The 72,089-nt window shown below is 41.5% G+C and overlaps 1 protein-coding gene across 2 annotated transcripts; it reads right to left on the bottom strand.

Annotated features, from left to right (window-relative positions):
• Positions 1-20,253: 20,253 nt before the first annotated feature.
• ZDHHC22 (zDHHC palmitoyltransferase 22) lies at positions 20,254-45,370 on the bottom strand. 2 transcript variants are annotated; one of them, XM_089522268.1, is made up of 3 exons: positions 45,244-45,370; positions 43,587-44,189; positions 20,254-26,930 (listed from the first exon to the last, which is right to left on the bottom strand). In XM_089522268.1, the coding sequence occupies exons 2-3, from the start codon at positions 44,173-44,175 to the stop codon at positions 26,665-26,667; spliced, it is 855 nt and encodes a 284-aa protein (XP_089378394.1). In that variant the 5' UTR covers positions 44,176-44,189; positions 45,244-45,370; the 3' UTR covers positions 20,254-26,664. The 2 variants fall into 2 exon arrangements, with proteins under 2 accessions (XP_089378394.1, XP_089378395.1); XM_089522269.1 differs by lacking the exon at positions 45,244-45,370 and adding an exon at positions 44,738-44,783.
• Positions 45,371-72,089: the final 26,719 nt, after the last annotated feature.

The following is a 72,089-nucleotide window of genomic DNA, read 5'->3' on the forward strand; positions in this document are numbered from 1 at the left end:
CTTTATTAGGCTAACTAAAATATGGGAAATAGTCCTTTTTTTCTTTTGTTGTTTTTGCTTCTATCTTGGTTTTTGGTTCTCTTTTTTTGAATGTATTATTTAAACAAAAAGGTTTCATTTTTTTAAAAAGGGAAGAGGAAAAAAGCTTGATTCCTCTAAGACCTCTTAAAGAGAGCAGAAAGTATCGATGCTCATAAATACTCTGAGACTTTTGAGTTATCATGCAAAGGTATCATTTCACTGATCAATTATAGCACTGTAACTTACAATCAATTAATTAAAGGACAGAAGAGATGGGAACCTATTGTTTCAGTTTGTCTTGGAATTAAGAAATCAGAGAGCTGATTAATGAAATACTACATATCAAATTAGAAATGAAACCTGAAATATTTTTATTGGGAATATTTGATAAGGAAATAAATTTGAAATATGGGAAACAATTATTTTATATGGTAACAATAGCTAGAATGTTGTTGGCACAAAAATGGAAAAATAAAGATATACCAAAAAAAGAGGAATGGCTATTGAAACTAACGGAAATAATAGAAATGGATAAATTAACACAAATAATAAGAAATAAATCTATAAAGAACATTACAGGAAAAATGAAAAAGGAATGGGATTTGGTATTGGAATACATGAGGAAACAATTCGAAGATTATGACATCTAATTTGTAAGTATAACACATCTGATTTAAGAATAATATTAGGTGAATAAGGATGGTATTCGTAGTGGAGAAGATAATTATATTTAGTAAAGGAAGGTAAATAATATAGGAAAAATATAAGGTGTATATAAGAGATACTGGTAGAATGTTATAATGTATAAAGAGGAAGGAAGTCTTTTTAGAATGAATGTTGGAATGGTGATGGGAAGGGTGGAGGGATAAATGTTTTGTTTTGTTTTTCTTTTCTTTTGGATTTTTGTTGTTGTTGTTATTGTTGTTGTTTCTTTCTTTTTTTTTCTTTGAAGTAAGAATTATTATATATAGATATGTGTTTATTTGTTTGTTTGTTTTTGATCAAATTTAATAAAATTAAAAAAAGTTAAAAAAAAAAAAGGAATTAAGAAAAAAACCCACTACAGAATGAGAATGTAATGTTATTGCTGGAAATGCCAGAAAATAGTCCAGGACAACAGTAACATAATTTGGGTATTTAAGGAAAAACCAGAAACTACAGCACCAAATACCTTAACTCCTGACATGTTTGACCCTTATAGCAGCTCTCCGAATTCCAGTCTTTTGATAGTCAGTGACTACACATGGGGAAGCTAAATTCTGGATCTACATGAGAGCCTCAGTATCAAACAGGCCTGTTCACAGCATGTAACAGTCACCTTCTCTTGCCCATGATTCTTAATTCTTACACTAAATACAGTTTCTGGGCATTTGAAATATAAAATAACTATGTTCATTCCCTAACTGTGGCATGTGCAATTTTACTATGCAATGGTAGAGATGGAGCATCTTTAGCGGCACACATCGCATCAGGAAAGCATTTCACCCCTTCATTAAGAAAATGTGGTTTACCTCCAGTTATACAAATAGGTTTCCCCAGTAGCCTTTTGTTTTACTGAAGTACACTTATGCTGAGTATTCAATGCTCTTACAGCACATTCAAAAAAAAGGCCACACAGTTCGGATCTCTTGTAAAATATTCTAAAGGACCACATGCCAGATAAGCAGACAAATCTAGGGCGGCATTAAAATCCTTGAGAAAATACAAAAACTGTCCTCTGTTTTTCACAGCAGTGACTAGTGGTTTCCATGTCACCTGAACTTTAAAGGAGCTACGCAAGGTGCTGGACCTATTTTGGAGACAGACTTTCAGCACATTGGATAGATCCTTTACATCAGAGATTAAAACTGAGTGCAAACTCACCTCTGCATTGACATGGAAAATACGAGCTGCTACTGATTCTTGGCATTCAGTTTAGTCAGGTGGGATGGTAAAACAAATTTAATTCTCCCTCCCTCTCATTCTCTCTGCCCTCACTCCATTTGTATGTGTTAATATTAATAATTAATACCTGCAATCAAGTGTTGTATTGTGGAATATCTGACCAAGATTTCATCCAATCTGTTCTATCTCTTTTCTCCACACCCACTTCCAAGGGCTTATCTACGAGATTTATCACACGGGGCTTTTTGCAGCTCAGATCCGGGGTGAGTCCTGGTTCAGCTATGCGAATTCATGTCGTAACGTAAATGTTTTATCACACCTGGTTGCCCTTCCGTTGCCCTTCCAAATTGAGGGGGAATCAAATCCAAGGCAAGTCACATGATGAGGATTCACGCAAAGCAGAGTGAGTGCAAACTGTATTACCACACCAGTGCATACCATGCAGATTCAACTATTCGAATTGGGACCCTTGCGCATGCTCAGTGGAGCTCTGGATGCTGTCCTCCTTCCCTGCCCCCTCCTTAGCTGTCATTCTTCATTGCACTCAAGGAGCCATCAGGGGATGATGGGATAGGTCACAGGGGCTCACTGGAGCCAGGATCAGGCTGAAGGAGCAGTCAGGAGTGATGGGATAGGTTGCAGGGGGTCACTGGAGCCATGATCGGGCACAAGGAGCAGGCAGGGGATGATGGGATAGGTCACAGGGGGTTACTGGAGCCAGGATCGAGCTCAAGGAGCAGTCAGGGGATGATGGGATAGGTCACAGGGGGTCACTGGGACCAGGGTCGGGCTGAAGGAGCAGCCAGGGGATAGTGGGATAGGTCGCAGGGTGGCAGAGAGGACGAGATGAGGATGCAGGAGTAGTCAGGGGGTGATGGGATGGGTGGCAGAGAGGACGAGATGGCATGAAGGAGGAGGAGGAGGATGAAGGAGCAGGATGCAGAGCGACATCGGAGTGATCTTCCACACCAGACCAATTTGAAGTGAAATCGAAGTGAACTTGAAAGCGGATTCTGTGAATTCACTTTTTTTCCGATTTCACCAAAATGAGGGGTCAGTTTGGAATCACTGCAGAAGCACCATGGAAGGAGCACCCATAGAAAGGAATCTTGTCTGATAACACATTCACATTATGACACGAATCTGCATTGTTGGACCCATAGTCACCCCCGGATCTGAGCTGCAAAATCTCCAAAAAGCTCCGTGTGATAAACACCTACATTACTTATCATTCATATATTTCCACCAACCAGTTTGCTGCGTGCTGTTTATATTATGCAAGCCCAAAACCCCAAGTTGGGTCTGGGCTGTTTATACAACACCCAAATTCAGTTCTGGGTTTCCATCCCTTGTCCCATGTTTAAAAGACTTATCTTTTGCTCCAAGTTTTCCAGAGAGCCTTCACTTCAGTGCACACCTCCTACCACTTTGGTGGCGACAGCCAGCACCCTTCCCATGCAGTCCCTGGCAGTGTCCCTGCCAAGTCACCCTCAAAGGGACTGTGTGGGAAAGCTGAAAATGCACAGTAGGAAAGCTAGGATTTGTGGAGGGTGGGAATATTCTGGCAAGTGTTGATGAGTTTTCAGATTGTTGTCCTCACCCCTTGCAACAACTGGAACTCTGTGCCTAGTGAACATTGGAATTTTCTGTGGAACTCCCTCCTTATGATCCCATCCCTAAAGAGTGTCTTTTTGCTTCTTCAAGATAGTGTAGTAAGCTGTTCCATGTTACACAGGGAGAAGAAAAGTATCATGTTAAAGGCAAAGTCACTACTTGTAACATGTTACACCTGAGATCTGGTATTTGCTTGCTAGTGAAAGGATATTACAGAGTGAATCACAGTAGCCTCCTTCAGCTGGGAGTTCCCAGCTGACTTCTTGTAGGGTGAAAATAGGTCTTAGCAAAGTGGATGGTGTTGATGATGTTGCTGTTCAGCTGTCTCATCATCCTGCTATGCTCAGACTCAAGACTTCAGTGGTTCATCAGCATCTTCTACTCTGTTGTGCACCTGAGTTACCATGCCTGCCTATGCTAGCAGCTGGCACAGCACTGAAGCTGTATTCAGCATTGTTTGTTTGCTTTTTCCTTTGGTTTTTATTTATTTATTTATTTATTTATATACCGCTATTCCAAAGATCATAGCGGTGGACAGCAAGTAAGCTAATTAGCAAGTAAGCTAATTTGCCCCCAACAGTCTGGGTACTCATTTTAGCGACCTCGGAAGGATGCAAGCCTGGCTTGGGCCCTTTTGCTGGTCTTGAACTCGCAACCTTGTGGTTTTGAGTGAATGGCTGCAGTACAGGCATTTAACCACTGTGCCACCAGGGCTCCTTTTTCTCTGTTTTATCTTCAGTTACTGCAGGGAACTGATGTCACCTTCAGTACAGGCACAGAAAAACGTTTTGTTCTCCAAAGTGTTCAGCCTTGGGAAAGTTAAAAGTGTTGCCATGATTTGAGTGGTGTGGTAACTATTGTTGGATTTATTTCCTTTTGATATGTCTAATAGACCTCTACAGGTCATAATGACTTTTGGAACTCCGTCACGTGGGAGGTTAGGCTGGCCCCCTCCCTGCACACATTTCACTGACAGGTAAAAACTTTTCAATTCAAGTAGGCTTTTAATATGTAACTGCACCCAAGGACACTTCTTATGAGGTGTTTGTTTTGTATGTTTTTAATGGTTTTATATTTGATTTTTTTTATTAATCAGATGTTTTTAAATGGTGCTGTTTTTTAAGCATCTTTCATGAGCCACCTTGGATCCAATTTAGGAGAAAGGAGGCTTGTGTGTGTGTGTGCGCGCAGTTTTCTCTTTCTGAAGTAAAACAAAACTGTTGTATGGAACACAGTTCCTCTGAAATTTGCCCAGCTATACTGCTATTCAGTCTGCTCCTTACTATTTGAAGGGATACAATGAGCCATCACAATGTAGTGGTTTCAACATTGGACTATGACTCTGGAGAATAGAGTTCGATTTCCCACTGTTACCTAAATTGCAAGGGGTTCCAACAGGGCACCCACAAATTGAATGCAATGGGGAAATTAATTTAGCTCAATGGTAAGTAGGCTTCAGTAACAGAAAATTGGGATCTCCGCATTTGTATAACTGTTCCAAACCGAGAGAATTCCAGAGGCAGTATTCCAGATTAATTTAGTTTATTGTGAAAAGGAGTACACACACACAAGCACACTCTCTCATGCACACCTACACACAAGAACAAACAATGCAAAAGTGGGAGATAAAAGTGAGTTTCAGGATTACTAAGAGGTATTATTCTACCAATCAAAGCATAGCCCCAATTGTGGGGTTACCAGAATGAGAATGACTCGGTAGCCACCTGTGACACATGAGGTGTCCAGCTGAAATTGAACTGAGGTTCTGTCCAGCTTTACGATAGATCAATTTGCTAGTGTTTGGGCACATGTATTTGTAGCAAGAAATGTATCCTGAAGGCAGTATTTCAGGAGCTGAAAGGCTTAAGTGACTTTCCCAGGAGAGAAGAATGAGGTGCACTATGCAAGAATGTCCAGTCAGCTTGAATGTCCTCAGACAAAAAGAATTTCATTCCCAGAAGGAAACTCCCTTTCTCTGCTGTGTGAAAAAAAGTCACCTGGTGAAGGGATTATGCCAATTCCAATCTTGAGAGATCCTAATAATGGCTAAGTACCTTGGGCTTCTCTCATGCTGAGCCATCTGGCTCTCCCAATATGGAATGGCTTGCTTCCTGCACTTGGGAACCCTCTTTTGGCTGCTTGCTAGCAACCTTCCCAGTTTGATATTAAATTGATATCAAGGGTCACAGAGGGATGACTGAGGGTTGGATCCTGGGTTACACTGCTTGGCCATGGAAACCCACCATGTGACCTTGGACAAGTTGCATACTCTCATCCTCAGATGATGGCAATGGCAAACTTCCTCTAAATTAACTTGCAAGAAACCCCTGTGATAGGTTCACCTTAGGATCGTCATAAGTCAGAAATGGCTTGAAGGCACACAACACCAAACTATATGCTGTATCTGAGGGGCTGTACAGACCACCCCTAAGGGGAAGCCTGCAGCCACCTCTATCTATGCTGGATAGAGGCTGCAGCAACTGCAAACCTGAAGTAATTTCGATATGGCTATTGCATGGATGAAGAATGTCTAGCTGTGGCTAAAGCCCTGTTCCTGAGTGATATTCATACTTAATTTCAAATTGATTGCTCCCATATCCTAGGAATATTTAATAGTAATGTAAATAGTTACTATAATTTAGGAGATAGGTTTCTATCATTTTCCCTGGAGGCTAACTTGAAGACCAGAGAGAGATCTCCTTTGAGCCACTAATTTAACCCCTCTTCATGCTTGGGCAGAAAAGATTGCAGTGGAACCAGTAATTTCCATGTAGCATATGCACAGGCAGCGAGGGACTGACAGACATTGTCCAGTTTGTTGTGCAAATACAAAAAAAAAAATTCTCTTAGTTTTCCAGTTATTTGTGTCTTTTATAAAATACAGCCTTGTATCATTGCAGCCCTCAGTGGCAAAGTGGGGCAATGAAGATGACACACAAATTTATTTGGAATAAACCTGGCCACACCTTTTTTTTGGTTACCACTGGGAGAAAGTTGGCTTGGTATGGGGCTATATACTGGATATTGGGTGACTCGAGTGTCGGACAATAGCACACCACCACCCTGCCAGCTTGACTGCAGGAAGAAGCCTGTAGTGACAGAAACTGGGATGCCACATGGATGCAAGCCACTGTCTAATTCCCCTGCCACTTGGAGACTGAGGCCAGGACATGCCCCTTAGCTAGAGATGTTCCTAAATCTCTCGATCCAAGGTTCTCTCAAGCCCTTATCACATGTGAAATAGGAACTCCAATCCAAAGCCATTCTGAAGGGAAGGGGAAACAGAGTCAATTTGAATCCAAGGCAATTCCTGTGATGAGTTATCACACGTGAAGGTTAAATTGTGGTCATTCCTAAGGCAAAGTAGAGTGACCACAAAATAAGTTATCACATCATCAATTCGGACTGGCACCCTTGCGCATGCTCAGTGGGGCTGAGAAGAAGCCCAGGGCAAATCCCCTCTGGAGAAACATTCCAAGAAAAGCCCCATAACAGCTTCACCTTAAGGATCAGGATGGAGGAGGAGGAGGATGATGATGAAAGAGCAGGACGAAGGGTGCCAGGGAGGGCAGGATGGGGGTGAAGGGGGATGAGGATGAGGAAGGAGCAGGATGAAGGGTGCCGGGGGGGCAGGATCAGGGTTAAGGGGGATGAGGATGAGGAAGAAGCAGGACAAAGGATGCCAGGAAGAGCAGGATCAGGGTGAAGGGGGATGAGGGTGAGGAAGGAACAGGATGAAGGATGCCAGGAGGGGCAAGATCAGGGTGACCTTCCACACCAGACCAATTTGGATAGAAATCGAAGTAAGCTTGGAAACAATTTTTGTGAATTCGCTTGTTACCAAATTCACCTACCTCAGGAGTCACTTCGGATGACTTTGGATCCGGCTCAGAATGACCACCCATAGAAAGCAATCATGTGTGATAATTAATCATGATTTAATGTGAATTCGCATGGTTGGACCCGGAGTGGCTTCAGAATGGAGCTGCAAAACCCGTCATGTGATAAGGTCCTCAGAAGTACCCCCACATAAACCAAATCTCCAAGTTTATCCAGCCCCAAACCAACCCACCCAAAAGTAGTAACAAATACAATCAGCCTTAACAACATTCTCTTAGCCACAGAGAAACAGCTTATAACCAGCCTCAAAGTGAAAGAGAAAGGGAGGACAAACCACTTAGGAGAAGACTGCAGGAGCCAGTGCCTACATGATGGGTTTATGATGAACAGGTGGACCGGACTGAAAACTTGTTTCATCAGATTGCCCTATTAACTCTGCCCCATACAAGCAGGTGCTTCTGGCAGCTGGTTCCCCACCCCCATCCCCAGGAGCCCATGAAAATCCCAAGGGCTCCTGGGAAAGTGAAGCCAGTGCATGGTGCAATCCCCCTCCCAACTGTGCTTTCCCACATAGCACTTTCATTCCATCATAAACAGGGGTTCTAGGTAAGTCTGGTTGCTGTTATTATCAAGGGGGGTATACCTCTGACTGTTTGTTATCCAGATCTTAGAAAAATGAATTTTGTTTTGGACTGTTGGCTATGGTTTTTGTGTGCCTTCTTGTTTTTTCTGACTTATGGTGACCCTAAAACCAACCTACCATGAGGTTTTCTTAGCAAGATTTGACAGCTCCGCAAAACTCTCCAACCCAGTGGTTCTCAAGCTGTGGGATGGAACCCACTGAGGGGAAGGCAAGGGTTGCTCAAAGGGGCACTAGACTTGGAGGCCCTGATCTTCCTCTCCGCCTCCTCTTCCTCCTCTGCTTTCAAAAATTTGTATGTCCTGGGGGGAAGAGAAAGGTGCAGAAGGTGCTTGTAGCAGCCACCTCTGCCTGAGGAGAATGAGGAAGTTCACTGGACCATGGCTTCTGGGAGGAGGGTCCACTCCAAGCTGTTGTGCCTTCTTCCTCTGGCTGTCTCATCACTGCCCTGGTTCTTGGGACGAGATGCTGCTGAAGCCTCAACCAGAGCACATGTTCAATCCAACATGCCCTAAACACATGGCAGCTAAAGGAGAGCCAGCATCCATCCATGATAGCCTCCTTTGGTGGCTCTGGATGGGCCCTGTCTGAGGCAGAGGAGAAGCAGCCTCAGTAGCTCCACGTCTGAACAAATGGTACATTGGACCAGCTGGCTGAGGAAGAGCAAGGTTCCTGAGCAGAGCATGTCCATCAGCTTGCTGCAGCCCTACTCTGCCAGCTACACCCTCCTGGCGGGCCATTTGTGGACTCACAATGGAATGTCAAACTACTTCTCTGGCTCAGTAAGGCAGGCAGGCATGTAGGCAAGAAGAGGGCTGGATAGAGCCCAAAGAGAGGAGGAACAAACAAAGAAGTGGGAAGCTGTTGGAGGTGTCACAGGTGGTGGAAGATTTGGGGCCCAGTGAACCAGCTTCCAAGAGTCCCCATTTCTATGACCCCACAAGCACTCTCACATATACACTCATTCTCTCTCACACTCAGTCACACTAAAATCCTTCAGTGATACCTTTATTGGCCAACCGAAATGCACAATATACTTGTTGCAAACTTTTAATGTTCCATGGGCTTCTTCATCAGGCAAGGTGTCACCAAAATATTTGTGATGCAAAAACATGGAGACTTCTTGAGGAATCCATTGTTCTCTGCCTACAAAGAGGCCTGTGACCTCACTGGACTGGAGACATATTGGATTGAAAAAGTGGGGTCCCTGTTGAGATGCAAATGCACTTTACATTTCCTGGACTTTGAAAATCTCTCTATTGTTTGCATGACCAGAAGAAGGAGGAGCCTGCCTGCAAAAGATATCCTCCCCATCATAACATCTCTAACTAAGGACTGAAAAACATGCAGCCATCTGACTAACATCTCCAGTTTGGTTTGTAACATCTTGCCTGATGAAGAACCCCATGGAGCTTCAAAAGCTTGCAACAAGTATTTCGGTTGGCCAATAAAAAAGTATCACTTATTATTATTATTATTATTATTATTATTATTATTATTAACCTTTATTTATAAAGCACTGTAAATTTACACAGCGCTGTACATACAATCTTTTTAATTGGACGGTTCCCTGCCTTCAGGCTTACAATCTAAAAAGACATGACACAAAAGGAGAAGGGAGTGGTGGTGGGGAAGGGGATGAGGGCCAGCAGTTCTTCTCTACCTCCAAGGCCTGGATCAGGGGAGATGAACTGGAGGGAGGGCTTGGCTTCTTAATGGATGGTTAATCATCTTCCAGGGAGGCCTGTTGGAGCTAGCCTGCCTCTCTAGTAGGATAATACATATAAAATACATAGCAATACAGGAAATGATTCAATAAAACAGGCAACAAAAGAACATCAAATAGCAAGTGACAATTATGCAATACCTGGGGACGCTTCTCGGAACAGGATGGTCTTCAACTCCGTTTTGAAGCTGGTTAAAGAAGTGATGGCTGTTGTTCGCGGGGGAAGAAGGTTCCAGGAGTGAGGGGCAACGAGTGAAAAGGGGCAAATCCGAGATGGGGCAGAGGAAATCCTGGGCTGGGATTTTTGTTTGTATTTGTTAAATGGCCAACACAGCTACCCCTGTATGTACTCAGTCATACTGTTATTCTTGCTCTTTTTCTTTAACATTCTCATGGGTTTAGTGACACTATTTCTCTGACCCACCGACCCATTTGTCTGAGAGGAATTTCTTTCAGTCTCAAAAGGCACTACATAGGATTTCTTTATTTCTTTGTCTCTGATACACATATGCCTCTCTCTCAGACACACACATGTACATACATGTGCATATATGTACACACATATGCTTAGCGGCATGCTTTTTCTTGTTCCCTTTTTCCATCACACGTTCTTAGCCAGTTCATTCTTAATCACACACTTTCAAGTCATGGTGTCTCTCCCTTCCTCACAGACACTCATTCACACATATTCTCAAACTCTCTCGCATGCTAATTTTCTCTCACTCTTAAGTGTAAAAGTGACCTTATTTCTTTCTTAGTTTACACTTTCTTCTCTCACATTTCAACATATTGCTCCCCTTTTCATGTACAGCCTATACCTGTTTACATCATGTAGCAAGCATTCTTGCAATCTTTCAGATTTTCTCTCCCATGTGTAGCACTTCCTCAGTCAAATAACATTCCTCCTACCTTAGCGTGTAAATTCCCTATGTTGTTCTGAATGTAATTTTCCATCTTTCTGCCATATTCTAAGCAATCACATTAACAAGGAAATGAGAGAACCTTTGTCAGAGAAACCAGTAGCCATATGGCTCATCTTTTTAAAATCTCAGCAATTTGAAAAATGAAAGTGAAGTGAAAATGAAGAAAAATACTGTGGGTGGGTGGCTTTTCTTAGTAAATGGAGATGAGAGAAAGGGGTAGAGAGGAGCAGTATACCAAGCACCCACTCAAGGTCCAAAACACACTGCAGAAATAATCCAGTTTGAGACTAGAATCATAGAATCATAGAGTTTGAAGAGACCACAAGGGCCATCCAGTCCAACCCCCTGCCATGCAGGAACTCTCAATCCAAGCATACCCGACAGATGGCCATCCAGCCTCTGCTTAAAGACCTCCAAGGAAGGAGACTTCGCTACACTCTGAGGAGGTGTGTTCCACTGTCGAACAGCCCTTACTGTCAGGAAGTTCGTCCTAATATTGAGGTGGAATCTCTTTTCCTGCAGTTTGCATCCATTGTTCCGGGTCCTAGTCTCTCAAGCAGCAGAAAACAAACTTGCTCTCTCCTCAGTATGGCATCCCTTCAAATATTTAAACAGGGCTATCATAGCACCTCTTAACCTTCTTTTCTCCAGGCTAAACATGCCTAGCTCCATAAGTCATTCCTCATAGGACATGGTTTCCAGACCTTTTACCATTTTGGTCTCTCTCCTTTGGACATGCTCCAGTTTCTCAATGTCCTTTTTTAAATTCTGGTGCCCAGAACTGGACACAATATTCCGGGTGGGGCCTGACCAAAGCAGGATACAGTGGCACTATTGCTTCCCTTGATCTAGACACTGTACTTTTATTGATGTAGCCTAAAATTGCATTGGCATTTTTAGCTGCCATTAACTGCCCTGTCTCAGTGCTAGAGAATACTGGGAACCATAGTTTATTGTGGCACCAAAGCTCTCTGATAGAGATGGCTCAATGTCTCACAAAACTACAAGATTCCCTAGCATTGAGCCAGGGCAGTTAAAGCGGTCTCAAACTGGATTATTTTTGCAGTGTGTTTTGGACCATAGTGACACCTCTCCTTTCTCCGCTCATGTGGCTCAGTTCACTATTAGTGAGTGATATCACTATTTTCGCTACCTGTAAAGCTTAGTTATCATGCAGGGCAACACTAACCTTAGTGGTGTCACTGGGTAGGATCAGGTCTAATGGTGTTAAAGCACAGGAGGGTAGATTTTAGTTGAACATTAGAAGAAAATTCTTCACAGTTTTGACAGTGAATCCAATTACCTCTAGACATCTTCAAAAAGAAGCTAGACAGTTACCTGCTGGGGATACTGCAGCTGGAGTTCCTGAACTGAGAAGGGGTTTGGATATGATGACCTATGGGTCCCTTTCCAACTCTGTGATTCTAAGACTTGAGGCAGGCTTTATATAGGCCTCTCTCAAGTGCACTAGCCAGTCTTGATCTGGCCTGGCAAGATGGTTTGTATTGCTGTCTGAAAAACCTGGCAACCCCTAGCTGGGGCATTTAAATTTTTTTCCTGTGGCTCCAACCCATTCTCATTGGCCCTGAAGTTTCTGCATCTATTGAAAGCAGACAGACTATGATTTAACTCTTATTTCAAGACTGGCAGAAGGAAAGTGCCCTTCACCACAGCTGAGGTAGTAGAGGTGGCATGGGGGTCCAAGACAGGTTGTGAAGCATATACAGCTCTGTTCACTAACAATGGGGAAATATCAACAGCTTTAAAAGAATGGGGGTACTACTGCCCTCCAAAATCTTCCTCTCATGGCAGTTGTCTCACTGTGGCTAATGTCAAGGCTGGCCTTGAGTAGTAATGTTTTAGTTCCAACATAATCATTGGGAACTACAGTAATTATGACTAAACTGTCCCATTTCTTTCAATTGTGCTGAAACACAGCAGTCCAAACCAGTAAAGCCAGTGGTTTGGTGAGGAATGCCGAAAAGTAGCAGTATACAGGAGGGCCACATGAATAGACTGCCTTGGGGCAGGGGTGTATTTTCCTTCTTTGGAGGCCTTTAAAAAGAGATTGGGGAGCATCTTTCAGAAGTGCTGTAATGATGTATCCCTGCATGGCAGGGGGTTGGCCTACATGGCCTTGCAGCCTCTTGTGGCTGCAATATTCTGTGACTCTCTGAATTCCACACTTAGACTGAACAAATTCTGCCAAGAAAACCTCATGATAGATTTGTCTTACGGTCATCCTAAGTCAGAAATGACTTGCACACATCAACAGCAAATTACAGTCACTATCTATGAGGCAAATGAGACTCCCACAATGTCCTTTGTTAAAAAGTAAAATTGTAAATACAATTGATTTGGTCTGTAGGTCATTATCAGAATTTGGAAAATATACTTTTTTGAACAGTGGTGACTAGGCTAGATGAGCATTCTTGGAACTTTAGTTTAAAGAGGAAACATTTCCAAGTTTTGTTCATTACATTCTGTGGGGAAGGCGTGTGCGTTATTTGATTGGCTTTGTCTAAGTATTTCTGAAAGGACCATTTTCTTATCATTTTCATCATTCCTTGATGAAGTAAAACATTGTGAACTGCACAACTTCAAACGTAGCTGAAAACACAAATAAATCTCAGTTTCACCACATGGGGGCACATGTGTATCATGCAAGCACATCCGTTGAAAAATGGATTCAAAGAGTTCCTGTTGGGAACTCTGGTTTAAAATGAAGAAGGAAGAAATCCATTGGCACAGCTATGGCCCCATTTAAAAATATGTCCATATATTATGCATGATCATGAGCCTTCTTATAAGATAGGAGTTTGCCCAGGTGTGTCCTATATGTTGTTCCAGTCCCTTCGAAAGTATAATTAAATATGTGTGGGAACAACAACTCTCCTTTCCTAATTTTACATTCTTATGTGGATAACTGAGATGTTTTCAATATCTGTTTATTTTAAAATCAGCCTAATTGCCCTAACTATTCAAGCATTTTTCCCCACAGCAGCAAAAGCATCTTTGCATGCTAATTTAGAATAATTGTAGGATTCAAGTTCTAACTGATGGAGAACTGTGGATCTTTGTTTGTTACCATGATATCTGCAGCAAGCAGAACCGTTGAATATGTAGGATGGGAGAACTGTGTTTATTCTTCTACCTATATGGCAGAACAATACACCATCAACTTTCTCCTGACATAACCAAAGGGGTAAAATATGTATATTCCATTTCAGGAAAAGTTGACTATTTGGGGACCTTTTAGCCTCTGAAAAAGACAATACAACTTTGCAACTCTTAGAAAGTAACCTTTTTGAGCTACATGTCCCAGAATCTCCCACCCAGCATGGACATTCCAGGTGATTCAGTCCAATCCACCCCTAGAGGCTGTTTGGAAGTGAAGTTCCACTGCGCTGCATAGCCCTAGGCTTAAACCTCTGACACAATCCCCCACAACACAAGCAGGGACATAGCCAAGCGGGGGGGAGGGTCCGTGGTGTCTGGAACCCCCCCTTCCATTACATACAATTAAAGGTATGTGCTGCTGTACCGCTGAGCCCAAGCCCCATTATAATTGTGGCACTTAGTCTGGATCCCCCCCCCCTTCCCAAAATCCTGGCTAAGTCCCTGATACAAGGCTATCTGTGCTCACCTCCTTTCCTTTCCCAGCTTCTGGGCCTGTTGAGGGATCTGGGGAGGGAATGGAAGAATGAGGGGGCGATGCTACACCTCTGCAGTAGCAACTGGACCCTACAGAGTAGAATGAGTCTCCCTCCAGTGCAGATCTTCTTGCACAGTTTTTTTTCTTTATCACTGCTGCCATATTTTAACTTACCCATCCGGCTGTGATGAGAGAAAAATCCAGGATTTACTGCTTCAACTGGCCCAGCCAGGACATTTTTTTAGTTCCTTCAATCTGGGATTTTCCAGGTTTTCAGGGACAAATGGCAACTCTACCTTGGAGAATCTATTTTATAAATCAGAGGTAAACAAGCCTGCTCAGGCTGGATCTCAATTCTGTTTCCAGGTTACCTATCCAGGGTCCTGAATTTTTACCATAGACTGGCATGTGGGAAAATATTTTTTTAAATTCACTTCTTCCTCTCACCCTTTAGTGTCTTGTGACCCCAGAGGAAGTGATCTGCACCAGCAGGGGCAGGCAGCACAGATTGGGGCTGCCAAAAAACCCCACTTAACCTGGGATAATCGATCTCAGGTATTTTTCTGAGTTTTTCTAAAAGATTCACGTCATCTGCTGTGTGAATAACCAATGTGAATAGACCTGGGGCCAACCAGGATAAAACTCTGCATGCCTTGAACAAATATATTCACATTATCAAATCCATCTTTATTCGAGTGCTAACATGTGTGGCCACCAGAACTTACAGAAATATGCATAGATGTGGTCCCATAGTGTGAACAACAGTGGGATTATTTGCATTATTGCACTAAAAACAATTACATCTGAACAACCCCCTAGTGTTACCACTGTTACATTCCCAGCTTCCTCATATTTTGAAAAATCAACAGGAAAAAGATATATTTTCATATCTGAGTTCTTTTGTCCTGTTTTGAAAGCTAAAAATAGATCTTGCAGGCCCTGTGTAGGAATACAAGGTCAGAAAGTAAGCAGCATGCAGGGCACGTGAATAAAAGAGAGGTTTTGAGAGCTTGTCTTCAGCAGCTGAGTGGTACATTTTGAAGTGCAGAAGCTCATGATGACTTTGTGTTCATGTGGGTGTCTGCAGCATATGCGCATATACATGTGAATATAGAGTGTGTTTGTAAATAGTTATGCACATGGACTATACACATACATCTATTTAAGTATCTTTTATTTTTCATATGGGGGTCAGGCAAAGATAGAGAAACAGAGGCACAGATAGGCAGACCGCAGAGAGAGGGACAAATAATCCCAAAGTATAGCAGTACATTGAACAGTTCCCAATCCATGGGATAGTTACCCAGGAGTAAATACAACTGGACTCAGGAGTAAACACCACTGAAATAAGGTTTATTCCTGATTGTAGTGGTTCAACTGCACTGAGATTTAACAATAACTACTCAGCCAGCTGAAATGCAACTTTTAGCTTTCGATCTGAAGTGTAAGCAATCTTACAAAGAAGTGGTATTGTTGTTTTTTTAAAAAAATCTGGGAACATGAAGAAGGGAACACATTCAAGAATGACAATGAAATATAAAGACTCTGCTGAATTGATTTTCTCCTTCTTTGGATTCTTATGTGTAAGTGTGTCACAAAAAATAATACAACTTGAAAGCACTTTTATCACCCAGTTTATTTACCAGAGAGGGAAGGGTTCAACAGCTGACATAGAATCACATAGAATCCAAGAGTTGGGAGAGACTTCAAGGGCCATCCAGTCCAACCCCCTGCCATGCAGGAATAATCATTCAAAGCACTCCCAACAGATGCCCATCCAGCCTCTGCTTATAAACCTCTGGTTTTTTATCACTATTCCAGTGCTGGGGAGAAGGGGGAATCTCATAGCTGCATACTCCTGCATTTCCACTACACCACCACTTACTTTTTTATTACAGTCAGGATGTGCTGTAATGTGAATGGAAGAGTTTTATTGGTGTGATGAGTCTCTTTCTAAATAACGAAACAATGGCAGGTTGTGTCTGGAGGCACAGTTTGGTTGAATTTACAGTGGGCAGGAATGGGCTCAGGTTGAGGTTCAGCCATTTTTAAGAGAATCTAGATCTAGTCTAAATAGAGCATGCCTTCAAATCACTTGTTGACTTATAGCAGTCCCATGAATTTCATAGGGTTTATTTAGGAAAAGTGTAGTCAGAGGTGATTGTGCTCTGTAATATAGCCTACAGCACCTTATATTTGTTGGTGGTCTCCCATGCCAGTACTAACTAGAGCTGACTCTGCTTAGCCTCCAAACACAGACCAGATTTGGTGCCTTTAGGGTATTTATGCCCAGAGCAGAACCTACCACTTGGGATTTCTATTTACACATTTTCTACCTACAAATCCTATAACCTGCTGTCAGTAATGGACTGGATGAGGGCAAACAAACTGAAGCTTAATCCAGACAAGACAGAGGTGCAGGGAATAGAGAACTTGCCTGTGCTGGAAGGGGTTACACTCTCCCTGAAATCTCAGGCTCACAGCTTGGATGTGCTCCTGGACTCCACTCTGAGCCTGGATGCCCAGGTCTCAGCAGTGGTCAGGAGTGCATTTGCACAGCTAAAACTTGTGCGCCAGCTGCACCCATTCCCTGAGATGACAGATCTGGCTATGGTGACACACACCTTGATTACATCCTGTTTGCACTACTGTAACACACTCTATGTGGGGCTGCCTTTGATAACTGTTCAGAAACTTCAGCAGGTTCAGAATGCTGACCGGAGCCAGTAATAGGGAGCATATAACTCCCTTGTTGAAACCACTTCACTGGCTACTGGTTTATTTCTGGGCACAATTCAAAGTGCAGGTTATGACCTATAAAGCCCTACATGGCTTAGGTCCAGACTATTTGAGAAACCGTATCTCTCCATATGAACCTACGAGAGCCCTAAGATCTTCAGAAGGCTTTCTCTCGGTTCCATCCCCATCACAGGCTCGTCTGGTGAAGGCACGAGAGAGAGCATTTTCGGTGGCTGCTCCTGCCCTCTCAGATGCCCTTCCATGGGAAAATAGTGGTAGTGGTGATTGTGGTAGTGTGATGGTGTACTTTCAAGCCATTTCCAGCTTATGGATACCTTAAGGTCAACCTATCATGGGGTTTTCTTGGCACATTTCCTCAGATGGGGCTTGTCATTGCCATCCTCTGACAGAGTATGAGTTGCCTAAGATCACTCAGTGGGTCTCCATAGCCAAGCTAAGATTCAAACCATGGTCTTCAGAATAATAGCCCTGTTCCCTGATCTAACACTACACCATGCCAGCCCTTACATAAAATGGCCAAATCAAGTTTGCTATTTTACAGCCATGGATGGTTGAATCTGTGGATGCAGAATCTGTGGATACAGAGGGCCAACTGTTCTTTAAGGAGCCCTGGTGGCACAGTGGTTAAATACCAGTACTGCAGCCACTCACTCACAAACCATAAAGTTCAGTCCCAGCCAAGGGCTCAGGGTCGACTCAGCCTTGCATCCTTCTGAGGTCGCTAAAATGAGTACCCAGCTTGATGGGGGCAATCAGCTTACAGTTGTAAACTGCTTAGAGATGGCTTGGTGTGGTATGAAGTGGTATATAAATGAAACTGCTATTGTACTTTAAGACAGTAATTTAAAACAGTTAAAAGCACACAAACCACTTATTACGATATTATAATCAGCCTGGAGAAAAGTGACCAGTGGGGTCCCACAGGGGTCTGTCCTGGGCCCAGTGTTATTCAACATCTTTATCAATGGCCTGGATGACAGAATTGGGAGCATACTTCTCAAATTTGCAGATGACACCAAATTAGGAGGAATAGCTAATACCCCAGAGGACAGGATCAACATTCAAAATTATCTGAATAGACTAGAAAGCTGGGCCAAAGCTAACAAAATGAAATTCAACACAGAGAAATGTAAGGTACCGCACTTAGGGCAGAAAAATGAAATGCACAGATATAGGATGGGGGACACCTGGCTGAATGAAACTACATGTGAAAGGGATCTGGGAGTCCAAATAGACCACAAGTTGAACATGAGTCAGCAGTGCGATGCGGCAGCTAAAAAGGCCAATGCAATTTTAGGTTGCATCAATAAAAGTATAGTGTCTAGATCAAGAGAAGTAATAGTGCCACTGTATTCTGCTCTGGTCAGGCCCCACCTGGAATACTGTGTCCAGTTCTGGGCACCACAATTCAAAAAGGACATTGAGAAACTGGAGCGTGTCCAAAGAAGGGCGACTAAAATGGTGAAGGGTCTGGAAACCTTGCCCTATGAGGAACAACTCAGGGAGCTGGGGATGTTTAGCCTGGAGAAAAGAAGGTTAAGAGGTGATATGATAGCCCTGTTTAAATATTTGAAAGGATGTCATATTGAGGAGGGAGCAAGCTTGTTTTCTGCTGCTCCAGAGAACAGGACCCGGAACAATGGATGCAAGCTACAGGAAAAGAGATTCCACCTCAACATTAGGAAGAACTTCCTGACAGTAAGGACTGTTTGACAGTGGAACACACTCCCTGGGAGTGTAGTGGAGTCTCCTTCCTTGGAGGTCTTTAAGCAGAGGCTAGATGGCCATCTATTGGGGATGCTTTGATCGGATTTCCTGCATGGCAGGGGGTTGGACTGGATGGCCCATGCGGTCTCTTCCAACTCTATGATTCTATGATCAGCACAGTTAAAAGTGGAGGCCTGTTAAATAAAAGAAGGTCTTTGTCTGCTGGCAAAAAAGAGAGCAGAAAGGGATCCAGACAAGCCTCTATTGGGAAGGAGTTCCATAGCATAGGAGCAGCCACTAAGGTAAGTACCAAGTACTCATCAAAGTACTCTGCCAAGGGCAAAACATTTAGAAGTCTCATTCACCAACTCTTGGCCTAAAGTAAGTGATGTTTTATAATTAGTAGATAATGATTGTGGATTTGGGGAATGGCACCCTATATACATTCCCCTCACTCTTCACTGCCACTCCTAGCTGTGGTCTGGATGAGACCACAGAGTTTGAGTGAATTCTGACAACTACAGCTCCCCTAGGATGTTGCCATTTCTGAGACCCTGGAGGCTGTTCTCCAGCGAATGACAAATGTCACAAATAAATTAGCTGCATGGGATCTCATCAAGACTTTGACAGGCCTGAAAAGGAAAATGATAACGCAAGAGAAGATAATTTTCTCTGGGTAATGGCAATGGATGCTGGTGACTTCCATGCCAGTGAGGTGGTAAATCCATTCCAGATTTTTGTACAGACTTTGAGTGTCTGAACCTATTCCCAACTGTCCTTGCCCATCCTCTCAATGGGGGGACTGGATGATGTACAGCCCAAATCCCAGTTCTGGTGCAAACAGTCCAGACAGTTCAACACTGAACCTAGAGTGTATCCCACTTATAATGAATATAAATAAGTCACCTGTTGCTCCAGATCTTCCCAGAACATCTGGAGCCATGCATTGCAATACCGGCCTGCTGTTTACAATGTGCCACACTCTGCTATCCAGCATGGCTGCTACAGCAGCAAGTCACTAGCTCTGAGCTGAAAACAAGTAGCCCAGCCATGTGACTGATGCTGGGTACCTCGTTCTGATGTCAGAGTGAGTGATATGCTTCCACAGCCACTGGACCAGGCAGTACTGCAGGAGGCACATGCAAACAACCACCCAGTATCACAACAAAGAACTTCATGTAAGAGGGTGACATTGAGCAGCTCTGGGGCCAGAATATTACAGGCTACTCCCAGAGTTCTGACCTGTGCAGACACCACCTGAGTTATGTTTTGAAATTAACATTTCTCTGAATTTTTCACTGGAAGTCCCTAATCAACAATGCACATATTACTATGAAGTGCACACAAAAATGTATGTGTCACTAAAAAATAATGTTGGAAAGTCATTGCTTTAGGAATATTTACTGCAAAAGAGTGTATATTTACCAAAATTGTGTATAGAAATGCACAGTTTGGGAGATATTTGCACAAAATTGCAAATGACTTTTAAGTGAACTTTAAAAAGCACCTCAAAGCTGAGCAGAGCTAACATAAGACTGAAAAAAGTAAGAAGCAAAGAGAAATGAAAACTGATGCATTCATTCAACCCTACTGGATACGAAGTGAGAATCATTAGCAATACATAGGTGGGTGTACTTCTCTTTCGGCTCCACTGAATATCTGCACCAAAATATAGTGCTGCTGTGTTTGCTCTTTAGCAAGATCCTTGATAAGAATCCCCTGTGTCACAATGAGCCTGCTTGCAGGCAACAGAGCATCCTACCAATGACTGCCAAGTCAATCAAATCTGAAGGGTGAAGGACAAATATCTCATAACTTAATTTGTGTTGATGCAAAAAAAGAAAAAGAAAGGACGTTTGGGAGTCTGTCCATTTTAGGAATGAACAAGGAAAGAAAGGCAATGATAACATGAAGTAGAGCACTAGCTGGGATCATATCCAAGGTCAGGTACAAAAATCAAAAAGCTGACTCACTCTTCCATGATGGGACAACAATCTCAAGGTCTAGACTGTCAGTAAGGACAATGTCATGGCAAACTGTTCGAGAAGGGGCATTGCATTTCAATTGGATGTTTGAATGAATAGTCATTTCCCTTTAGGATTCTCCAGGGAATGGGAAGATTTGCTTAGGGAAAAGCTAAGCATAGACATTGTTCGGGGAGAAAGGAGGCCTGAAGTACATTATGTATCAGGCAGCCTTCATGGAGATGTGTTCTTGCTTTTGTTAAGGCTACACTAGTGCTTAGTCCCCTCCATCTCAGATATGCAGAGTTGATTGTGGCTAATCAGTGGGAAGAAATACAAGCATGAGCTTAGAATCATAACAGTGGGAAGTATTCTCGAAGGTCATCTAGTTGAATGCCCTGCAGATGTGGGAAATCTACCACAGGACCACTGATAAATGGCCATCCATCCTCTGCTCCCAGACATTAAATGAAGGAAACATGACCATTTTGAGAAATGATCAGTTCCCCTATTGAAAAGTTTGTTGTCATATATTTAAAAGGTTTTTCTTTTCTTTTGTAGAAAAAATCTGCCCAAGATGGCATACAAGATCAAATGAACAGCATTTTGAAAAATATAGCTAAGCAAGCATATAAAGATAATTAATGGGCCAAATGCCTATAGTAAGGGAACAGAATGTCTCAAGGATCTCCTTCAGCAGGGACAACCACACCTCTTTGCTTTGGTCACAGAGTAAATCCTTTCCTGTCTCTGATCATGACATAATTCAAATGCTGCAGGGGAAAATGCTGGGGGAAAGAAGATATTTAAAAAGACGTCAAGAACTAGGACGTCTGCATTTCCCATTTGGTGCCTTCCAGATGTGCTGAACTACAACTTCCACCATCTCCAGCAACCATGACCTATTGGGCATGATGGTTGGGGATAATGGAAGTTAAAATCCATTAAATTTTGAGAGCATTTTATTGAGGAAGGCTGAGTGAAATTCCCCTGTATTTAGAATGACTTGTTTCTGGATTAAGACTCCTGGTACTGAAAATTTAGCAGTTCATAATGGCAGAGATTGGAGAGGAAATATTTTTGAACAACTACTACTTCAATCGCCCAGTTGCTGTGCTGGCTAAAAGATTCTGGGAATTATAGTGCACAAAGTAACTCCACTGAGCTCTACAAATTTGTATAATCAGTTTCATTTTGGATATTAAGAAATCAAAAATGAAAAGCACTGTACTTACACAACCACCACATCTTGCAGAACTTGCCCCCAGGAGAATCAAAAGGCTTCTTTTCCTTATTCTTTTTCCAAAGAAAAAGTTAAAAATCACAACAGAGAAAAAACAAACATTTTTTTCTTTAAAAAAAATCAATACCCTTTATTTTTATCTATTTGTGAAATGCAGCATAATATGTAAAGATATTTTCATGCAAACATATGTCTTACATAGAAGGTCTGCTTTCTACATGTGCACGCAGCTTTTTATCCCATCAGTAATTACTTCCTGAAGATGTTCTAATGGTCAAAACACCTCATCAGAATGTATTATATTTTTGTTTTGTGGGTGCATGTCATTACAGCCAACTAATATGGATGGAAAATGTTACAGAAGGAGAATGATTGAGTGCCTTCTGCTTCAAGAGCAACAATGAATTTGCTTTGTATTGGATTCACATAGGACATGTCAACATAAAGGGAAAAAACCCATACTCACCCCAAACCAGCTGAAACAACATACAGCCAGTTCCTCTGCAAAACCACTGCTTTTAACCTTTAATCCAATTTAAGAAAACTCACCAATTATGCTGGCGCTTCCAGAAAACTCAAATGTGACCTCAGTGTTTTTGTAAGTGTGGACACCTGGATCCGGCTGCATTTGGATGGGTGGAAACCATTGCCATTTTTAAAAAGGGGGGCAGTACTATTTACCATGGATCCCAGACACTCGTTGCCAAAAAGAAAACTTCCCCTTGGGTCCTCTGCTGTGGCCACCTTCCGAGGCAAGCACCTCCCTTCCAATGGAGCCCCACTGTCAAAACATCACGTGTGGTGTCAGAACAAGGCACCCAGACATATGATCAATAAGGAAGGAGTCACTCTATCCCCTCCTTGTTGGTGACATGGCTGGAAGCTCTGGTCTGACCTCACTAGAAGTAAAATCACTAGCCAGCAAGGGAAATGAGGCCAGTGAGGCAGCAGCAGTGGCCCCAAGGAGGATAGGCCACTGGTGCTGATATGTGGTCAACCTGGTCAACCATCTGGACAGCAAGGTAAGTTCACCTCGTTGTCATGCCAGTACATGTGGTAATCAGTTAGTGGATCCAGGGCAGTTCCAGACAGGGACGTAGCCAGGATTTTAGGAGGGGGGGGGGGGGTCCAGACTAAGTGCCACCATTATAATGGGGCTTGGGTGCGGCGGCGCAGCAGCACACACCATTCATTTTTCTAACGGAAGGGGGGGGTCCGGACCCCAAGATCCCCCCCTTTGGCTACATCCCTGTTCCAGAGCAGAATACTCTAGTTTGTGCCTTGATTTTTTTGGCTAGTGTAGACATGCCCATAGATATTACATACCCATAAGACAATTGGGAATGTGGTGACAAAACCAGAGGAAACAGTGAATTCTTATTTTACATGGCATGGTGTCTTGATCCTAAAGGGCTGCTTTTCACATCAGCCCTTCCTTTGGGTATCTTTAGAAGCCACCTTCCAAGTGTCCCAATAGTCCAAAGTGACATGGATGGAGACTGGGGAAAAAGCAGCAGTTGATGATAATGATGGCTCAGATGTCAGTGAGGCAAAGAATTCACTCCATGTTTTAGACCGAATTTTAAATGTGATATCCTCAGAGCTAAACTATATTCCCAAATTAAGTCCAGCACCTTGGGGGACATCGTTAAAGTTTAAATTGAAATATGGAGTGGCTTTGCTACCCTACTGGCATGGAAGTTGCTAGAGGAGAGGGCTTTCTTGGTGTCTTTGGAAGAATTGAAGATATTTTAATTTCCCCAGAGCCACAGGATTTGATATCAGGCAAGCCAACCTAAAGGAAAACTCCATAAAATGTCTTTTTTTACATTTCATGTGGCTCACACTAGAGGCTTGTAGTCTGAGCAAAGAGAATGCCTCTTCTTTCATTTTGGGTGAGGTGCTTGCCCTGCTTGGACTATGGCCCAGCTCTTGCTTTTATGTGTTTGTTTGTTTAAATATTTATATCCCATTCAAGGATCTTTAAAGCGTCATACCATAAAATCAATTTGAATTGGATTTTTTAAAAATTAAATAATCAGAACTATTTTAAAATAAGACTAAAAGTGTATTACACTATTTAACACTTAAAACAGGCCATGCTGTTAAAACAATTTACACTTTTAACCCTCTATTATGCTTTAAAATTTTGGTGCTCATATGTGTTATGGTTTTATTGCACCTGGGCTGTTTTAACTGATTTTTAATGTTTTCCTGCCATATTGTTTGTGGTTGTGCTGTAAATAAACAAACAAGCAAACAAATAGGTGGTATTTGCATAAAGAAAAGGTGAAGTGTATTTTCTTATGGTTTCTTCTTGCTCGGTTTGTGGGTGAATGCCATCATTTGATATCCTGACCTGTGTGCTGTATTCTGAATTTTGCTGATGCAAGTTCCTATTCCAAAAGGGATGGGTGGGTTTTGACATTGTGCAAAATCAGCTCTAGAACAAAATATGTTTAACTGAAATATGGTGATAGCTTCTTTTTCACTCTCTCTTTCACTCTTTTTCTCACTCTTATTTTAAAAGAAGGCACCTTCCACTTTGGGGGCCCGACATGACTGCTTCTCGAACTGACTCTGTTAACTGCCTCTGTTGAACTGAATAAATACACAACTGGGAGTAACATTCTAGATCAGCCTTGTCCAACCTGGTGCCTTCTTCAGGCCTTGGCTAATGGTGTACCTCATACTTGGGCACTGTCTGTGAGAGCTGGACACAGGTTTTGTAGTCCAACACATCTGGAGGCTATCAGTAGCCTTACATGGATAGGTGGTCCTCAGAGGCCATAATGAAGATAAAACAGACTATCTAGTGAAAAGTAACTCACACTATGGAATCATTAAGAATAGATTCCCCCTTCCCCTTTTTAAAAAATGAGACTGCAGGGTTTTGATCCTTGAGATGCCTCTTATCTCCCATGTACAATATGAGCTCTTCACCCTGTTGAAAGAATTACGTTTAGTAAAGTGCTAATCTGGGGGCCTGCATTCAAGGTCTTGCTACTTAGAGCCTTCCTCACTCAATAATTCAGTTCACTCTCTCCCTTGGTTTCTTCCTGACGCAAGGGAAATGATGCCTCTTGCTCTCTCCTTGGCTGATCACCTCTCAAGCGGGAGATGGACAGGAGTTCTGTGTTTTTGTATTCTTCTATCCCCAAAGGCAACTGAAACTCTCAGGATGCAGTTCTTTCCTTACATTCATGCATCATTGCCTGTTCCAGCTGACCTTAACCTGCTCCTTCCCTGAGATGGGTTGGATTACAGCACCCATTGCCCTTAGCCATGCTTGCTGGGAAGGACAGGAGCTGTAGTCAAAACATTCTGGAACAAGGAGATTAGCCTGAACATGTCCGGAACCTTTGGGCATCATTGTGCTCCACTCCAATAATCTTCTTTGTTGATCTTTGGATCGAGATGGGCTTCAAGACACCCTGTTAGGCAAGGATCTGTACAGCAGATCCTTGGAATTTGAGCCTAATTCTGGCTCTCCCCCCACTTCCTCTATAGTAAAAGGCCAACACGTTGTTCTGCTAACCTGACATGCCATGCAATCAGAAGATGAATTCTATTCCTGCACCCTGGAGTGGAAGGAGGTGATGGGGAAGAGGGCAGCTAAGTGCTTTCCATTTGTGAACTCCATCTGCCTCTCTAGCATCTTGCAATCCTTGTGCCTGAAAATACTTAAGCGACCACACTATATTCTTTTTGAGAAAATGGCATTCTTTGTCTATTGGGGTCAGTTTTTTAAACTGGGAGAAAACAGCTTCAGCTCTCATATTGAGCAAATCCCACAGGACATCTATGCTGTGCTTACAGCCTACTCACGACAACACAGTCTACTTTTTAGATGGCAGAAGGTTCTGCTGTTGCTATTCCTACTGAACATGAAGCAGGAAAGGCAGGGTTGGAGGAAACTGAGGGAGAAAACAGGAAGGTATAGTGATAAAATGATCCATAGGCCCAAGGGCAGGTCTGATGCCTATATTTAACAACCTAATCATTAGCACCATTGGTGCAGTGGGACCTTTTGAAGTCAGACACGCATCAGTAACCATGTCTGCAAGAAGAATCATCCCACCCACTCCTCAAAAATAGAATAGAAAAGAAAAGGGCAGGCAGCTATATTGATTCATATGCCAACTTGCCAGAAATGGCAAGATCTTCACCAGAAACTGGTCTTTTGTAAAACAAATGGATCTTAATTACCTATTCAAACCTGTGGTGCACCAGACATTTTGTGTTCCATCAGGGATAATTCATAACAAGAGATTATCCGTGGAAAAAATCTACCCACACCCCAATGATACTCTGAGGATTGCTCAGAGGGAACAAGGAAGTGTGCAGGTAATGGCAGATGGTGTCACTTACCCTGTCAATGAAAAAGCCCTGACACTCATATCCAGGAAGCCCTGGTTCCTCTACCTCACTGATTTGCTGCCATAGCTTTCCCTTTGTCTCTTGTGATTGTTCTCCACCTCTCCCCTTCTAGAACACAAAGTTAGCCCTGTTAAGCTTGAGAGTCACTTCTCTTGTTATAGGTGGCAAGGCTGAGGAATGAGGGAAAGGAGCTAGCAGCCCAGAGGGCTGCCTTCCAGCACAGCAAGGGCATCTGTGCGCGTAGCTGTGTGTGGGCCTGTGTGTACACACGCATGTGCACATCCACTTGCACTGGGAGGGCGAAGCCTCACTTCTCCTTCTGCCTCTGGTAGTCACTTCCAACGTTGAGCATGGGGATGAGAAGTCCCAGCAGCCACCTTTTCCCAAAGACATCCTCCAGGTTTTTTTTCCAGGGCCTAGCTCGTACCGCCATCCCTTTCCGCACCTGGTACCTGGTTTGCCCTCTCAGGATCAGCAGCATTTGGTGGCAACAGAAGCCAGCGCAAGCAAGTCCAATCCCCAGCCAGAGGTAAAGCATGAGGATGACAAACATTTCCGAGCTGAGAAGAGCGCCTGCAGACCCATAGTCAACAGAAGGCATGGGTGGGGAGAGAGAAAGTAAAATAAATGTTATTGCATTATTGTAGCCAAATTGAAGATTCCAGAGTAAAACGAGTTTGCATACCCCCCAACCATCCAGACCTAGCAGAGGCAGTCCCAATTAATCCTCTACCATCCTAGTTTTCCAGCTCCTTTTAAAATCTCAATTTTATCTTGCCACCACCTCTTTTCACCTTTGTCCTCAACTTAGTTCAAATGTTGTAAATTGTGTTCAAAGTACAAAAATAGTTTGCACACAGTTAACAGAGGAGAGAGGAGAGGGGATGATGAAGTGTTGCCCTTCTCAGTAAGCTTAGGCAATTGCAAACTCCTACAGTTTTTTCCCGTGTTCTTATGTGTTCTTCCTCAATAATAACTGTTGACATCTTCACCACAGTCTAATATTGCTTGGCCACACATGCCCTGGTTTTCATCTGTGAAATGTTGGGGGATGTGGGTTTATACATATATTTTATCATGTGGAGGGCTTGGAAAGGTTATTTTGGACCAGAACTCAAAATGATATCCTGCCCAGCATGGCCATTAGGGCTTCTTGGAGTTGTCATTCAAAAAGTAAGTTTCCCAGGGTCTGATTAGGGTTGTGGGATGAGTGGTCCTGCAGATGTTTTGATACTGTAATTCCCATCATACCCAGCAGCAGTATCAATGGTAACACACTCTACAACATTGTGTTACACTTAAATTACAGTACATCAAAATAGCAGCTTCCCATAGCCCTAGATGAGTAACAGGAAGCATGGGAAAAGTTCAAAGGAAAAACAGGCCCATTTGACTTTCCCATTCCCACCCCACAATCAACCCACACCAATCTGTGCTTGTCATATGGACCAGCCCAGTCAGGCTAGCAGGATCTGAAATCTCACAGGCATCTGAATGGAAGGATATCTGGAAGGATGCAAAAAAATATGCCCTGCTGGCACAACTGGACTTCCTCAGTTTGATACTCTTCACATGCATTGGACTACAATACCTATCAACCCCAGTCACCATGACCAATGGTACTGGGGAGTGGGGACAAGCTGGAGAAGTCCACATTAGAAGAGTGCACTGCCTCCCTAGAAAGCTATTGGCTTTCAGGGATTGTACCTGGTGTTGGCAGTATCAACTTACAGTGCTTCCTCCCCTCAAACTATTGACCACAGTAGCTGGGGTTTGTAGGTATTGTAGTTCATTATATGTGAAGGGTATCAAGATGAAGAAGGTCTAGTTGTGACAGCTGTGTATCTGTGTATCTGCACACTTCTAAGCAGCTGGCTTATTGGTGAACCAGAGAGTCCCCTGCTCCTGCTTCTGCTCCTCTTTGCTATTGCTGCCTGATTTCTCTGCACAAGCAGACAGAACCAGGATGGAAGAGCAGCAGCAACAACAACACTGTCTTCATTTGCTTTGTCCTCTTCTGATCATTTGGAGTCCAGGGGGAGAGATGGCATGTGGTCAGGAGGGTAAAGGTAATGGGGAGCAGAATGCTGTGCAAGAAGCCCAATACCCCCTCCAGATTTTGAGCTGGCACTGTTAACTTACATCCAATGGCTTACCAAAAGCTCAAGAGCAGGGGAACATGCTGTCCTCCAGATGCTGTGGACTGCAACTGCTATCAGCCCTAACCAACACAACTAATGCCAAGGGATCATGAAAGTGGCAGACAACAACATCTGGAGGGCCATATGCTCCTCAAATCTGCTGTAGCTGCTGCTAAGAGGTAGATTTAAAGGTACCAGTAGCTAGTTATCTCACAGTGCAGCAAGCAGAGGCAAAATAGACTGTATACAAATGGTCTACTTTGTTATTAGATGGAATAAGGAGGGGAGGTAGGTGCAGGATTTTTTACTTATAATGACCTTAAGGTGAACCTATCATAGGGTTCTCTTGGCAAGTTTCTTCAGCAGGGGCTTACCATTGCCATCCTCTGAGGCTGAGAGTGTGTGACTTGCCCAAGGTTACACTGGTCTCTAAAGTTGTAGTTCAATGCTCAAAAACTAGTACACTGTACTGGCTGTGCCTTCTAGGAGTAAGTCTCATTAAATCCAGTCAGATTTACTTCCAGGTAGACATCATTGCACTTTAGATAAGCCAGTTTTTTCTTAAGCATTCCCTTCATTAAAATATGTGTAATACCTGGTACTCACTGAAGTGGGAGTTAAATCACACATTTCTTTAGTATAGTTTGTTACATGGCTAATTAATTTCTGCTTCTCTAGAACATAAAAATATTGTAGAAAGCTAGTAAGGTGGCCCAGTGTAAAGGGAGAGAGGGCTCCTGCACCTTTAATAATTTTCAATGAAAAAGCCATGTTAGTCTCCTGCAGCATAAAAAGGAGAAGGGAATGGGGAGGGGAGGAATGTAGCTGCACCTTTATGACCAAATTATTTTTTAAATTTTAGCATGAGCTTTCATGGATATCAATCCATTTTTTCAGATGAAGTATAGAACGAGAACAGAGTGCACCCTTTACAGTGATATACTTGCTGAAATTCAATCTTCTACATAACTAGCCTTTAGGGCTGAAGGGTGGGGTATAAGTACTCTAATAAATAAAAATAAAAATAAAACCATGAAAGAAGTAGGAGCCCTGTTCTCCTTAGCATTGGGGCACTCTGTGGTGGACATCTATCCTACTTTGCAGAAAATAGGTCTTCTACAGAAGACAGTTTTTTGTCTGAAGAGCTTTTTGAGGATAATCCCCAGTCCTCTACTGGAAGAGATCTCTAGTCCAAGTCCAGTTTAAAGACAAAGTACCCTAGATGAAGCACCCTGAGAAGGCTGGAGGTCAGCATGGTGTAGTAGTTTCAGTGCTGGGCTGAGTGTTGGGCTAGAGACAAAGGTTTGAAACCCTGCTTAGCCATGGAAACCCACAGGGTGACTTTGGACAAGTCACACTCGCTCAGCCTCAAAAGAAGGCAATGACAACCCCCTCTGAACAAATCTTTCCAAGGAAACACCATGATAGGGTCCCTTTGGGTTCACCATAGGCTGGAAACAACTTCTGGGCAACTACACTAACCCTAAGAAGATTATTTGAAGTTGTCGATCAACATTGGCAATAATCTTTGAGAACTCCTGGAGAATAGGAGAAGTCCCAACAGACTGGAGGAGGGCAAACATTTCCCCCTTCAAGAAGAGGGAAAAAAGAGGATCCCAACAATTATTGTCCATTTAGTCTGACATCAATACCAGGAAAGATTCTAGAGCAGATCATTAAACAGAGAGATTGTGAACATCTAGAAAGCAATGCCATAATCACTAAAAGTCAACGTGAGCTTCAGAGAAACAAGTCATGCCAGACAAATCTGATCTCTCTCTCTCTCTCTCTCTCTCTCTCTCTCTCTCTCTCTCTCTCTCCCTCCCCCAGCTTGCTGGATGAAGGGAATACTGTGGGTATAGTATATCTTGATTTCAGCAAGGCCTTTGACAAGGTTCCTCATGGCATTCTTGCAAACAAGTTTGTAAAATGTGGGCTAGACAAAGTAACTGTTACATGGATTTGTAATTGGTTAACCGGCCGAACCCAAAGGGTACTCAACAATGGCTGCTTTTCATCCTGGAGAGAAGTGACCAGTGGGGTCCCACAGGGCTCTGTCCGGGGGCCAGTGCTATTCAACATCTTTATCAATGACTTGGAGGACAAAATTGGGGGCATACTTATCAAAATTTCAGATGACACCAAATTAGGAGGAGTAGCTAATACCCCAGGGGACAGGATCAAAATTCAAGATGACCTGAATAGACTAGAAAGCAGGGCCAAAGCTAACAAAATGAAATTCAACACAGAGAAATGTACGGTATTGCACTTAGGGCAGAAAAATGAAATGCATAGATATAGGATGGGGGACACCTGGCTGAATGAGACTACATGTGAAAGGGATCTGGGAGTCCAAGTAGACAACAAGTTGAACATGAGTCAACAGTGCAATGCGCAGCTAAAAAGGCCAATATGATTTTAGGCTGCATCAGTAGAAGTTTAGTGTCTAGATCAAGGGAAGTAATAGTGCCACTGCTTTTGTCAGGCCCTACCTGGAATACTGGTGCCTCTTCCTTTCCTGAAACCTGCTTGGACCTCTGGGATTTTTTGCTCCAGGTATGGTTGGAGCCTATGTTACAGAATTTTAAGCATGATTTTGCTTTCATGGGAGATTAGTGCTATGGTTCTATAGTTGCTGCAGTCTCTTGTGTCTCCTTTGATTGCTTCCAATCTATTGGCCATCGTTTTGTTGGTTAGAACTAGAGTTAACTCTGTCAATGTGGATTGCAACAGTTCTGTTGGAATATCATCTGTTCCTGGGAGTCTTTTTTTTTTTGCCATTTCCTTGATTGAAGCTTCCACCTCAGTTTTTAGAATTTGGGGTTCATCTTCACATGGCTCTTAGTTCCATGTGTCCTTCATGTTGTGATCTCTTTTATATAACTCTTCTGTGTATTGCATCCATCATCTTTTTATTCCTTTCTGGTCTTGAATTATGTTATTTTTATTGTCGTAGAGCGTCCCGGTCTTTGGTTTAAACTTTGCCTTGATTTCTAGAATCTTGTGGAATAGATCTGTCATCCTTCCCTTTTTGTTGTTGTCTTCTATTTTTCTACATTTGTCATTGTAGTATTTTCCTTATCTTTGCGCATTAGCCGTTGTATTGTTGCATTCATGGTTCTTAATTTATTCCTGTCTCCTTTTTGTTTTGTTTCTCTTCTTTCCTTTATTGCTTATAGTGTTTTATCTTTCATCCATGGTTTCTTCACTTTCCTTTTGTCTGCTGGAAGCGTCTTTATGCATTCTTCTTTTATTATGTCCCTGGCTTCAACCAAAGCTTTTCCGATTCATGATATATTATTCTTAGTATTGCAAATCTGTTCCTAATATTGTCAATGAGTTCTGTGGAAATGTTGTTTAAATCATATTTTGGTATGGTGACTGGTTTTCTTCTGTTATTCAGTTTTACTTTTATTTTTGAAATGAGTAGTTCATGATCTTTGCCACAATCAGCACCTGGTCTAATCTTGGCCACTAGTTTGTAGCTTTGCTATATTTTACTTCCAATTATGTAATCTATTTAGTTTTTCTGTTGACCATCTGGTGATGTCCATGTGTCTAATTTTTTCTCTGGTTGTATGAAAAATGTATTTGCAATGAATAGGTTGTTGGCTTCACAAAAGTCTGTCAGATGCTCACCTGCTTCACCATAGCCTTCTCAATTACAGGGTGAGGCTAGTGGTGGCTGGTAGCTCCAATTTCAGTGGGGCAGTGAATCCATTCTGAGGTTTAGGCTGAATCTGAAGGAATTACTGTATGTAATGTGCTGAACTCTACTCCCAAAATAGGTTCAGAACCTTGGGTAGTTCCTTAAAAATTCCTACCCAACATACTGAACCTGTTTGGAGTAGAGTTCAGCACATTACATACAATTGTTCCTTCCGATTCAGATTAAACTCCAGAGTGGTTTCACCAGCCCACTGGCCTCAGAACTACTAACCGCCACTGAATGAGATATATTTTATTTCTATTCAAGTTATACTACAGATTCCTGTACATTTAAATTAGCATAATATGAATTAATATTTTATTTGTATCTCCTTTCTGGGTATTGAGTAAAAGGCCATCCAAATCATACATTAAAGGACAGGACAGAGGAGTAATAATTTATCAAAATGAGCCTATGAATTTTTCTTTGTTGGGAAGAATGGAAATTTTGAAGATGAACGTGTTACCAAGACTCATTTTCTTATTTCAAAACCTACCCATCCTGTGTAAAGAAAAATACTTTGAAAGTTGGCCAAAAAATCCTTACCAACTTTGTTTGGCAGGGAAAGAAAGCGAGGATTGGGTGGAAGCTGTTAACAGAAGATAAAAGGAAAGGAGGTTGTAACTTACCAAACTTGAAACTGTATTACTATGCAGCATGCCTCCAATGGTTAGAAGAATGGGTTTTTTTGAGAAATGAGGAATTGCTAGAACTAGAGAGTACGAAAATGAGATTTGGGTATCACGCTTTTCTATGGTACGAAAAACTAAATGCAAACTCCGATTTTTCCCATCATTTTATAAGAAATTCATTATATAGGATCTGGTTAAAAATTAAAAAAATGTTCTATAATCAATGGCCATTATGGATCTCAGCCCAAGAGGCGTTCTATAAAAGAACTAAACAAAAAGATCAATGTTGGTTAACATATAAAGATATATTAACAGACGAAAAAGGAAAATTAGTAATGAAATCCAATGAGGAAATAGAAAAATTGACTAACAGAAATTGGCTATTGCAAAGACAACTAATGGAAAATTTTAGAATTGACAAAAAAGAGCATGAATTAACAATTATAAAGAATGAAATTGACAACATTATATTTGATGGGGGAAAAGGTCATATATCCAAATATTACAGAATATTAAAACAAAGAGAGCTGGAATCTGAAACAGTAAAGCAAAATATGATAAAGTGGTCACAGGATATAGGCGAAACAATTGAAATGGATTTATGGGAAAAATCATGGCGAGATTCACATTCCTTCACTCTCTGTCAGAACTATAAAGAAAATTATATCAAAATCCTACATCGATGGTACTTATCTCCAAATAGATTAAATAAAATGTATAAAGCTGGGAGTGGTATGTGCTGGAAATGTGAAAAAAAAAGAGGTACTTTCTACCATTTATGGTGGGAATGTGAAAAGACTAAAAATTACTGGGGGGAAATACAGAATGTTATGTCAAGAATATTAGAAACTGAAATACCATTAAACCCTTTGTTGTTTCTTTTGAACATGACGGGTATATTAGAGAAAAAGATGGAAAAAAAATTTAGAAGACTAATATTATATATGATTACATTAGCCAGAATTACTTTTGCCAGATACTGGAGATCAAGAATGACCCCTGCTATAGAGGAATGGCTAGAAAACCTAACAGAGGCAATGGAAATGGACATACTTACAGCGCGTATGAATAACATGAAATTGGAAGAGAGAGAGAAAGAATGGGAACACTTTAAAAAATTCAAAAAAATGGACTTGGATTAAAAAGAAATCAAAAGAATATATGAATTATAGGAAAGGGCTCATGACTAGAACCAAGAAGGAAAAAGATTTAATATGTAGAAAATTTATGAAGTATGTTAAAGAGATGAATCAAATACAAAACTTTGAGGAAGTCTTTTGTTAGAAGATAAATGAAAATCAGACATAATTGTGTTTTATGTTTTTTGTATAAGAATGTATTGTTTTGTTCGTCTTGTTTTTGGAATATGTGATTTGCATTTTGTATGTTTATTATAATAATAAAAACTATATAAAAAAAGAAATCTCTGGAAAGAAATCATATTGGAACATGGCATGGCATGACTTGGAGCAAGGAGCTTTATCCCATTTGAAGTAATAAAAAACAGGACAATTTCAATGTTGTTGCATTTAATTCCTCTCTTTGGGACTTAACTGTCTTGTCAGATATGCCAAACTTTGCGTTTGTGGTTAAGATATTCATTCCACCAGGGAAGCACATGGCCCTGACTAGAATATACTGTTGGGATTGGGTCAGGAGGCACTTAGCACAGGCATGTTGATTTGGAATGGCTGTTAAGAAGAAATAGCTATTTACAGCTGATTCTGGCTGTAGAAATCTCTTGTTGTTCACTCTTCATATGAACATGTATATTCTCTGCATTTTTAACTGGTGTGTGCCCTCATTAGCACAACTCCTTTACAATCCTAACACATTCTGTGATTTCTGTGAAGCTTGCTTTGTCTTGAACTCTGTTGACTGTGTTCACAGGCTTCTTTCTGCCATAATGAGTGAAATCTTTCTGATCTGAAAACTGCCATTCTCTTTCAAAGGGATGCTCTGGTGCTGAATTAGAACTCCTCAAAATATTCTATTCATTTAAGTCTAAATGGTGATAACAGTTTCTTGTGCCATGATTGCTCTTAATACATTCAAGAAGGCTAGGATGATGGTGTCACTGCCAGTCATTGCTGGTCTGAAATGTTGCTGTGTTTATGCAGTAAGGGTTTAAACACAGAATCATCTCAGATTTTATATATATATATATATATATATATATATATATATATATATAATCACAGTCATTTGAACCCACTGTTGACTATTTCTCTTATACCTGGCATATGGAGATAACACTTCCAAGTATCTGATGAAATGGGTTTTAGTCCACACAGATTCTTATACCACAATAAAATAAGTATGTAGGGAGATCTTGTAGCACCTGTGAGACTGAAAGAAAGACGTTGGCTGCATGAGCTTTCATAGACATCAGTCAGCATCTGAGGAAGTAGACTTAAGTCTAGGAAAGCTCGTGCTGTCAACTTCTTTCTTTCAGTTAGTCTCAAATGTGTTACAAGATCTCTCTACATACTGATTCTACAGACTGACATGGCTATATCTTTGAATTCTCTCACAATAAAATATAAGCCTCTTCATTGTTTTTGCCACAGAAGAAAACACAGCTATTTCTCTGGGTGAAGAACTGTCACAACATTATAGCTAAGTAACAAAACAGATACTATCAAGACATCATCATTTTTGATCCCCACATCTCTATTAGTTCTTGTATGTATTTGCTTTAATCAAAAAAAGAAAAACCTGTACAGTTTAGGAACATAGGAAGATAGCTTATGCTTGAGCCACACCATTGGATCATCTAACCCAGTTTTAATCCAATTGTAAAGGAACTATCTAAATTGCTGACCTATTTGGGGGATAGGACTCAACACTTGGGTAGCTCCACATAGAATCACAAAGTTAGAAGGGACAAGGGCCACCTACTCCAACTCCTTCCCATAGAGAAATACACAACTAAAACTTTGTGTAAAAGATGCCTATCCAACCTCTGTCTAAAGACCTCCCAAGATGGAGAGTTCATCATCCTCCAAGGCAGTTTATTCCATGTCGGACAGCTATCATGGAAACAAAATTCTAACATTTAGGTGAAATCTCTTTTCTTGTAATTTGAATCTGTTGGCTCATATTCTAGTTTCTGCAGCAGCAGAAAACAAGCTGGTTCCAGCTTCTACATGACATCTCTTCATACCCAGCTAAACATATTCTTATAAGGAATGGTTTTTAAATCTTTGAACATCCTGGTCACCATTCTCTGGATACATCCTAGCATGTTGATATCCTTCTTGAACCATGGTGCCCAGAACTGGACACACTATTCCAGACAAGATCTGTCCAAAGCAGAGTAGAGTGGTACTATTACTTCCATTGTTCTGGACACTATACTCCTTCAGATGCCATCCAGAATTGTATTCTCTTTTTTGGCCATTGTACCACATTGTTGACTCATGATTAGTGTATACTCTATTAAGACCCCTAGATTCTTTTCACATGTACCACTTTCAAGCCAGGTCTCATCTAGCTTATATTGGTGCATTTCATTTTCCTTGCCTAGATGTAGTACCTTACCTTTATCCCTGCTGAAATTCATTTTGTTAGTTCAAGCCCACACCACATGATGTGGATTTACTGCCCATGTGATACAGAAGCCACGAGCTACCATTGATTGTCTCCCATCCAATAATCCTAGTACCAACCAGGCCAGACACAAGCTGAGCTGCCAAATCAGATGTTTTCAAGTACATACAGGGGTTACTTCACACCTTTCATCACATAGTAATACATCATATTACCTTACAAACTCCCATTATTCACATACTGTCTCAAAACAGTGCTCAGCTATTAACTCATCCTTCATATACATATATAATATTTCCTTTATATCTTGCCCCCTCCTCCCTCCCTCTCTCCCACCCAGCCGACAGTGTTTCTTATTAATTTCCTTTTTTTCTCTCATGTGGAAGATTGCTTAAACTGTTTCCTTTACATTCTCATATCCCTTCCACTCCTCAACAAACTCAATCATTATTCTCCAGTTACTGAGCCAAACCTGTTCTTTCAGTTGACCAAAATAAGCCCTCCCCTTTTTCCATTATAAAGTCAAACATCATATACAGGGGATTCTAGGAGTTGTGGTCAAAAAAGTAATTGTCCCAAGCTCTACAACGGAAGCAACCCTTCAGCATTATAGATTAGCTTCACATCATTTCCTAGATTTGGCACAAAGAAACAATAACATAAGAATATTTTTAAAAGAGCACCAGACTTGGATATGACCTATTATGTTACAAAACTTTACAAGTTCCTTGCTATATAGTAGAGGAGCTAAAAAACCTTTTTAATGAATTGTGAAGATGCACAATGGGACACCAACAAGACCACACTGTGCATCAATATAAATTGTGCACCGGGCACTTATACACATTATGCACCGGGCATCACACACCAATGCACATTGGCACTTTGCCATCCCTGCTACGTATTAAGGTAACAGCAGCTCTCTACTGGATACAGATGATACACGATTGTGCAAATCTAAATTCTGCAAATGTAGATACACTTATGGAGACATAAGACCCCAACAGGATTCCAGTAGAGTTCTGCTAGATCACATTGGACCCAAGTCCATCTAATACAACATTCTGTTTCAAACTGGGTCAAGCTTACCAAGAGTGGGAACCTTACAAGTAGAACTTGAAGGCAATAGTTTTCCTCTGTTGCTTGTTTTCTGCATCTGCCTTTTGGGGATATATCGCTTCTGAATGTGGAAGATCTATTTACAAGTTTGACTTAATGTTATTTTGTGCTTGAGGCAGAGCAACAAATGATGTCCCTCTGGGTCATGGTCCATAGTACCTGAAACAAGCCAATGGTTTTTGGCGTGTGAAGCAGACATTCTGGCAAGTCTCTTTCTGCCTGACATAAAAATACAACAACAACACAATAACTATTTCTCCCTGAAGGGACTGGCTCACTCTGCCTAATGGTAGGTTCTGTCCTATTTTGTTTACATGGCTAATAGACATCAATGGATTGAGTCTCCATGAATTTTCCATTTTTTAAAAAAAAATGTATTTAAGTCACTGTGAATTCTATAAGACAGGCATATGTTGTGGGAAGAACTACTTTCTTTTCTAATATGTACTTTGCCCTGAATCTGATGAATGACCCTGAGTCTCAGTGTCACAAAAGACAGATGGAGAGAAAGAATGAGAGAATCTCAATTCCTACTTCTTATGGTAGCAAATGACAGCTTGTTACAGTATACTATATGAACACTGTGCCAGCTGGTTATTCCAAGATTCTTCTATAAACTTGAAAAAAGGTGTTAAGGGGATCCATTCAACACTGCCATCTAAGTGCAATGTCATCCTTTGATCCTTGTCAGGTCCCATTCATTTCAGATGGCACCATCAGCACTAAATAGCAAAAGGCAGACCAAGCTCCTTTCAGAAAGCAAAAACAGGCCTGTGTAATTTCTCCCCTGGGTGAGACAGGTTTAAAATCATGGATGAGGAGTCTGGAGACAAACATTAATTGGAAGCCTGTGCAATCTCCTTTCAGGGCTCAAACTCTGGTGGGAGATGTGCAGAGACATTTCCCCAGAAAAGGCTGCAAGCTCCATGTGGGGTCATGTTTTTAATGCTTGCTGAGGGGGGGATAACCAATTTCTTTGCTTCCTTTTCCAAGTATAAATCTCCTCCAGCCACCTACTTTAAAAATCTATGCGGTTTCTTAATCTCCTTCTTGAAGTAAGCAAACAAACAGCTGAAATCGTTGTTTTGATGATTCATTCTGAGCAAAGTTTGCAAAAGCCAGGGATGAGGCAAGTTACAGAGCTCCCCCGTGTTTTAGCACCTGAATTTATTTTTCTTCCAAAGAGACATGAACGGTTCCATGACAATAATGGCACTATGTTGCTATCATGTCATAACAGAAATGCTGAATCATTGTGGTGGTGGTGGTGATGATGATGATGCTTTTTGTATGCAAGCCTAGATTTGAAATCCAGACCAGTCTACCTAAGTGGTAACTGTTCATTCTATAATTATAATTAATCAGTTGATGAAGGTTACTCTATGATACACCAAAGCAAAATGAAATGATTCCTTGTCTTTCTGCTTCAGGCTATTCCCTGTCTGAGATATATAGGAGAAGATGCTGTAAGGGGAAAAAACCAGATACTGGCCCATGGCAGAAGCAGCTTTTGCTCTCTTCAGACTGTTAAGAATAGCAGAAGACCAGACCAAAAGCCTAACTAGTTCAGCATCCCACGGCAGCCAGTCAGATGCCTAGGAATCTATAGGCAGGCCATAAATGCAGTATCAACCTTATAGTTCTGCTTCCCAAGAGCTAGTGTACAGAGCCATACAGTCTCTGATACTGGAGGTTTAACTGTACTATACAGTCATCACTTTCCTTCGTTTTAAACTGTTTTGAGCTGTCTTAGCATGTGACATTGTTAGTATGCTTTTAGTCTCCTTCAATTATATTTACTGCTTTAAATTCTTCATTACTTTGGATGGTTTAACTTGACTTTATTTGTATGCTGTCCTGAAAGTTCATGTTAAATGGCAGGATATTAATAATTCAAAAAGAAATGACTATACATACAAACAATCATGACTATTAGATACAGAGAGCCTTGGTTGGCATTATCATTATGTGCCTTGAAGTCAGCTCTGAATTATGGTGATGCTACGATAGAGTTTCCTTTGTGATATTTATTTAGAGGTTTGCCATAGACTTCCTTATGGATCTAAAGAATGCAACTTGCCCAAGATCACCAAGAGAATTTCCATGACCAATTGAGGATTCAATTTTGGGCAAATCGGTTTAAACCATTTAAAATAATGAGCCTTATTCTCTGTTAACTTTCTAATCCCTATTCAAAACCATCCACACAGCCTGCCATCACTATTTCTAGTAGTACTGAATCCCACAGTTCACATATGCACAGTGTGAAGAAATGCTTCCTTTTATTTTCTCTGAATCTCAGAAGTTCAGCTTCAACAGATGATCACAGGTTCTAGCGTTCTAAGACTGAAGGGAAAACTTCTCCTTACTTTCTTCTTGCCATGCATAGTTTTATGCACCTCTTCATTTTATTAGACTCTTGGGGATGATACATCTTTGTTTTAAATTGCAGCACCCTCTTGACTCATGCAAGTAGCTTGCTCAGATTCCTAATTAAAAGTGAAATGTCCCATAAGAATAGGGCTAAAGTGCAGCAATAGTATATCCTGATAGATACAGTTAAGAGGATTGACAAAGAAGGAACTGAGAAATCAAGGAATCATACCTAAGATCTCCTATGGGATGAACTTTTTTTGTCGTCTTACTTTCCACTTTATAATGCTGAGCAAAGTCCAGGAAGGAAGAGAAACCTGGCATACTCATAGCTTAAGAAATTGATTTAAATGCCTTAATTCCCCTGCATGCATGCACACAAAATGCAACCCAGGGCTCATTCACACTATACAGTTATAGCACTATGATTCCACTTTAGCTGCCATGGTTCCATCTCATACATCTGCAGTGTAGGGAGGGGCATTTAGCATTCTCAACCATAGAGCTCCAGTGTTTCCCTAAACAATAAACCCCATGATTCTATAGGATGGAATCATGGCAGTTAAACAGAATACCACTATAATCATGTACTGTGAATGGGCTGCCAGACTGCATCCACACGGCAGAATTAATACAGTTTGACACTGCTTTTTCTGCCATGCCTCAATGCTATGGAATCCTGCGATTTGTAGTTTGTTGTGGCACCACAGTTCTCTAACAGGTAAGGCTAAATATCTCACAAAACTTCAGATACCAGAATCTGATAGCAGTGACCCATGGTAGTTAAAGAGGTATCAAACTGCATTAGTTCTACAGTATGGATGCATCCTTGGTCTCCTTCAAGGAAACTGAACAGTGAGCTAAATCCAATAGTTCAGCCTCCAGTAGATCATTGAAATGAATTGTACTTATTAGTCAGATTAGTTTAAGTCTTCTTGATTTCAGGGGTCTAAATCCAACACTAGTCCTAACTATTGTAGACCCCTGGAATCAGTGTAAATGAATAGTGCAGTTGACTTTTATGTTAAACCCATCAATCCAGTAAGTTTACGCTGGTTGGAGACTAGCAATTAGATTTAGGTAGTTGGCCTGAACAGCACTAACTGTACATAGTCTGGTATTTCAAAGAGGGGCTGTCTTTATACAAGTGTGTCAGTAAACTGATGTTTGAGTGCTTATCTGCCCAATAAAGTTACCATATTATCTAACAACCAAGCTGGGCTCATTCAGTCTTAGTTGCTACAATAAAACAAACAATAAAAAAGTAGTTATGAACACAAACTAGAGTCAACAATATCATAGATAATCTTGAAGACAATATTGTCAGTCCATGACCTTTCCCCAATCCTTCCTTGTTTGTACAGTGCTAAAAGCAGTAGAGAGCATACAAGCTTCCTTGTAGGATTTATAGTCAGCAAGCTAGAGAAATTCAACATAATCAAGCCTGTTTGGTGAAGAAAATCTTATTTTATGCAGACCTTTTCAAAAACAAAGGACATCATAAATATTCAGTGCTATCCCTCACCGTAACAGTCTTTTGCTTGGGTCTTGAATTTTGATATGGAGAGTGGGAATGGGACTAATTTGAAAACATGAAAACTGAAACTAGATACTCAACATAGATAGAAGGGAATGTCGGTAGGAGGAATAGCAATAGGTTTAGAGCAAAGGAAGAATAACAAGACAAGGCCTATTTGAGCCTACCCAGAAAGGTCAGTATCTGAATTTTTGTTGAGTTCAATCAGGAGATCATTGGCAAGTGTTTCTATAGCACCACAGTAATTCTGATTTTGTCTTCCTCTGCTACCAAATATTCACATTGCAATCTTATTCATGTTTGACCCAGAGAAAAGTCCCACTGAACTCAATGGGACTTTTCATAAATGCATGTATAATAGCAGGCCAAACAGAATCTTATGGATGTTTCCTCAGACATAAGCATGGCTAAATTCAGTTGGACTTACCCTCTAAACAGTAAATGTAAGACAACAGCCTATATGAAGTTTGAAATATCTATTTTCTTCTGCTGATACTGATCTTTTACATATCTAGTTGTTGTGCTTGCCGCAATAAGAGAGGCAATGTCAGGGTGACCATCAGCAGATAACCATGGCCAGGGCTGTCTCAAGGCATTCTGCTGCCTGCAGCGGCAGGAGCAAATGCACACAAACACACACACTCAAGGTGAAAAGGCTGGTCAGGCTATTTTGGCCCCTGAGGCAGAAGATTCCACAAGCACTCAGTTTCCTTAGCAGTAAAAATACAACAAAGATAGCTGATATCCCAGTTCAACTGTCCTTTTGTGATGTCCCAAGTCAGCTGCCCAGAGGAGCTTTCTTTCCAAGGAGTTCCACCAACCTCTCTGTAGGTTGCTATAATAATGCAAACATTCCACCATCTTTCTATGTGCACTAAACCTTGCAAGCAGACAATGGCCTTGGGCTGGTTCTCATTGACTCATCCTTCAGGACTGCTGGGTGCTTTTCTTAGAATCTAATAAATTATACATAGAGTTGGCTGCAACCTCAAGTCAGCACTAAGCTCTCTTTCAGGATGGTTTTTGTCCAGTATCCTGAAAACAATAATAGCCATGCTGGATAATACCTATCTAGTCCAGCACTCTGTTTCCAGCAGGGACTGACAGGATGTCTATGGGAAAGCCACAAGTAGACAGGGACAGAAGAACAGACTTCTGTTATCAGTTCCCAGCAACCAGTATTCAGAGACATACAGCTCCTGAAACTGCAGGTAGCACAAGTCCAGCATGACAACAAACTCTTGATGGCTATATCATTCATGAATTTGCCCTTTCAAAGCCATCCAAGTTAATGGCCATCCTAAAACGAGCAGTGATAGATGGCTACTAACTGCATCAAATCTTGTTTTGCAGTAAATCTTCCAAATTCTGCTAGCTGAATGCCACAGTTTGACTATGCACTGTAGAAAAAGGTATATCTTTTCCTCTGTCCTGAACTGACCTTGGCTGGAGTTATGTTCATTAATCCCAACTAGAGTAGACCCACTGAATCCTTTTTCCCCCCTGAATACATAAGTAAATGAAGTTGGTTCAGTTGATCTACTCTAGCTGGGACTAACAATCAGATTTAGGTCCATAGGTCCTAATATTCCAAGATGGGTGAGAACAAGAGAAGTGGCTCCCTATCCCCTCTCTCCCTACCACGCTTAACTTAAAATATCTCTGTTGTTCCCACTTTATTCTTTTTCCCATTTAGAAAGCCCCAAATATTATCATTCTTCTTCCTTTCAGTTACTCAGGAAATAGCTCTCAAAACAAGCAGTTCTGACTGGTACCTGCCATATTAGTGGGCTGATTAATCTATTCTGGATTTTAGACTGAACTTTAAAGGTGCTTTTCCCAGGTGCTGATCCTATTTGAAGAATGGGATTTAGTGCTTTGAATAGCCCCTTTCAAGTTCATATTAAAATCTAGAGCAGATTTATGGCTTTAATGATAGGGAGGCTATTAATTGCCACTGGAGCCCAGAAGTTATAGCAAGAGATTAATGAAAAATGTAGGAATTCACATAGTTGACATCCATCTTCCATCCTCCAGCACTCCTAATAGTGGGAGAAAAAGAAGAATTCATGGGAAAGGATAATTTCTGAAGAAGGGTGTGGGAGAGAAAGGGAGACAGAAGAGAAGATGCCAGGATGCTGCTTCAGTTAGATAGAAGATACTCACCTGAGAAGAACTGGCTGATGGAGTGAGGCAGAAGGGTGAGGAAAGCCAGTGGGCTGGCAAAGGAGGTGGAGAGCACTGCAGAAATATAAGCCACCCCGGCCACGAGGGAATCAAGACAAGCCAAAGATGTATACAGACAGAACATGACAAAGTTCCTCATATTCCCACTCCCAATGCAGTTTCCCGTGAAGAAACAGTGGTGGTCATGCCTTCGGGTGACCCGGGCGCACAGTCTGCAGAAGTGAGTGCCAGGCAAGACCGAGCCAGGGTGCCCATTCCCATCCTCTTCCTGCCCAGGGGGCACCACTTTGCCTCCATCACCTGCTCCGCCAGAGGCCAACCCTGGGTCCTCCTTAGTGCCCAGGTCCTCGGGGGAGTTCTGTATCACCAGGATGTAGTTGCCCACAGCGTTGGCAGAGAGGAAGAGGAAGAGGGCCCCATGCAGGAGGGCAGAGGAGCAAAGCGGGGCAGCTGAGGGGTCTTGGAACATGCTGGGGATGAAAAGAAAGAGCTGGAGGCCGAAGGTCACTAAGGAGATGCACAGGAAATAAGCAGGTGCCACCACGTTGAGGAACCTGAGCACTAGCATAGTGGATCACATTCCTGCAGAGGGAAGAAAGAGAGACAGAAGAGATGAAGGATCAGTAGGAACCCTTCAGCTGTGCTCCTACTCCCCTTGGCACCCAAGAGGCCCCAGAGATCCCTCTGGTCCTTTCCTCCTCCTGCTGGGAAACAAAACCTTCTCCTTCTCCCAGCTCCTGCTCTCCAATGGCTCTTCATTCCTCTCCCTTTTCCTTGTTGGAGTGACTAGAGGCTGGTCTCTCCATTGTGGTTGTGTGCCTTCAAGTCCTTCCTGACTCATGGCAACCCTAAAGCCCTTCTGAAGAAACTTGTCAAGAAAGCCCCACCTTAAGGTCCTATCATGGAGTTGTCTTGGCAAGTTCCTTCAGAGGAGGGTTGTAGTTGTTGTTTTCTCCATGGCCCTCCTCTGAGGCTGAGAGAGCGTGACTCGCCCAAGGTCACCCATGGCCCAGCAGGGATTGGGACTCCAGAGTCTCCAGAGTTGCAATCCGATGCTCCAACAACTACACCACACCTCCTAGGCATAATCCATAACCTCCTAGGATACATCTACACACAGACACACACACCTTGTACTAAGTTGTACATCCCAGGTCAGAGGTGCCCACAGTGAGAGACCCAGGCTCTTGCCACCCGAGACCTTCAAGTTGGACCTCCAGAGGAGGACCTGGGCATGGGGACCCTGCTCCATAGAGACGCCGGCAGCTTTGCAGCCGCCTCCGAAGCATCTCTTTCACCTTCCCTGCCTTCTGCCGGTGGCATCGCCACCCAGCTGGCTCGCCTGCGTCCCTTTCCCCCTTGGCTTTGCTCTCCCAGCCTCAGAAGTCGGGCTTGCCTGGGAGTGAGTCCCTCTGGCGCTCAACCGGGAAGACTTCCGAGGAGACCTGGTTTGGATGGCGATGCCATTATTGCGGGAGTTGCCTCTTCTCCTCTTGTGGCTGTTGTTATTGATTATGCCTGAGGAGGGAGGGCAAGGGGAGAGGAGAGCAGGGTGCCTCTTCTAATCCGCTGCAATACGGATCGAAAAATCCAGTGCTCTCCTTTAGCAGCCCCCAAAGCTGCAGATTATTCTTACCTTGTCGGCTCTGGTCCTGATCTCCATCCACTGCCATCAAGGGAGGAGGAGGAGGAAGGGGAAGCAGCGGCTTAAGTGCTTGCCCATCTTCCAGCGGTGCAGATGTGTGTGTGTCTGTGTGTGTGTGTGTTATCACTGTGCAGACATCCGAAAGGAAGCCTTCCCTCCCATTCCCCCATTCACGCCCATCCAGACAACCAAACATGGAGGTTCTGGCTATAAGCAGGCATCCACATTGCAGAAGCAACCCGATTTGAGCCCGCCTTAATTCAAGGCTCTGGAATTCTGGGCATGGTCGTTTGTTGTGGCACCAGGTCCCCTCGCTTGCTTGCTACCTGGCTGGCTCTCCCCCCTCCCCAAGCTGACCAGACACGTCCTCCTTTTCCAGGACAGGTCCTCCACTCCAACCTCCTGGAATAGCCTTCGTGTTCCTTTCCAACTCTACACTTCTATGATTCACACAGCCCGCAGTTAAGCTATGGGGTTCACTGCCACAAGGAGAAGAGAGGTGATATTGTTTAAGTATTTGAGGGTGGTCTCACGTTGAGGATGGAGCAAACTTGATTTCTGCTGCTCCACAGAATAAAACAAGGAGCAATGGATGCAAACGAGAGAAAAAGAGATTCCAGGCTCAGCATTAGGAGGAACCTCCTGACAGTAAGAGCTGTTTGACAGTGGAATAAGCTGTCACAGAGGTCTTTGAACAAAGGCTGGATAGCTATTTGGTGTGTGTGTGTGTGTGTGTGTGTGTGTGTGTGTGTGTGTGTGTGTGCTTTGTGAGTTCCTGCATGGCAAGGGAATGGACTGGATGGGCCTTGGGGTCTCTTCTAGCTCTATGTTTCCTTGACTCCATTTGGAGCATAAGTACGAAGCATAGATTTGTATGTCTATGAGTGTTTTGTGTTTGGTCATGTCCTCCGTTTTCCTGGAATGCCCTCCATTTTGAAGTGCCTTGTCGCCCTTTGAGGGGGGGGAGACCAGGTCAGCCTGCCCCTCCATCTCCAGCCCACCACTCTTGTCGCTTCCAGACCCAGCCAGCATCTCGCACTCGGGAGCTGTCCACTCCTTGGAGTTCTGAAGTGGAGGCGGAGGGAAGGAGGCGCTTGCTGTCCCTTCAGCACCAGCGAAGCCCAGCCCTCTATGGGGAGAACTCTTGCTGTTAGTTGCCTTCCAGTCGACCTGGACTCAAGGCAGCCTGTGGGTGAGACATCTCCAAGACTCCCTGTCCTCCACTGTTCTCCTCAAGTCCTGTAGGTTCAGGCCCCTCATGTCCCTGACTCAGTCAAGCCATCCGACATGTGGTTGAATTCATGTGGTTGAAGATATAGCCCTATTGGTCTATAGAATCAGTACCTAGAGAAATCTTGGAGCACCTTAGAGACTAACCGAAAGAAAGAAGTTGGCAGCATGAGCTTTCCAAGACTAAAGTCTACGATCCAAATACATCTGAGGAAGTAAGACTTGAGCCTAGCAAAGCTCATGCTGCCAACTTCTTTCTTTCAGTTAGTCTCTAAGGTGCTACAAGGTGTCTCTACATCTGGCATTTGGTCTGTCTCTCTTTCTACTTCCCTCCATCTTCACCAGCATCACAGAATCATAGAATCATAGAGTTAGAAGAGACCTCAAAGGCCATCCCGTACAACTCCATTCTGCCATGCAGAAACACACACGCACCCCCAACACATGGCCATCCAGGCTCTGTTTAAAGACTTCCAGAGAAGGAAATTCTATTACTCTCTGAGGGAGTGTGTTCCACTGTGGAACAGCTCTTACCGTCAGAAGGTTCCTCCTAATGTTGAGGTGGAATCTCTTTTCCTGTACTTTGAATCCATTGCTCTGAATCCTATTCTCTGGGGCAGCAGAAAACAAGCTTGTTTCATCCTCAGTATGACATCCCTTCAAATATTTAAACAGGGCTATCATATCCCCCTCTCAACCTACTCTTCCCCAGGCTAGACATACCCAGGTCCCTAAGTCTCTCATTGTCTTTTCTAATGAGTTGTGCCTTCTCATGATGTGGCCAAAGTATGACAGCCTTAATTTAGTCATGGTTTCCAGGCAGTGCTCAGTCCTGATTTGTTCTAGGATCCTTCTGTTTGTCTTTTTAGCTTCTCCAGCACCACATCTCAAATGAATTATTTTTCTTCCTATCTGCTTTCTTCACTGTCCAGCTCTCGCATCCATACATGGTAATAGGGAATACAATGGCTTGAACAATTCTTAGCGTTAGTGTTCAGCTGTATATCTTTACACTAAGATTTCGTCTGGTTCTTTCATAGCTGCCCTTTACCCATTCCTAATCTTCTTCTGATTTCTTAACTGTGAGGGTAGAAAGGGTGCAATTTCTAAAGCATGGAAGGAGGTGGAACATGTGTCCTTCCAGATGTTGTTGAACTACCAGCATCCCTCTCCTTTAGCAACAATGGGATTGCACTCCAACAACATCTGGAGGGCCACAAGTTCCACCCCCTTGTGCCACACTCCTGTGTTGTTGTTAACTCCCCTCCAGTCAACCTGACCCATGGCAATTCCATGGATGAGACCTCTCCAAGACCCTTGCATGTCTTTCCCCCTTGTAGATCCCTCCACGAGCTACCAGTTTGGGCCAGGGATCATTACAAACTTTTGGTCCTGGTATTGAAGATCCTACCCTTTAACCTCCCCTAGTATCTGGTAGCTCAGCTAGCATGGTATGCTAGCCAAGCTGCCATCTAGAAATGTAAGATCTAAAGGTAAAGGATTATTGGCAGTTCCACCAATGCTTAAGGTTCTGTCAAAGCTGCGAGCATTTCACAATCTGGCTCAGCATTTGTGGAACAGTCTTCCTTTGCACCTCTGGCTGGAGGAGAATCTTACCTGCTTTTGTAAAGGGTTGAAGACTTCCTCTTTGATTCATTGGATTAAGTTGCTGAATGTGCCTGAGGTGGCCAAGATGAGTAGTGACTGATTTGGAGTTTGTTTTTAGTATATTATTTTAGTATTTTAACATTTTATAGGGTTGTGTTTTACTGTTTGTTTTTGATTATATATGTCTGATGTTCCACCCTTTGGTGAAAAGGGCATTATAAATAAACATTATTATCTCCCCTTGTTCTCCACTGCTCTGCTCAGGCCCATGGCCACCCTGATTGAATCCAACCATCTGACATGTGGTCTTTCTCTTTTTCTACTGCCCTCTACCTTTCTTAGCATTATTGTCTTTTCCAATGAGTCATCCCTTCTCATAATATGGCCAAAGTATGACAGCCTCAATTTAGTCATCCTGGCATCCTGGGAGAGTTGGGGCTGGATCCGTTCTAGGACCCATTTGTTTGTCATTGGCTGTCTATAGTATCCTTAGCACTCTTCTCCAGCATCACATCCAAAATGAGTTGATTTTCTTTATGTCAGCTTTCTTCACTGTTCAGCTCTCACATCTGTACATGGTGATGGGGAATACAATGGCTTGGATGATCCTCACTTTAGTGTTCAGAGTATACCTTTACACTTTAGGAGCTTGCCCAGTTCTTTCGTAGCTGTCTTTCCCTTCTTATAATTTCTTGACTGCAGTCTCAATTCTGATCAAAAGTTTGATGATTTCTGCTAGTAGTCTTTTGCTATTTATATTTCTTAGATTGTTAATGTGTTAGAAAGGTGCAATTATTCTTAGAGTCCCACCAGACAGCCTCCCCCCCCCCCCAAAAAAAAAAAAAAGATATCCTGGCATGTCAGATCCTGAAAAGTTAAGAAAGTAGTGAACTGTTGGGTGGAGCAGACTGATCCAAGAACATGAGAATTCTCTCCTGCTCCCTACTGATGTATTTTAGGAACATAAGAAGTATACTGAACTCTACACTGATTTCAAATCTTTAGTCCTCCAGACTGCAACTCCCCAAAATCCAATGTGCTGTCTGGGATGTCTGAAAGGGGAATGGCAAAGGTTGAATACTGTTATTTTAGAACATTTTCTCTTCTTAGAGACAAAGGTCCATCTAACAGTCCAGCACCCAGTCAACAGCCAGTTTCTGTGACATACATGCATAATAATAATAATAATAATAATAATAATAATAGGATTTATTTATATGCCACCCAACCACTGGGAATCCGGGCGGCTTACAACGGAGGGGATAATACAAGGCAATAACAATAAACATGAATTAAAAAAACACATATAAGAGACTTCACAAGTTTTTGTTCTTAGCTGTATTTTTTCACTTTCATTGTGTTAGAATCTGTGCCAAGCCCTTGGAGTAAGGAGGATTTTTTAGACACTATGGTTAATCAATAAAAGGACAGTCTACTGTAGGAATTAAACCTGGGTAGTAATTACCTTTATGGTTACAGCAGTCTTCAAACAACACTCTTGGTAAAGATTGACCAGGTTAGAATGTGACCCATCCATACTGCATTTTGCAGATGAGGAAACCATTGCATTACTGGATTACTGGAAATAAGAAATCAATAACCAGAGACAACCCACTTCTTTTACCTGGATAATCTGCCCTTGAGCAGCTAATGCTTTTCTTCCCATACAAATCTACACACAAAAGACTTATAGGTGTCTCTACCATCCGAGTTCCCTAAGGGGAACTAGAAATTCAAGAGCATAGTCATAAATCTTATACATATGACTTTGGAGAATGCAGACAAACAAACACTAATTTTGCAATTGCTATAAAGCCAACCTCTTGCAGTCACGGTATGCAAACATATGTGTGGGGAAAACAGGGAGAGAGAGCATTCCAGCAATCAGCTACACCTCTGGAGGGAAACTGCAGTCCTGTAGATGCTGTTCATCAGCCCTAGGAATTTAACCAATGATGAGGAATCCTAGAGGATTCAGTTCCATAACATTTGGAGGGTTGTGCTTTGTTCATCCCCACCATGTACAAATAGTAATCCTAAATTCCTTTCCATCTTAAGGTTACAAATCATGAATTATAAAATGGAGAGGGTAAATGTTGGCATCTAGTTTACCATCCCAACTTGTTCTCTTTTCCTAGAGTATACCTGGAATGAATATTGTTGTGTGCATTCAAGTTATTTCTGACTTCTGGCAATCCTAAGGGATTTTCTTAGCACGTTTCTTCAGAGGGGGGTTGCCATTGCCGCCCTCTGAGGCTGAGAAAATGTGACTCACCTAAGGTCACCCAGTGGGATTTTTTTATGGCCAAGCTGGGAGTCAAACCCTGGTCTCCAGAGTCTTAGTCCACTGTCAAACCACTACACCATGCTTGTTCTCAGCATGGAAGTAACACTTGCCTTGAAACCACTGAAAGAAAGGGGTTCTACAGACTCCTAAAGCAGCCATCTGAACTGCTTTTATAGCTGGAATGTTCTCCTATTGTTTAATATACATTCCTGCAAATGAGCCTCATCAGCCCCACTTGTATCCTCATTAAATAAATCATCTGCCTTTTGGCTTTAATTCATAGCCTCTTAACATCTGAACATCATTCTTCTTCCATGCACCATGTTTACAAAGAACAAAATTCCACTGACTCCAGAACAAAATACTCCCAAATTGCTGCCTTAATCTTCATTTCTTTTTGTTATTGATCTGTAGCCTGTTCAAATATGCAATCAAGATCATTTCCATGCTCAGATATATGACGTCTGAGTCTTTCCCAGAGCCTTTATTTCATTGTGGGTTTCGCTGGGATTCATCAAAATTGTACATAATCCACACAGGTGCAATTCATTCATTAGGTGCAATTCATCTCAACCTTCCTTGCACACAGCCTATTTGAATGAAAGAAAGATTTAAAAAGCACAGTCAGAATCCAAAGAAATTAAATTTTTTGGACTAGAATTCCCAGTCAGTATGGTTTGATAGCTGGAGGATTTGGGGAATTCTAATCCAAAAAAGTAACTTTCTCAGGTTGTCAACATGATAACTCAAGAAGGCTTACACAGGAGTATGTCAAGGTGGGTTATGCCAGTGGTCTTTCTTTAATCATATCGCTGTTAGATGAAAGGAGTAGAATTGTTTGAATTGTTGATTCAATTTAGAGTAAGGCTTCAAATAAAGCATATATGTAATGCACTATCCTAGGTTCTATTTTTAACCAGACAGTGTTTTCTCCATATTTTAACAGCTTTCATCTTTTGAAGAAAAAGAAAGAGGGGGGAAAAACACACACACAAAAGCCTTTTCATGTAATGGCAGGTTCACAGACTAAAGAGAATGACTAACATGAAAAGCATTAATCCTCCCTGCATAGGCCTACCGCAAGTTATAGTTTATTAATGAAATGTATAACAGAAATTGAACAGCTTTCCCCAATAGAGTCATTACAGAGGCAAAGTAATTTATGCTTAGATTTCTCATTAAAATGGTTCTTTCGGTCTGTAGGCTGCAGCTAGGAGAAGTGATAGCTTTCATAGCTTAGAAATAGGATTCAGATTTCAGATCTGCAACAAAATGTTGTAGTCTAGGGGACTTCTGCTCATTCGTCTCATCCCACCCACCCAGTTCCAATTCATAATCAGTATTCCATGGCTACTATGGGGCTTCCCCTATAAAGAGTTGGAGGGGGTTACTTTGGACATCTTGGACATTCCCCAGTTCTACTGACACCTTCCTCTTGACATTTTGGCTACATAAAGATTGGCACACAGGAAAGTGAGATTCATATTGTTGTATTTGTTGTACTCCAATTCCCATCAGCCCCAAAAGTGTAGGTGATGACCAGGGTTGACGGAATCATTGTTCAATAACATCTGAAGGAAGCTAAGTGTGGGCAACCTCTGTAGTTATGGGCTGTTTTGGCCTTTCCTGAATCTACCGGGGTGCATGCTACCATTGTGTTGCTGCCATACTTAATTTTCTCAGAAAGTGGATCATGGGGTCAGCATATTTCTTCATGTATACCTATATGCTGTACTACTAGCTGCTGCCAAAGTGTGCTACAAGCAACATAGCACATGACATGTCAGCTATCCTAACATCTCACAAGCTTCATGAAAAACCTTATAAAATGAAGACAAAAATGAAAGAAAGGCAGGCAAGGGACTGCAAAACGAGAAGCAATGGTTAGAAAGATTAATTAGTAGCAGATGAATGAATGAATGAATGAATGAATGAATGAATAATCACTTAATGAAAACATAGTATTGGATTTGTGCATTAAAAATTACAATCGCTGATCTTAACCAACTAGATACAAATTTATTTGAGGCTTTTAATCTAAAATGGAAATGAGGAGACAAGGAACAAATGAAACAGCACCTTTGAGACTAATTGATTTATTTAACAAGAGCTTTTACAGATATCAATTCACTTTTTCAGATACACTAATCTGAAAGCCTGAATTTTGTAGAGTATTTTCCAAATCTGACAATGCTTGCCACAGCTTTGATCTCTTCCACTCTGTGCTAACCCGTCCACCTTGTTCTTGTCTTCATCCAATCCATCCTCTGTTTTTATGCCTTAGGCAGCTGATGCAATCACATTTATTATTTGTTTCAGCAGTGGTTATTCACTGTAATGTCAGTGGGGTGGTAAATCCACTTTGGGTTTAAATCTGATCTTTAAAGGAGCTATTCAAGATGCTAAACTTTTTTAAAGGAGATGTCTTTAAATTTCAGTCTAAAACCCTGAGCTAATTCACAACCCCACTGACACTGGAGTCAACAGACCCTGCAAATTTATTTCATTTATAGTTCCATTCTCCCAGACCCCCCCCCCCCCCACCAGACCCCAGACGGGACTCAAGTTAGCTCACAACAAGATTCTTCACCACAATTCAAAACCTTTTTCAAAACCCAGTCCCAATACAAATAAAATCAGGGATGTAATGAGGCAAGTGTCACTGGGTAGGCAGGACAAAAACAGGTGGGCAGAAGAGTTGAGTCATTAGTCACTAAAAACAGATTTAACTGAAAAAATTTCACCAGAATTATCATTGGGGTAAAATATTCTCATTTGTCACCCCCTATGACTACACCCCTGATTAAAATCATAATTCAAACAGAACAGATAAAATAACAAAATAAAGGGAAAGCATCCTGAGTCAAAACAAATAAAAAGAACAGCTGGTGATCATCATATTAATCCAAAGCCATGGAGAACATTGAGGCAATTTAAAGACTTACAAAGGCTTACAAATCAGCATGAGTTTTCCTGGATTACAGTCCACTTTACCAAATGTATGATTTGTTAATCTTGAACCAAAGCATATACCTCCATGATGAAGGGCAACTAAGACAGAAAATAGTGGGGTCAGAAGAAAATAAAATGCAGAAAACATAGGTAATGATATATTCATAAAACAGAGACACTTCTCTTAGACAGTTAATCAACACATGTAGCATGATTTTTTTTTTAAAAAAAATCCTTTATTTTGATGTCATGCTGTAAGACATAGAACTGAACTTCATGATGCATTGTGATTCAAGAGGTTTCATGTTGCTTAGGAATACCCAGTTTAAGGGCAGTTGCAGAAAGTCCTGAGAGGCTCAAGTGCTCTCCCACTGGGTTTCAAATACTGCCATTTGTCAGATTTGTGTCCATTTATTCTCTAACGTGGGAGACTGTCCTGTTCATCTCACATAGAAGGCAAAAGGTCATTGCTGTCAAATGATAGCCTGCACTGCACTGGAAGATGAGCAGAAGAATGAACCCCCTGATGTTATGGATGCTAAGAATTGGTCCTCTAATGGTGCTGACAGAGTACGTATGAGGACAGCATTGACATCTAGGTCTGCTGCAAGAGCTGGTCCCTGTGTTTGCATTTGTGCCTTGTTGATGCCAGTGACTTTCTGTTATAGACTGGGGATCAGTGAAGCATTTGAGAGGGAAATATCATTGTCTAAAGTGGGCTGTAGATCTTTGATAAGATACTGGACTTGTGTTAGCTAGAAGCTACAGGTGAGAGCCAGTATGATGTAGTGGTTCGAGTGTTTGACTATGGACTTTATCACACAAGGCTTTTTAACTGCTTTTTCCCCCAAAAAAAGATTTATTGATTTTAAATAATATTTACAGTAATACATAAGTTCATATATAGCACACATAAGAAAAACATACATTATAACAGATAATAATATTGACTTCCTGGAGTTCATTCTGATTATGTTCTAAAGATTAGACCTTCTGAAGTCTTTAAGTAACAGAAAGTTGTTTTCGTATGCAAGTAGAATTCAAGACGGCAGACAAATAGTTCTTTTAAAAAAAATGAAATTTCCTGTTACCATTGTTTTAACTCTAATCAATAATAGTATAACCTAAATATCATATATAAAATATGTCTGGGTATTATCTTTGTATATATAAAACATTTTCATGTCTGAAAAGTCAAATATAGCTAGGCATATTGTTTTGTTATAATTTGATTTCTTCCCCCTTTTCTTTCAGGTAATCTAGTAATGGGAGCCAATCTTCTTTGGACTTATCCCAATTCCTGTCTTTCATTATACAGGTAAGTTTATCTAATTCAATCATTCCTATTAATTTATTAAGCCATTCGTCAATGGTTGGGCAATCTTGACTTTTCCAGGATCTTGCAAAAACTATTCTAGCAGTACTTGACATGTAAAATACTAATTTACTGTATTTCTTTTCAACGCCTTCATCAACAATCATGTTTAACTGCTTTTTAAGTTTGAAAACAGTGCCTTTGGCTTACTTACTACACAATGCCATCTCCATCTCATTGCTGCCTTGCCATCCAAGTATGGTTACTGTGCATCTTGTATTTGATGGGAAAACCCATCAATAAGCCCCCAAATGTGCAGCTAACCCATAGTCCCCAGGTGTGACAAGTCTTTCATGTCACAGTTCCAGGACTGGGCAGTCATGATGTCAGTGTCCCTTCTTCTCTCCCTTTCCCACCTCCCCCTCACTATTCCCAGGCAAGTTCTTCCCCCCTTTCTAAAAACACTCTTTTCTTTTTCACTTAAAAAAATCATATTAGCATACCACCATTAAATTTTTTAAAACCACCAAAAATATACTCCCCTGAAAGGCACACCAGGTAGGGCATAGTGTAAGGAACTGGGATTGGGGAGGAGTGCAAAGAGGATGTGAAGCCCCATTTGCACTAATGTGAGGACGTTTGAGAGGGAATGCTTCAAGGCTAGTGTATATCCAGTTCCCCTTACTAACACGATTACAGAGAGAATGGGACTTGTGTAATAAACTCCTATGACTCTAGAGACCAGGGTTCAATTCCTGCTTGGCCATGGAAACCCACTGGGTGTTCTTGGGCAAGTCACACTCTCTCAGCCTCAGAGGAAGTTAAAGACAAACCTCCTTTGAAAAATTTTTGCCAAGAAAGCCCTGTGATAGATTCATCTTAGGGTCACCATAAATCAAAAACAACTTGAAGGTACACAATAATAACAACAACCAGTGAGAAGAAATAGTGATATGTCATTGATATAGGAGAAGACAGTGCTTCAGGTATATGAATCCAAAACTATTTAGGGTTTTAAAGGTCATGTTATTTCACACAGCTCTAATCCAAATGGCAAAGGACTTTCTCAGTCTAAAGAGATTGGGGTGGAGAATTCTGTCTGTTTTATTTCTCCTTACCTGTTCATCCTTACCTGACCTTTTATCCAATTCATAGAACCATAGAATGATAGAGTTGAAAGGAACTTTAAGGGATATTTGTTCTAATCCCTTGAAAATGCAGAAAATCCATTGCTAAAGCACCTCTGTAAAACATCCATCTAACCTCTGTTTAAAAACCTCTATCAAAAAAAGTACAACGCTTTGATAGTCCATTCCACTGTCAAACTGTTCTTTCTGCTGTTTAGTCAAAATCCCCTTTGTATTTGCTTGAATCCCCTGGTTTAGATCCTATCTTCTGAATCGGGGGAGGGGGGGCGGCAATGCTTCTTCTTCCAAGGAGCAGTCCTTCAAGAAGTTGGCTACCATATTACCTCTCAGTCTTATTGACTAATTAACCAAAATATTTCTCTCTGTGTGTGTATGCCTGTAGTGTTTTGTGCCTTCAAGTTGTGATTCCGAGACAAACTTATCATAGGGTTTTCTTGGCAAGATTTGTTCACAGGGGGCTTGCCACTGCTTTCCTCTGGGGCTATCAGCTAGGTCCAAAGCTTTAATAAAAAGCCATTTTTTAATTTTGTGGGTGGAATAAAGCCAACATCTCCACCAGTCAGGACTTCAAGAGGAAAGCTTTCCACAAGTAGTGTACCATAGCAAGCAAGGCCTTCTCCCATGTCATCCCAGACTACTGTTGATAGACTGATGCAGCCCCCTCCAGCAGACTTATATAGTGAGATGCTTTCCTTCAAGTATTGTGGTTCCAAGCCTTTTAAGTCTTTGAATATTTTGACCAGAACTTTGAATTCACACCAGAGGCATATGCAGGTTCTATCGGCAGCAATCTCACTGCTGTGTGTTGCAATAGCCATAGCTTTTGCATCATCGTCAAGGGAAGCCCCACACAGAATGGACTGCAGTAGTCCAATTGAGAAGTCACTAATGTGTGAACTACTGTTACTAAGTTATCCCTGTCCAGAAAAGGTCATAACCAGCAGACTAGTAAAAGTTGGCCCCAAGTATTCTGAATCTACATTGGCTTCCAATGACAGAGATGAACCTAGGAACATTCCCAGGCTATGCACCTGCCCCCCCCAGGGGAAATGCAATCCCACCAAGGATAGAAAAGTAACCCAGTTCCTAAATCTGGCAACCATCAATCCACAGCAATCCATCAATCCTATCAGGATTCAGCTTCAATTTACTGGCTTTCATCCAGCCAATTATAGCATCTAGACACTGATCCAGTACCTGCACAGTCTCAGCCAACAACGTGACAAGGAGAATTAGAGCATGGTGTCATCAGCATACTGATGGCACCCAGTCTGCAAAATCCTAATAAATGTTGCTTTCTGGAATTGGCTTCACAGACATAAGCATAGCTACTGCAACACAGTGTTTTTCACTCCCACCCAGTAGAGCCAGTCCAGTAGGATACCATGCTCAATGGTACTAAAAGCAGCTGAGAGATTCAAGAGGATAAATAGGATAGCATTCTACCTGTATTTCACCTGGAATAGATTGTCAGTTGGGGCAACAAAGGTTATTTCCATACTATGACCTGTCTGAAACCAGTCTGAGATGGATTCAGAGAGCTTATTTTCTGTGAGAACAACCAAGCCACCACCTTCTCAAGTACTTTGCACAAAAGAGGAACATAAGCAATGAGTTGGAAGTTCTCACATACCTTTAGGTCTAGGTAGATTCTCCTTACTTCCTATTTTCTTCTCCAGATCAAACATACCCAGTTCCCTCAACAATCCTTTATAGAGTGTAGTTTTCAGATGATAAATATATTATCTTGGTTGCTCTCCCGTGGACAAGTTCCAGGATTAGGAAATCCTTATTAAATTGTTGACTAAAATTGGGTACTCTAAGTGAGGTCTGACCAAGAAGAACAGAGTGATACAGAGAACAGAGTCACTTCCTTTCATCTGGACATGATTCTTCTGGAGATGCGGCCTAGCAGTGAATTTGGTTTTTGTTGTTGCTGTATCACATTGGTGAGTCATCTGTTAAGACCCCTAGATCCCTTATACATGTAACTGTCAAGCCAAATGTCACCCATTCTATATTTGTGCACCTGATATTTACTACCTAAATGTAAGTCTTTACATCTGTTACTGTAGAAATTCTCCTTGTTTGTTTTGACTCAGTTCTCTAGTCTGTGGTGGTCATCTTGATTTCTGATTCTGTTTTGCAGTATTGGCTGTTCCTCCTAATTTAGTGACATCAGTAAGATTGTTGGGCATTCTCTCTATTCCTTCTATCAGGTCATTTATAAAGATGTAAAGCAACACTAGGCCCAAAACAGAATCACATCCTCCAACATTTCACTGATGAAAATCGGAACATATGCAGCTAACCAACATCAGAGTGTGGCCAAGATGGCAATAAGGAAGAACATACAGGCAAAGAGGATTGTAGCAGTTTGCTTTTGCCTAAGCCTACTGGGAAGGACAAGATTCCACTACTTCTTGTGATCTCCCTCCCATTAGACTCTCTTTAATCAAGTATAAACTACTTTTGCATTTTGGATTCAATTTGCAGAAGTTGAAGTAAGATGAAGACAAAGGCATAAAGAAGAATGAGGAGAAAGAAACTAGGACATTTTGAAAGCAAATGGAAAAGTGGAAGGACCAAAGATTAATTGGGACTGCCCCTGTCAAATCAAGACATTTGGAAGGTGTGTACAATTCTATAGCAGCCCTTTTCTCCCCAAGATAACGAGGAACCACGGCAAGCACTCTTTGGGTTCTGTCCAGCAACCAACTACAATTTCAACTAATATTAACAGTGCATAGATGACAATTTATCAGCTTCTCCATTAGAATATCATGGAGGACTTTGTCAAAATCCTTTTTGAAATCAAAACATATTACAACTATAGCATTCTCCTGGTTCACCAAGCTTATAACTTTTTCAAAAAAGAGATAAGACCTAGCAAACACACTAAAGAAAACAGAAAACAATATAAGGCAGGAACATAAACAAAAAATGGAATTATGTATCCTTCTTTCCTATGGAACATTAGATGATATTGGAGAGGAATGTCACTATTAAAGGAATATATGAAAGAAAGGAGAAAACCTTTTTTTAAAAAAAATTTACAAAAACGAACAAACAGCTTCATTTATATACTACTTCATATTGAACTAACATTGTCTCAGCAGTTTACAACTGTAAGCGAATTGCCCCCAACAATCTGGGTACTCATTTTATCAACCTTGGAAGGATGCAAGCCTGAGTCGAGTTCAGCCCTTTTTGCTGGTATTGAACTCACAACCTTATGGTTTTGAGTGAGTGACTGCAGTACAGGCATTTAACCACTGCGCCACCATGGTTTTTGGGAAACTGATTCCACAGCAAAGGGGTCGATAAAATGGGTAGATGCTGTGCTTTTCAGGATATGATTTTTAAAATGTGTTAAATTCAGTTGTGTTTTGCTTCACCTTACAGCTCAGGTGGATGCGACGGTCAAGAGCACCTGTTATCAGCTTCGGCTTATTCTCCAGCTGCGCCCATACCTGGCCCAGAAGGACCTTGAAACGGTAGTACATGCTCTGGTAACCTCTCGATTGGATTTCTGCAATGCGCTCTACATGGGGCAACCCTTGTACCACACCCGGAAGCTGCAGATGGTACAGAATATGGCAGCCAGACTGGTCACTGGTACTTCCAGGGCCAGTCATATTACACCTGTACTTAAAGATCTACATTGGCTGCCCATCCGCTTCCGGGCACAATACAAGGTGTTGGTGATAACCTATAAAGCCCTATATGGCTTGGGCCCAGGATACCTGGAGGACCGCCTCTCCCCATACATTCCGCCCCGCACCCTCAGAACATCCGGGCAGCAACTATTGAGGGTCCCAGGGGCTAGACTAGCCTCTACAGCAAAGAGGTCATATACCATCGTCGCCCCGGCCCTCTGGAATGCGCTGCCCATGGAGCTCCGCTCGGCCACCTCCCTGGCCCAGTTCAGGAGGGAGCTAAAAACCCTCCTGTTTCGGCAAGCGTTCCCTGAATTAAGCTCCAGTTAGTCTTCCCCTACCCTTTGACAGCGATGGTAGCTGGCTGATGGGGTTTTAATATTGGTTTTAATTATTGCTGTTTGTAATATGTATGAGTATTTTTTTATTGTATTGTATTGAAATGTGCTGTTCACCGCCCTGATCACTGGAAGGGCGGTATATAAATAAAATTTTTATTTATTTTTATTTATGTTTTACATGCTTTACAGAAACCTGGCTGGGCAATGTTAGTAATGTGACCTGAGTACAAGCCCTCGCAGCCAGGTATACTGTTAAAGAGCTGGTTAGGGAAAGTGGGTAAGGAGGGGGAGTTGCCTTGGTCCATAAAACATCTTCACTTTGACCAGCAGACCTATCCAGAAAACTGACCACATCGAGTGTATTTACCTGAACCTGAAGGCCAGGGACAGTTCAGGGATTCTGTTGGTATACCGTCCACCCCGTAGCCTAACAGACTCCCTGGCCGAGCTGACACAGCTGGTCTTGGAGCTGGTGTTGGAGTCTCCCAGGCTTCTGGTCCTGGGGGACCTCAACATCCCCTTTGAGTCCAGCTCATTAGATCTAACAGGTGCAGGTCGGGGGTTCATGACTTCTAAGACAGCCAATGGGCCTGTCCCAATTAGTCTCAAGGCCAACACATTGTGCAGGTAATACACTCAATGTGGTCTTTAGTACAGATCAGGAACAGCTGTGGACAGAGGTAATTCAGACCTGCTCTGTCATGGACAGACCATTTCTTGGTCAAAGTGGGACTGAAGGCTACCACCCAGATCCCCCTCGGGGGTGGAAGACCTATTAGAATGGTCTGCCCTCAAATGCTGATGAAACCGATTAGGTTCCAGGAAGCCCTAGAGGGTTTTATGGCTGGGAATGACAGTGATTCTGTCGAAGCCTTGGTTGATACCTAGAATAATGATCTTACCAGGGCTATCGACATTATCACCCCCTGAGCGTCCTTTCTGGCCTGCTTCAAATAGGAAACCATGGTACATGCAAGATCTTTGTAAGATGAAGCTAGCTGCACAACGACTAGAGTGCCACTGTCGGAAAATCAATTTTTACCTGATAAGACACACCCTAGAGACTCATTGAAGTCCTATGGAGTGGTAATGGATGCAGCAAAGGATTCTTTCTATGCTGCATGCATTGCCTCTGCAAGGTCTCATCCAGCAGAGCTGTTCAGGGTGGTTAATGAGCTAAGTATGCTGCCTCCCGCCCGGAACCTTCTTTTGGAGTTAACTAAAGCCTGCTGTGACGCATTTAATGACTTTTTCGCAGATAAAATCTCTCCAATAAGAATTGATCTGGACGCGGTCATTAGAACAGAAACAGTAAGAGAGATGTCCAATGACTCCATGGACTATGTTAAACTGGATCATTTTGAGTTTGTAAATACCAATGAAGCGGACAAGCTTCTTGGAAGTGTAAGGAGGACAATGTGCCCCCTCAATCCTTGCCTGTCATGGTTGACCACCCAGGGAGGTGATGCAGTAAAAACTTTGTTAAGATCTATAATTAATTCATCTTTTAGGTAGGGAAAATTTCCAGATCATCTAAAACAAGTGGTGGTTAAACCCCTCTTGAAAAAAACCTCCCTAGACCCCCTGGTGCGAAATAACTATAGACCAGTCTCTCTTCCGTTCTTGGGCAAGGTGATCAAGAGGGTAGTTGCCTTCCAACTCCAAGATGTCTTGGAGGAAGCCAATTATATGGACCCATTTCAAACCAGCTTCAGGGTGGGATACGGAGTTGAGACTGCCATGGTCGCCTTGGTCTCTCCATTCAGGAGAGGCAGGAAAATATTATTATTATTATTATTATTATTATTATTATTTGATTTAAACTGATCCTGTGAAGAGTCCCACCTTCCATGTCCTCAGAATCCAAGATCCTCTAAAAACCCTAGTAGAGTTAGCACTAAGATCTGAAGGTGATGGCATAACCACATTAAGCTGAATGCTCCTAACAGTCTGTGCAATTAGGAATCCTGATGAGGCAAATTTTCTCATAAGGAGGCTTGTCAGCCAACTGTGCTTGCAGTCCCCTTCAGAATTTCACACTAAGGCTAGCATCCAATGCAGGACATATGCATGCATGAGTCACGCTATGCATGCAAAGTCATTATTACTCACTGAATGTATTCTGCTCATAGAGGTGAAAGCTGAATTGTGCAAATGGCATGTTCCTCTCTGCCTTGTCCTTGGATATTTTGATTGTGCATTGTGTGTCACAGTTGCCCATTATGCACTACATGTTGTAGTTATGCACTGAGAGCTATGGTTGCACGTTGTACACTATGTATTGCAGTTGCATATCATACATTGTGTTCTGTGGTTGTGAATCATATAATGTGCATAGCAGTTGTGTATTGTATACTGTGTGTTTCAGTTGTATATCATGTATTGTGCATTGCACAAAGGTACCTAGTCACTGATATGTGTAGCATATTGTTGCTATTCTACATGGGGTTTGCATAGTACTCACATAAACTATCTCCACATGTGAATTTTTATGTTACAGAGAGGGGATATTGGACTATAACCAGTATGTGCTGCTGCACCTGGAGATGTATGACATCAGGCTCTCATGCACCCCTGCCCTGCTCCCCTGTTTTAGCCCTTGTGTATCTGGGTGAATGTCTCCACAGAAGGTATGAGCTGATGAGTCCTAATTAGAGGTTAAGACTTTGAGGTCATAGTGGACAGCTCAGTGAAAACACTAATCTAGTGTGCAGCAGCTAAGTAACAGAAAAATCTCCATATTAAGTTTGTAGAAAACGGATCAGAATAAGGATTTTTTTTTAAAAAAAATGCTAGTATCACAGTACCTTTCTAGCAGTAGAGTCATTGCCCAGGGTGTCACCTGTTGCAGGTGGTAGGGCCTCTAGGGGGTGGGGCCAAAAGGGCTTGCCCCCTCACCTCTCTGAAATGTACCACTCTATTGATGAGTAGAACAGCATGGCAGGGAGGGGGGCACTGTGCACTGGATGCCGCTCTACTCACAAGTAGAATGGTGTGCAGCAGGGAGGGAGGGTGCGCTGGGCACTCTCCCTTATTGCCATGCACCACTCTACTCACAACATCACATGGCAGGAACAGGTGTGTGTGGTTGGCCACATGTCACCTCTCTTCTGGAGTGTCACCTGGTGCCAGTCGCACACACTTCCCACTCCCCTAATGTAGCCACTGCTTTCCACCACTCCTTGGTGCAGTCACATTTGGAATACTATGTACAGTTGTGATTGCCACGTCTTCATAAAGTTATTGCTGAGCTTGAAAAGGCACAGAATAGGGAAACCAAAACATTCAGGTAATTGGAACTCCTTTTCTGTGAGATAGGACTGAAATATTTGAGGCTTTCTACCTTAGGGATAAAAGTCAGAGTGTGGGAGGGGGGAGTTTTGACAGAGGCTGATAACATTATGAGTGGTGAGGTTGTTTTCTTCATCTGTCATAATGCTAGAACTTGGCAGCATCCAATGCAACAGATTGGCAAGAGTTTTAGGACAGATAAACAAATGCACTTCCTCACTTCAAGGACAAACAAAATGAACAAGGGGCTGGAGCAATTCCTCTCCCAGGAAAGATACAAACAACTGGGACTGTTGAAAAGGGGAGATGTAACAGTGCTGTATGCACAGTGTAAAGAAAGAGAAAAGGGGGGATCTGTCTTGCTGTGCAAGAACCAGGGGGCATCTACTGAAACTGAACAGTAGGAAACGCAAGACAAAAAGAACATATTTTTTGCAAGATTGTTTTAGAGGTGTATTCCTACATGGTAAAGGGTTGGATTAGATGGCTCTTGTGGTCCTTTCCAACTGTACAATTCTATGATTCATATGGCACATAGTTAAGCTAAGGGGTTCATTGCCACAAGATGTGAGAAAGCGTGAGAGCTTTGAAAAATTACTCTTTTGGGCCACAGTTTCCTGAATCCAGCTGGCCATGCTTATTGGAAAGTAACTTTCTCAAGCTCTAAAACAACATCTGGACTCACTACATTAATGACATTGGGGGGAAAGAAGTCTGCCATAATAATCAGATCTGAACAACTCAGAAATTGAAAACATTGCACCATTAATACATCAGCTGCCCTCCATAATGATCGATCAATGCACCACCCAGCACTCATGCATTACAAGGCTCTTTTGTGGTCTCCAAGTCAGAATCAGACTATGTCCCATTTCTTCTCCCTTGGTGGCCCTGAAAAAATAATCTTTACATTCAAGAAATGTGTAAGCTCACTACGTATTTCCATGAAATTGTTCATTTCTTTGCTGCCACCCAGAGGACACTTCACAATTAGTGAGTTTCTTTTAATGTTTATATGTCCAATCTGAATAGTTCTGCTAAAGTAGCATCTTCTGCTCCAATCTGCCGAACAGTTTACAGGCAGATGTATTTTTTTTAATAATAAGCAAGACCAAAGCTTTTGAAATTTACTTTATGATTTGAAGGGAAATGTTTGTAAGATGATATATAGATGGTATCTAACTCCAGACAGATTATCAAAACTCTTCAAAAATAGTTCAAATAAATGTTGAAAATGTAAACAGAAGATTGTAACTTTTTAATACATGTGATGGACTTGTGATGATGCATGGAAATATTGGACTCAAATTCACTTAATGTTGCAAGCTATTCTTAAAATTAAAATACAGTTGAAACCGGAGACTTTCTTGTCGAAAGATATTAAATGAAGGACTTTACAATATATTATTACCATGGCTAGAACTGTGTATGCTAAAAGATGGAAAGATGACATTACCGCAACAAAAAAGACTGGCAGATGAAGATAACTGAACTTACTGAAATGGATAAATTGACAGTGCTGATTAAGGTGAAACTTTTGAACAATTTTAAGAATAATTGGGAATTGTTTACTATCTGTTTGCAGACCCACTGGGGCTATGCATTTGGTTTATGTTTCATAAATTAAACAGAGTTTATATGCAGTAAAAGCATAAATACAATATCATATAAAAGAATTTTAATATTAGTGGAATGTGGGAGGTCAGTAGTGGGTAGTATTGTTTAATTTTTGTTTTATTGTTTAATTGGGTTTGTTGTTCTGTTCTTTTGTATGTTATTTGAAATATATGTTTAAAAAGTGTATGGGGTTCTGTTTATGTTTAATTTTAAAAAAGATGTTTTAAAGATAATGAGCCAAACTACCTGACCATGAACAGTGGCCTAGAACAGAAAGACTCTTCAGCTCAGTATTCTGGTTGCCTGTCATTGGCAAAAGTAATCGACAGCCCTATTGTTCCTTCTGGCTCTCACTTAGGAGCCAACTATGCAAAACAATTGCTGGGACTCCCATTAAATCTGCATTAAGGATGTAGCTAGATCTCGTTCACACCAGTCAGCGTGTTTAATAACTATAAATTGGATTGGGCAGTTTGGTGAAATGAATCATCAAGTGATATGTGGAAAGGTGCATCTTAAATTGAAGAGATGATAACTGAAGAGGTAAAGCATAATATGTACATATATGAAGCATCATTTTCATCCTCTGAACAGTTGCTTTCAGTTTAATCTGATCAGTTGCAGCCTGTCGGTCTAAAGTAATCACCCTAGAACACACACTTTGTCTAGTGTAGATCTCTCTGTAATTAATTACTGGAGCTTGGAAAAATTGAAAAACACCCAGCCAGCACATTCATCCTTTTTTTCAGACTATGAAGTTGTGAAATAGCAATTATTTGGACTATAATTCCCAGCAGCCCCAGCTAATCATAGCAGTACCCATCAACTCTAGCCAATGATGAAAGATCATTAAAGTTGCTCTCTAAAGGAGGAGTGAAGAACATTTTGCCTTCCAGATGTTTGGTACTTCCCTTTCCGTCAACCCCAAAGGTAAGGCAGTATGGGTGTTGAAGTCCAAAACATGCAAAGAAAATTAGGTTCAGGAAAGCTACTCTACTAATTCTCTCCATTGGGAGACTTCTCCATTTATCACTGTTCTTTTCTTTCTTTTGTAAACCAGTTACCAGGCTATTGGAGGACAGTTTCGCCTTGAGACTCTTGTAAAGCAGTGGCATCACTAGGGTGGTGTGACCCACACCAGGTGATATTCCAGAAGAGGGGTGGAACCAAGTCAGGCCTCCTCCTGCACCCTTTGTTGCTGCTGTGAGTGGCACAGCATGGAGGCACTGAGGGAGAAGGATGGGCCCCTTCCACCTTGCTGCTGCTGTGTCATTCTACTCATGACTAGGACAACACAATGGCACTGAGGGAGAAGGCCAGGCATAAGCCCCACCTCCCAGGAGCCTTGCCACCCTACACTGGGTGACACCTGGGGCAGGGTCACCGCTGTTGTGAAGCATTTAATTTCATTAAAGTCATTCATTCGTTCATTCATTTCTAGCCCACCATTTCTCCCATATGGGACCCAAAGCAGGTTACAATAAGGTTGAAACTGTAAACACAGTAACTGAGACTAACTGACAGAAAAAAGCTGGCAGCATAAGCAGACTTGAGTCTACTTCCTCAGACCCACAAACACCACTCCTTCAACAGTGGTTGGTTATGTGAAAAGGGACCCTCAATTGAGGAATGGATAGTCAAACTCCAGGAATTGGCAACAATGTACACATTCTGAATGTTTGAAAAAGGGGAAACGATTCAACAATATAAGGAAAAGTGGGGGGAAATAGCGGAATTATGGTCTTAGAATTATAACAATTTGATTTGAGAACAAATGGCATATAAGGAAACATGCATTCTTGTAATATGGATCAGGAAATACACTAATGGGGGGGAAAGTCGAGGAAAGATTATCTTTATGTATTTACCTACTTTTGAATGTCATTTAGAAAGAGGAAAGTACACTACATTGATATATCTATGTAATGTAGAATGTATATTGAAGTGTATATCATACTTTGAAAAAACTGATTTAAAAAAAACCAATGGGTTGCTTAGAGACAATGTTTTCCTGGCACACTGCACACATTATAATACTAGTTAATACCCCAGTCTCTCTTGGCCAGTTCATCACATCTGCTTTCTGGTTCCCAGACAGCATTATATAACATTTCAATAATCTATGCCGCCATTAATATGGTTATCTACTCATCTGAGCTTTGGGAACATATTTCCTGCTGTCTTTGTCCTTCAACAACCATAATTAAAATTGGACTTGTCACCTCATTACCATATTCAACATTTTTACATTTCTATTGCTATTCACACAGACAACATGCTTATAAAGGTGTGTTCCTGGCCAGGCCACTCCATGTCCACTCCATGCATCTGAGGAAGTAGATTCTAGTCTACAAAATTTCATGCTACCAGCTTCTTTCTTGCAGTTAGTCTCAAATGTGCTACAAGAGCCCCTTGCATACTAATATTCCAGACTAACATAGCCGTGTCTTTGAAATTAAAACACAGTAAAACAAGACCATATTAAAACCTATGAAATTCATGGGGTTGCCATAAGTTGACAGGGGAGTTGAAGACATATGTAACATATGTTAGTTACATCAGCATAGCAACAAGCTGGAATGTGTCTACTGAATGGCAAAAAAGATGGTAAAGGGCCTGGAAATCAAGCTCTGTGAAGATTGTCTTAAGCAACTGAGTATGTTTAGCTTGTGGAAGAGAAAGCTGATAGGGGGTATTTTAATATTTCAAGGGATGTAATATAAAAGATGGAGCAAGTTTGTTTTCTGCTGCTCCAAAAAGTAGGGCATGAATCTATGGATTCAAATTACAAGAAAAGGAAATTGCACCTAAAATGAGACAGACCTTCCTAAAAGTGAGAGATAGTTGACAGTGGAATGGACTACCTCAGAAGGTGTCTTCTTCTTCTTTGGAGGTCTTTAAACAGAGGTTGGATGGCCATCTCTCAGGAGTGCTTTAATTGTGTATTTCTACATGCAGGAGTTGTATTAGATGTCTCTTGAGTTCAATTCCAACCCTGTAATTCTATGAATCATTACCAAAGTAACAAAGGGAAACTGCTCCTCATAGGGTCTAATGAGTTGAGTGATGTTCATAGTACTTTTCCCATCCCATGAGAGTCAGTCGATTGTCTTTCCCAACCCATAATATTAAAAGTAATACAGTATTGAAATCTATCACATTAATGCAGAAGTCTGTTCTTTCTTTAAAGGGGCAAGCCTGATCTGATGTTTGTTTGTCCCTGCAATCTAGTGTTTTCCTGAGTTTGTAGTTCAACAGTGGAAAAGTGCTGTGGGCCAAAAGTTGTCATCCAAAGCAGCACATTACATGCTGCATGTTGCCACACACTGAAAATCAGCCAGGACAGTTTGAAAGCACTGAAGTGAAAAAGAGTGCATCCTTCAGACAGGCTGTGGTCATAGTGTCTCTCAGGTAGCCCTGTTTTAGTACTGAGCAATAATTCTGACAGAGTCTATTAAAACATTCCAGACATATTTAAATTATCAATTTAGACTGGGGAAGAACGGGGAGAGAAATGCAAACAGAACAAAACAAAACCCTATACCAAGCAATTCCATGTCTGCAAATCCCCTATGTGGAGCAGTGATGGGATAAGTACAACCTTCCAGGGGGGGTTTGTGTCCACCAGGCCTCTCAGGTCTATTTTTAAACAATTACCCATGCTTTCTATGAGACATGAGCCGCAATTTTGCCACATCTCCTCCAGGCTCTTTTAGTCTCAAGAGACATCTTTTTGAAACAATGAAAGTGTCTCAGAGGTTATTCCCAGGGCTGCTGCCATATTCAGAATTAAAGCAGTTTCACTCTGCTTTAACTGTCATGGCTCCTTCCTATGGAATCCTTGCATTTGTAGTTTATCATTGAACCAGAGCTCTCTTGACAAAGAATGCTAAATATCTCAGAAAACCCAGAATTTCATAGCACTGAATCATAGCAGCTAAAGCAGTATCAAACTGCATTAATTCTACAGCACAGATGCAGCTGAAGTCTTTCCTTGGTTTGTTGTTTTGTTGTTGTTAAGGCCTCTCCTCAGCCTAAAATAGTTCAGGGGAGCCAATATATGGTGAAATTGCACACACACACCCCATTCCCTCTAGAGAATGTTGAAGAGCATTTGGGGACAATAAAATTTGTATTGTTGTTGTCATCATTATCATCATCATCTTCATTATCACCATTATCATCATTATTATCATTTGTAGAGGGCTCAGGGGTATGGCTTTCCAAGGTCTCCTGGCAGGGCCAATACAGTTTTATGGTAAACCGCCAAGCAATACCAAGCACGTCTAGGAAAGATTCCTGCTTGACACTCTGAAGACCTGCTGCCAGTCAGAAATGACAGTACTAAGCTAAATGGATCAATAGTCTGATAGAATGAGCTTCTAGGCCAGTTCCTGGATAGCAACCACACAGTCTATTTCAAGGCATCCATTTAAAACCTTGCCTGGTTGGAAGAACTTTCCAGTTTGTGATCCTTTGATATAGCCTTCAAGAGCCCACCATGATGAAGAAGCAAACTAAGATTTCATGGAGGTATTTGCAAATAGAAAAATGTAGTGGAAAAATATCATATGTGTTCATATAAGCTTCACAAGGGAAAAGAAATCAGGGAGGCAGCCAAAGCAGAAACTGTCAGGATAAGAGGTGGCCTATATTGTTTTTTCCAGTGACTATGTAAATGAGCATTTAAGCCAAGAAAAGAGAGAACATTTCTAGGCATGATAAATTATTGTGCAATGTCCAAGAACACATTGTTATGGATATTGTTTGAATACTGACCAGCACACAGGTCCTTAATTAGAAATGTTAAATGATGCTGAACAACAGTTTAGCAAGCACCATGAAACATATATAGTATGTAAAAAGAAAATAGCCTAAGAAGTCCTAAACATGGTCAAATGCAATTTTAGAAGTTGGAATTTGAACATATGATGATTAGTCAGAAGATAAAAACTTTTCAGGATGGCTATACAGTTGGCCCTTCTTATACACGGATTTTTTATACACGGATTCAAGCATACACGGATTGAAAATGTTCCAAAAAAGTATAAATTTACCTTGATTTTCCATTTTTTATAAGGGACACCATTTTGCTATGTCATTATATGTAATGGGACTTGAGCATACACGGATTTTGTTATACACAGGGGATCTTGGAACCAAACCCCAGCGTATAACAAGGGTCCACTGTACGTTCAAAGTAGTATAACAGAAGCTCAGTTAAAATGTTTATCACAGATTATGAGCAAGTCAAAGAAAAGCTCAGCACAGTCAGGTAATGCCATTAAAAACACCAGAAAAGGCAAGAAGAATGCCTTTAAATACAGAAACCCTTGCCCAAATACAGTTTATTAATTTTTTGAAAAATACAAATACTGACTAAAGAAATCTACAGTGCTTCAAAAAAGATGTTGACAAGCTGGAGCATTAGTCAAAATTAGAATGCTTTGTTTTAATGTGTTTTTATATTGTTTTTTTTTAATAATAATTTTATTAAAGTTAAAACTATAAGTCAAATTTAACATTCAAGAGATAACATTAAAGACATGACATCAGTTACACGAACATCAACATCATATTATCTAAACATAAAAAACTAACACACATTAAACCAGTTTCACAAACTAAAACTAACAATTACAATCTACTCAACATATACACATTTATAGACTTCTAACATCCAATCTATGGCAGGTTACAAACCGCCATATAGTACATGATGAGCGTGTACTAGGGTTAGGAAGGGGCGGTGCACAAAATGGCGATTTCCGCACTCCTTCTCTGCAGCGTCCGGGAGCCGCATGGTTTAAAGGTGCGGCTCCCGGACACTGCAAGCGGAGGCGGAGACAGACCGCTGCTTTTCGACAGTCTGTAACCCACCAATACATCCTAAACGAACTAAAACAATCCTTCCATTCTTGTGTATAAAAATAATCTTTAACATTTCATTTGTGATCCTTTTTACCATTGTTCTTCTATATTCTACTTTCTGTTTGCTGTCATCTTACTAAGTTATCTATCTAAGCAGGTTTTAGAGCTCTTAAGTATTCCTTTGGCCTATATAAGTACTATATATATTTTTATTTCCTTTAGTCCTGTTCCAAAAAGTTTTGTTTAATCTTTAAAACCTTCTATACAAAAGTCTTCTTCTTCTTGATGAATAAAGGTTATCACGCTCCCCCACTCTTCAAAAAATGTCTCTAAATCTTCCTCATTCAATAGTCTCGTCAATTTGTCCATCTCCGCCAATTCGTATATTTTCTCTATCCATTCTTTAACAGTTGGAATATTTTCTTCTTTCCAATGTCACGCCAACATAATCCTTGCTGCAGTAATTAAGTGAAAAATTATTCTTCCATAATTTTTTTCTAATTTATCATCAATTATATTCAATAAATAGCTTTCTGGTTTAAATTCCATCTTAATATTTAGCATATTACATATTAAATTATGGATCTCTCGCCAATATTTTTTAATACATGTCCACCAACAGTGACAATATGTTCCTTTTTCTTTTGAACATTTCCAACATTTATCCTTTATTCCATATATTTTAGCTAATTTGTCTGGTGTTAAATACCACCTATGTGTTTTTATATTGTGAGCTGCCTTGGGTCCCCTTTTGGGGAAAAGGGGGCATAGAAATAAAATAAAATAAAATAAGAAAAATATGTCATTCAGCTTATTCAATTTATCACTGTAACTTCCATCATATGATTGCAAAATAGCCATTTTTTAAAAAAAACTGATCCTGGGGTTCATAATTTGGGGCTTTGTAATCCTTAGGGTTCATAATCCTTAGTGGCTCATAATTCTGAAAATCAGTGGAAAACATGCTCAAAACTAGAACTGTTTATCACCTAGAAGAACAAATCCATATTGGGAATAAATTGGTGAAGCTTCTACAAGTGCTACCTAACCAACTTTTCATGAGTCTGTGAGTCCCAACAAACACAAAGATGAGGGCAGACTTATATATACTTTATGTCTGTGATGGCGAACTTTTAGGGACCAAGTGCTCAAATTAAAAGGCCTTCCAGCTTGCAAGACCCAGTGCTGGAAGGCCTTTTAGTTTGGGCACTCAGTCCCTAAAAGGTTCGCCGTAACTGACATAAAGTACAGTCAGCCGTCCCCATATGCAAGCTTGCCTGCCTTTGGCTTACGCAGGGACTGGACTTTAAAGCCTCTGGCAACATGGGAAGTCATCCAAAGAAGTCTGTAGATACAGTAGAGTGCCAGTGTGCATTTTTTAAAAAATCAGAAATTGAGTTCAGTAATGAAAGGGCAACTTATTACAAGCTACTTGAACAAGCCTTGTTTCCTCCAGGTATGTTGAATTCAGAACATGTGATAGCCACTTTTTTGATCCACAGTTTTCCACACTGCCCA

Source organism: Sceloporus occidentalis, unplaced genomic scaffold (assembly GCF_023333645.1).
Source record: "Sceloporus occidentalis isolate IW3139 unplaced genomic scaffold, rSceOcc1.0.p SCAF_4, whole genome shotgun sequence".
Classification (NCBI taxonomy): Eukaryota; Metazoa; Chordata; class Lepidosauria; order Squamata; family Phrynosomatidae; genus Sceloporus; species Sceloporus occidentalis.

Excerpts from the sequence above, each read along its gene's own strand:
- ZDHHC22 (XM_089522268.1), bottom strand. The coding sequence starts at position 44,175 with ATGCTAGTGCTCAGGTTCCTCAACGTGGTGGCACCTGCTTATTTCCTG. Across the intron at positions 26,931-43,586 it reads CATCAGCCAGTTCTTCTCAG|GCGCTCTTCTCAGCTCGGAA; the intron begins GTGAGTATCTTC and ends ATGGGTCTGCAG.